This window comes from Melanostigma gelatinosum, assembly GCF_949748355.1.
Source record: "Melanostigma gelatinosum genome assembly, chromosome: 22".
In the NCBI taxonomy this organism is placed as follows: domain Eukaryota; kingdom Metazoa; phylum Chordata; class Actinopteri; order Perciformes; family Zoarcidae; genus Melanostigma; species Melanostigma gelatinosum.
In genome coordinates, this window is record NC_136655.1 from 5,659,000 (window position 1) to 5,713,517 (window position 54,518).

General features: G+C 43.0%; 2 protein-coding genes and 1 long non-coding RNA gene across 3 annotated transcripts; all 3 read right to left on the reverse strand.

The window, feature by feature from the left end:
* Positions 1-33,224: 33,224 nt before the first annotated feature.
* On the reverse strand, positions 33,225-37,168 carry fam3c (FAM3 metabolism regulating signaling molecule C). The gene is made up of 10 exons (XM_079294258.1): positions 37,089-37,168; positions 36,615-36,666; positions 36,421-36,525; positions 36,109-36,135; positions 35,757-35,880; positions 35,417-35,475; positions 35,102-35,152; positions 34,931-35,015; positions 34,672-34,798; positions 33,225-34,349 (listed from the first exon to the last, which is right to left on the reverse strand). The coding sequence occupies exons 2-10, from the start codon at positions 36,628-36,630 to the stop codon at positions 34,260-34,262; spliced, it is 684 nt and encodes a 227-aa protein (XP_079150384.1). The 5' UTR covers positions 36,631-36,666; positions 37,089-37,168; the 3' UTR covers positions 33,225-34,259.
* Positions 37,169-38,202: 1,034 nt separating this feature from the next.
* Positions 38,203-46,991, reverse strand: LOC306796086 (sortilin; the record flags this gene model as incomplete). The annotated part of the gene is made up of 20 exons (XM_079294864.1): positions 38,203-38,724; positions 38,817-38,923; positions 39,023-39,167; positions 39,248-39,364; positions 39,439-39,631; positions 40,153-40,346; positions 40,449-40,623; positions 41,316-41,415; positions 41,532-41,629; positions 42,160-42,312; positions 43,481-43,541; positions 43,903-43,986; positions 44,138-44,274; positions 44,667-44,713; positions 44,959-45,032; positions 45,222-45,389; positions 45,724-45,820; positions 45,916-45,992; positions 46,303-46,365; positions 46,752-46,991. 20 exons carry the CDS (start codon positions 46,989-46,991, stop codon positions 38,538-38,540), a joined length of 2,517 nt encoding a protein of 838 aa, XP_079150990.1. The 3' UTR covers positions 38,203-38,537.
* Positions 46,992-50,038: 3,047 nt separating this feature from the next.
* LOC306796190 lies at positions 50,039-52,801 on the reverse strand. Its single transcript, XR_013773038.1, has 3 exons — positions 52,681-52,801; positions 51,226-51,351; positions 50,039-50,393 (listed from the first exon to the last, which is right to left on the reverse strand). It is a non-coding gene; the product is annotated as an uncharacterized lncRNA (long non-coding RNA).
* Between the last annotated feature and the right edge of the window lie 1,717 nt (positions 52,802-54,518).

Here is a 54,518-nt window from a genome sequence, read left to right on the forward strand (position 1 = left end):
ATACATTATGTATGGGGAGATGTCAAAGTGAAAGGGCTTCATCACAGCATGGCACCCCGAGTAGTTGGGGCCATATATGGACTTAAGCCGGCAACCCTCCAGTTCCCCATAGCCAAGTCCTGCACGGACTGAGCTACAAAGACTAAGGTGTTACTGCCGCCGCCTTGAAATGCGTTTCCAGGTGCCCTTTATGCACAAATATGCTGGTTGCCATGTTCATTTTTCCCTGCCTTGTGTACTCAAGAAGCCTATCTGTCTGCCATATAATAGCATTACTCACAGTGTAACTTCAAAGACCAACAGAAAGTTCATGATAACCTTTTCATTCAGGTCGATAAGAAGGAACACAAGCAGACGCACTGGTTTTTATTATTGACTCCTCCTGTCAGCATACTGTGTCTCAACTTGAAGGAATCATTGTTGCCCTGGATCCACCCTCTCTCACAGCTAAAAATGAGAGAGAGACACACGGAGAGAGAGAAAGCAAGAGTAGACGTGTGTGAGCGAGAGTCGTGACGGTGCTATACTGCTCACCATGACAGCCTCAAACGGCTTGGCATCAAATTCAGTCTTGGCCCACGCAAGCTGTTATTTCACCGCCAGCTGCTATTCATGACATAAGCCATAGTTACACGAGGCACGGCCATAAGTGCAGACGAGTTGAACCCAAAATGGTACAGCACTCTCCTTCGGTTCTGCAGAGCACGGCAGAGACTCTCACGGGGCTGTTTGTGAGCATAAGCTAAGACACTCCATTGTGACCCACGGGTTGCGGGGTTGTTGGATTTTCCATGCTGTGTCTGTGCTGCTACCGTCACGAAGGTCAAGTTTGTTCGTACGAAAGAGGCTCCCACTTGTAGATGGTATCGGGCGTGTATGCTACCCATGACAATATTGAACGGTGCAACCGTTCTATCTACAATGGTCAAAAATAAGATTTTCAGAATTTGAAGTGGACCCTGCAGAACGCTCTGTCTCTTTTTGAGTATTTGTATTTTCATATACCTCTTTATTCTATTTTATTGAGTCATTATATTTTCTGTTCTGCAAATTTCCCATTTTCACACAGATAATACACCAACAAACAAATTCAAAATTCTGTACCAAATCCAAGTCCTAACTTCTCTTTTCATTGCACCAAACATTGTCTTGTCGTAAGTTACGTCACCTTTTGTGTTCAGTCATATTGCACTAATTATAAGAAAAACATGCAATGGTCAATAGCTAAATATTATCTTGATATGGATTGTAAATAGTGAAAAAGAGAGACTTTAAAATTAAAATGTTGCTTAGGGAATGAATGGGAGTTAAGACGCCCTTGTTTCAGTGAGGAGTGGATGATTGTTGTTGTGATTTATTGTCATTTCTATTTATTTTGGCATGATTACTTGGACTGATTGATGACAGCAGCACCATAACCTGTATTGTAACTGTAAACACTGATTTTTCATAATCCCATTAGGGATGGGCCCGTAGAATAAATCAACAAAATGGACATGATTGCCACGATTATACACCGAGTTAGTCAAACAAAGTGAAAGGCACTGAACGATACTCATGCACTGATATTTTAGTTCCAATGTCTCCCCAGTATAATGCCAAGAACCCTTATCATGCACTTAAACACCATGCCAGTGAAAATTAGTGACAGCATATAACTGAAGCTTTTTCACCCTTCGGTGGGCTGTTGGCCTGTCTCAGCATATCAGAGTGCACTTTGAATAATGGCGTGTGGAAAAAAGAAAAACAAGTTATTGATTGCGGTATTACCCCCCCATGCCTTTGTCAGCTAGCAGAGGCAGGCAAACATTAACTTTTGGATCAAGGAAGTGAAAGCACAGACATCAATCAGCATGCAGGCTTGATAAGACGGAGATGCACCTGATTTAACAGGAGCTACGGCTGCTCTTGCAGCGTAAGCATGCTGAGCTGCAGTGTTGTGGAGGATGCAGTATTCATGCATAGAAATCTGTGTCTGTGTCCGGTTCGTCGAAGCCTCTCGGCAGGAATGTATCTGTCACTCCTCTTTTGACCATTTGATTACTCCCTACACTCGCACTTAAAGCACATGAGTGTTGTTTTTACTACATGCTTGTTACAGTCAAGAAATTCCACGAGAAAACCAAAACCAAAACTAATACTGTCTGCGTACCTAACGCCTGATATTGGATATTTTTCTGTACTGTAGACCTCCAAAAAATGTAATCACATTAATGAACCAAACTGTCCTTCTGCTGTCAATAATACTTAATAACAATGTAACAGTGCAATCCGTTATTTACTTCTGCTTGAGTCATGTTTCCTGAAAACTACAGTGCCCGGTTGATTCATGCAACTTCTTCCTTCTTAAAAAAATGTCGTATTTATTTGTTGTTTACCTGTTTTAAGACTTAAGACAAGCTGGCTGAAGTTTACTGCGACCGTATATGGGGATTCCACCAAGTAAAAGTATACCCTTCTTATATCCGTCTCACTTTGGCAACAAACACTTCAGATCATAATTTACCGTATGAAAGTTGAGGCTATTTCTGGTTGACTCAGTGTCAGGAGGCATGCCAGGGCATGTACATGGACCCGGCAGACCGATGGTTAGTCTGTGCAACGGCATGGGGATAAAGCGGTGAGCGAGAAAAAAACCCAGTCAGCTCAAATTTCACTTTCATCTTCTCTGGTCGTGCTCACACTGTGCTCTCTGCATCTGAACGGAGCGATAAGAGGATTCTGGGAGATAGAAAAGTTGAAGATGTGCAGATACTGTCGTAGACTTTAGCTTGTGTGTGCATGAAGAAGTGTTACTGAACACCAACCCAAGAATATGCTGGGTTCTTGCTAGTTGACTGGATGCTATGTCGGTGAGTTATGTCAGGACATGTTGAGCTGAACCTGGAACTTTGCTTGTGTGCTTTGGGAGGGGAGGGGAGGGGGGGGGGGGGGGGGGGGTCAGAGGAGGCGTGACTGACTCTTAAGTTCCTTCAACCTGTCTAATTTCTCAGATCTTGCACGCTTGAAACGTCACAGACACAATGCTGTGAAGACTTGACAGTCTGCATCCAAAACTGACATGTGTAAGGAAAACAGACCGTTCTGACGTCAGGTTCACAAGGCAAAGAGACACGGCAGGGGCTCCACCGCTCCACATCAGCAAGCTTGAAATTGGTGTGTTATTGTATTGATGCTTTAAGGAGAGGACACAAAACATTGCTCTTTCTTTTCTTTTTTATGGAAAACGTGGTCTCAGTTGCCATGGTGATGTCCACAGATCCTGCTCCGATCATCAGAGTGGGTTCGAGCCAAACATCAGACACGACTAAGAAGTCAATGCTGAAACACCCAGGAGCAGTCACAGAGAGCATTCCTGAGGGAGGACAAATTATACCGCACAAAAAGAATGATTGTCTTCACGTGCAGACTCAACAACCATTGCCACCGGTGTCATGTGGCCCCTGAGACTAACGAGTTGATTGAAAAAGCCCGTGAAGCCCGACAGCCGCTTTTTAATAAGCTTCTCTCTGTGTGAAACTTGTTTTTTGAATTCTCGTTTTTTTCATTTGCTTACTCTCATCTGCCCACTTTCAGGCTTTATTTGAAATGAGTGGTTTTCCTCATCATGGAAATGCGTGGAAACTTTGCACTGTGGGGAGTCCAAGCACCGAACAGACATATTAAAAAAAGTACACGATGTGCAGAACAACATCGAGGCTCCGTGGTCCGAAACAAGATGGCAAACTATTATTCTTTTCAGCCTTGAAACAATCATTGCAGACAAGATCCGCTCCTTGCCTTTTACAATAAAAGCCATAGACACTGAGTAACTGTTTACCAGCAGCAAATTCCCTCAGAGCATTTTGAAAAAAAGATAATCACTAAAATTGCTTTTAATAGCTCAGGCCACGAACGGTTTTGATGCAAAATATTTGCAGGCGTGTATTTCATATTTTCGTGTCATTTATTCTTCAAGCTCCCTGTGTGTAAAAGCCTTGAGGTTGTATATGTTGGTGCTTTAAGCTAAATGCTAACATTGATTAATATGCTATTGCAATCAATACTCTTCTCATTAAAACTGCATTGGGCTAAAGCTAAGCTGACGTTTGACATCAGTATCCTATACACTCCGTCAAGAATGAGCCAATGTTGGTGTTAAACGAAATGTATGATCCAATGGAAACTACAACAGCTTGTTTGTTAGATTTTGCACACGATGCCGCTGCTCCCACTGAGACACAATTCACTTCCTCTTTGACACCATTTTTAGTCCAAGTACGTGCCCACAAAAATGGTTTGTGTGTGTGTGTGTGTGTGTGAGAGAGAGTGTGTGTGCGCTAAAAGAAAACCAAAGAAACTCAAAGCGTTCATCCTGCATCCTGACCATATGGTTGCCAAGCCTCTCAGGACTGCAACAAAGAAAAGTAATCTGTAGTTGTCAGCTTGGGCCCTTATAGCAGCTATATAATATGACAGGTACCACCCCCCCCCCCCCCACACACACACACACACACACACACACCGCCATCCCCTAGGACAGCCAGAGCTGTGAGGGACCACACTGATCCAGGCTTAAGCTGTGACAGGCCCTGCCTCCCACCTCTGTCTCTGCAGTAATTAAATGAGTGCAGTGGTGAGCAGCACTCAGGAAATTGGCCCTGTGCAGCTTCTGTCTCTGCTGTCAGTGTTTTCAGGTGGCGCGTGTCGGTGGTGGTGGCAGAGAGGACGACATCTGCGGGGTAGGAAATAGAGTTAAAGGGGAGGAAGAGTGAGCGGAATGAGGGAACGTAAACAAGGGCGAGGTGGCAGAAAATGACAAATCGAGAGACAATCTAGATCGAGAGACAAAGATCTCGGATGAAATGTCCGTCAAGATTAGAGAGGAAATAAGGCGGAGGAAGTGTGAATGTCACAGCATCTCTCCTCTCTCCCTCCCACTTGACTATTGACGCGAATATTGGAGTGATGTCATTTCCCAACTGGTTTGAGCCTCGTGCAGTGTTTTTTTTCCTCGCTCCCGGCAATTTGTTCTTTGGAGGACAAAGTGTGAGATGAAGATTGTGTAATGGTGAGAAGGAGCCGGTGTCATAGAAGAATTAGTGAGACAACTGCAGAGGAGAAAGTGATATTGTGCCAGGTTGTCATCTGGAGTGGCCTTGAGAGTTAGAGGAGACAGAGATGGTATTTAGCTGCAGTAAAAGCGACCGTAAAAAACATAGTAAAATTTATGTCCCAACCATTTATTACCTCTGAACTCTTCCTGCATTAACGACTATAAGGATGTCCTTAAAGGTATAGTTTTAGCATTTGAGAACTGTGTTTGTAATGCAACATCTTCCAGGTGCAAGATAACCTTTCCTTAATATTTAGATACTTTTAATAATTGTTATTATTTGACCAAAGCCAAGGTGTTACATCTATCCATTTCTCCTCTGGCTTCTTGTTGAAAGAGAGCCGTCTCTCTCTGTGTGTTTCAGGTCTGCTTCGTCACTCTCTCACTGCCTGATCACCCTCACCTGAGAGCCTGATCACCCTCACCTGAGAGCCTGATCACCCTCACCTGAGAGCCTGATCACCCTCACCTGAGAGCCTGATCACCCTCACCTGAGAGCCTGATCACCCTCACCTGAGAGCCTGATCACCCTCACCTGAGAGCCTGATCACCCACACCTGCGAGCCTGATCACCCACACCTGAATCTCATTCAACAATCAGTGGAGCTGTATATCTACTCCCAGAACCAGTAGTCCTTCTTGGCGATCGGACATAGGAGCAAGAGGGCCAAGCAGCTGGAAGAGTGCTTTAATTCTACCTTTTGGTAAACCTGGTAAAGACCGAATGCTGGCAATTATAGACCAATAGCACTGACATCTCATTTGTGCAAGTGGATGGAAAAGATCATCACGAGCAGATTAACTTATTTATAGAGCAAAGGGGCTTGCTAAATAAATCGCAGAATGGCTTTCGTAAAGGTAGATCGACACTTGACGCATTGATAAAAGTTAGCAACGAGGCAGAGAAAGCAATAAGTATGAAGGAGATTATGGGTATCGTCTATTTTGATATAGAGAAAGCATATGACTCCATGTGGAGAGAGGGCCTATTGATTAAAATGCATAAAATAGGTATTAGTGGAAGGCTGTATCACTGGATATTGGATTTTTTTTGTCTGGTCGATCATTCAAGGTAAAAGTTGGAGATGCAGTGTCTGAAGAATTTACTATAGTAAATGGGATCCCCCAAGGTAGTGTTATTAGCCCTATATTATTTAATATTATGATAAATGACGTCTAACAAAACCAAAGCCCAATCATGGGCCGCGGCCCTATGGTTAAGAATCACTGTTCTAGAGGACCTGAGGTGTGTGTTCATCTGAAATCAGATTCATGGCTGCAGTTTGTACACCCTTCAGCGATGGTTCCACTTAGCTGGAAGGTGACAGAGGAAGTCAATTGGCTTCTTTACTTGCAGCAGCAAGGCTGTTGATCAAGCGTTGGCATGCTGCACGCCCTGGGAGGCAAGACACATTTGCACATTGTGAGGATTTGCTGATGGTATCTGAACAGGCCACCCTCTGCAAATGTTATTGGTGGTCGATCATCAGATAAGATCCACAACACAAAAGGGCCTGGGTTTCTTTTTTTTTTCTTTTTTTAAAATTCACTCCTTGAAATGATTAAATATCAAGGTGGCTTCTAGATCAACTATTCTTAACAGCAAAAACATGTAAAGAGCATGAGATGTGAAAGGAGATTTGCACAGCAGTGCCAGGGAAAAGAACCACAACGACAAAAGTGGCTTCTAGTGGAGAATAGAAAAGGACAAAGGTGAAATCAAAGGGAGATGACAATCGTAGCGACAGAGACCGAGAAGGAGAGCAGAAAGGGGACATAACGGTTATGGTTGATAATTAGCAGATACCACAATACAGAGTTATAAATAAAAGCAAACACAGGGCAGGTTGGCACAGAGTATCATGGGCAGGTCAATGCCTGGTAGACGGTCATGTCACTCTGCTCTTGTTCCAGCAGCTGCCTGGCCTGCGTTTGCTCATATTTCTGTGTCAACATGCATCATTTGCATTGACTGATGAGCTCTGACCCTGTCTGGAAACTTCTCTAGCATTGAACTGACACAGGGCCTGTTTGTGTCTGTGTATGAATATGTGAGTGGGTGTTTTTATGTAAAAAGAAAAACAGGTGTGAAGTCAGGCAACACAGGATAAAGGCTGATAAAGTCGGCGGAGGGAGGAGTGTGTGGTGAATCGATGGGTTGGAAAAAACAGTGGACTTTCACCCAGGAGATCAGTGTTTGTGTCCCGTATGAAACCAAAAGTCAATGTTGAATTATTCAGTCATGTAACGTAACACTCCCTACGTAACTAAGTTACAAACGTACTTATTCACTCGTTTTGCACTCAATAAAGTAGTTTTGTTGCCGAAAGTATGCTGTGAAGTTTATTTTGAAAAACACAATGTATGCATGTAACAAGAGTAAATTGACACGGACAAACTGACACGAGTCGGGTACGTACAGCGCCATAGTTTGAAGGGTACAGGGCCACTGAACAAACCGAAGTATGTGACGAGTTTGGACTTAAATTGTCTTGGCATATGTCTCTATGCATGCTTTCTTTTGTCCATGTATCCGTCTACTGTATTTGTGTCTGTCTGTCCCGAGTCATTAGAACAGGGGTTGAAGGTTTGTTTGCTCTGTGTGAGTGTGTGACACTCTCAGGGCAACAACCTAGTCAGGCTGGCATCCGAATCAGGACAGTTGAGATTAAGGCCAGAAACACACAAATATAACCCTCCGAGATCACATTTGATTCAAATCTTAAAATGGCCCCTTCCAACGCAGCCTGCGTACTTTAAACACCCTACCCAGGGTGACACACACCACAAGTGTAAGGTACGATGATACGCTGAATAATTATCCCAATGATAATTTCACCTCTGGAAAACAATGATCTAAGCGACAGATCTTCTCGAAACCACATAGTTATTGTGTTCAACGTGTCCAAGCACTGTAATACATGACCTGTGACTGTCTAGCCATGGTCGACTCTAGTGGCTTATCACATGGGTTTTGTTATTGTTCATCGATAGGAGGAGTTGGTACAAAGCTGCTGGGGAAAAGTGCGCACTGGTTAATACGTACAGCCTCCTTAATACGCATAAAATCTTACTTACGCACACACACCGTTACATTCACAGCATATAAACACACCTGCCACAGCAGCCAGACACCACCTCAGTCTAGACCAGGGGTCAGCAACCTTTACTGTCCAAAGAGCCATTTTGCTTTATTTTCCCCCAAATAAAATGTGTCTGGAGCCGCAAAAGCTATTCGATATCACAGCTTATATACGTTTTATATATAGTTATATTATATGTACAAAAACTATAGTTTGTTGTATTTATGAAATAATAGAACAAGAATAAAGACAATTATTGACATTTTATTGCTATTTTAACTTTCATGAAGAGGAGAAAAGAAATACACTGGCATGTGTAGGCCTACATTGAGGTCACAGAACTAAACACAGAACTATGCAGGCCTTGAGTCCTCCCTCTGAAAGATTGTCCACTGACAAAAAACATTAAAATAAATTTAATTTAAAAAAAAAAAATTTAATTAATTTTGTTTTTGCACAAAGACTCAGGGAGCCACAACAGAGGGGCTAAAGAGCCGCATGCGGCTCGCCGACCCCTGGTCTAGACTAACCCTCTCTCTTCGCCCCACAAGAACAGGGTTCCTTGTTCCTGCGTCCAGCCAGATCTGAGCCCTCCGTACTTATGAGGGTATTTCCGACCACGCGGTATTAAGGAAAGGCAGGAACAGGTTGGTGGAGCGTAAAAATGTCCCCTTCGTGTAGAACAAAGCTCTTCTTTGAAGATTAGCATACTGTTCTCTGTTTGACTTGGATTTGGGCTCTCCTGAAATGATCAAAATGAAACATTTTGCAGGCAAAAGTTCATGCTGTCCCCAACAGGAGTGTGTTTCTGGCGTTGTGAGAGTATGGTTTAGGCATATGTGTCACAAAGTGAATGATTAGAGTAGAGAAGAGGCAGCTGATTGTAATTGGCTGAGACAGTGGCATTCCAGTGCCTCTACCAATCTTGATTTATTTCCCCACAAGGCCAAGTTAAAGAAATCCCCCAAAGACTATGAAAGGAATGTCTTCAGTGTAATTGTAAAGTACATTGTGTAATACATTATATAACCGAGTATTGATAATTGGAACATACATGTCCACTGCCCACACTTGACATATTATCTGATACAAAGATAAGTAAACAAGAAAGTAAATAAATAATTGATGTTTTAAGGTACGCAGATACACACTTTTTGAGAAAGTTGACTATCAAATACACATTTAGTTAAAATGCTCTGTACTGTAATACGACGAGAACAACTCTATCTCTATCAGCAGCAGGATCTTTTGGAATTCCTTAAAAGAGAAGCATATCAGACTTTATTATGTGTACCTCTGACCCCTTTGGTGTTATAAAATAATACATGAAAAATGATTGCAGCCATTATGTGGAAAGAGTTTAACTTTAACGATCAACCTGTTGTCTGATTGCAATGAATGTTTAACCGTGGGACAGTGCAACAATAGGGTCAACAGTCCAGCGGTTCAAAATAATTTGGAATGCCCCAGAATAGAAAATGATCAAACTTAACAGCTGCTTGAAATAATATTTCTTGGAATTTGTTTTAACAATAACCACATTTTAAAGCTCTTGTGTTCACAAGATGAAAAGTATTATTGTTTTCACTAAACATCATTTTACAGTATGTATGAAGTACCGCGCACACTCCTCGAATTGCAGTATGTATTTACATGGGTATATAAATCCAGAAAAGATACCTGCTCTTTTATGGATTATACAATAAAGAGGACATGATGATACCTGTGTGTACACACACACACACACAACCCTTCATTGCAGCCTATTCTAGTCTAGTCCAACCGTATGGGGCAGCAGGAAAGAGAAACGACAGCATGTGTTTGTGAAAGATACAGCTCAGTCTTGCAGTGCTGCTGCCTTCAGGGAACACGCTGCAATTTGTGCTCACCATCAAAGAGAGGGCCGTGAAGAATGAAATGTCACATTAGCGATGGAACAAATGTATTTTTATTTCTTTATGGATATTTAAAAAGCTGATGTGTTTTTTTACTTTGAGTGAGGTGTCAAAGTCAAACATTACGCGACATTTCAGTTTACTGTATGTCTTTTAACCACATAATCTATGAAGCTCTGAAGCTCACCATGCTCACGCTGACGTGTCCCCCAGCGGTCTGTCGGGCCCATGGCTATTGCCGTGGCGACCGGCCCCTTTGAAGAACGTCCCAGTGTCACCTTCAAGTGACCGTTTTGCTTTTGTTCTTGGTTAATTAAAATGGATTATCAATGGGGGGGGGGGTCACCCCCCTGCAATGCTTTTACACTTACATTCTCCTCCTGCAGTGTTTGCAGAGGGCTTTGATTAGAACAATTAAAGTCGAGGAGAGAGAGAAACGGACAGACAGGCTAATCACTAATTGATTATGAACGGAGAGAGGCAGAATCCATGATGTCTTTAACCTTTAAAACACAAGCAGGACGGGTGAGATACGGTCAAAACTAAAGATATGTACGACATTATGGGAAATACACATATTTGCTTCCTTGCTGAGGGTTAGATGGGAAGATTGATACCACACTCATGTCTGATCGATACTATGAAGCTACAGCCAGTTATAGGAGTCTCCGCACTACATTACTGCAGTGTTACTGCCCCAGCACTGACCTCGAGGTGGCCCTGGTGACTGTACAAGTTTCAGGAATCATCTAATTATCCATACAGCTATGCTTTAGATCACAAGAGGGCCTGTTGGTCGGGATCATCGCGCCATAACTAAAGGATTTAACTTTCAATCACTGCAACAGACATCTGTCCTGTCAAAGTGCCCTTCAGAGCCCCATCAATAAGGACATTAGCTGAGCTGTCTGAACGGCTGTCGGAGACATCAGAGAAATATAAGATGGGGGTCAACCTTGATGTATGATGTCGGTAGCTCTCGTAAGGAGTGCAGTGACGGTGATGGATAGCCCAAGGAGAGGGGAAAGATGGGAAAAGACGGTCCGACGGACAGAGAGAGGGGAAGAAAGGGGAAGGTTTGAGGGAGATATGAAGCAGACATCAAGAAGACTGAGAAGAACGCCACGGAGAGAAATAAGAAATTGGCTTGAAGTGGAGAAAGTAGAATCAAAGCACCGCAGTCTCATCTCTAGCAGTTTTTTTTACAGAAGTGCTTTGGATAGGGATTACATAGAGAACAGTGCCAGAGAGAGAATGGGGCAAAAGAGGGAGAGAGAGAGGGAGAAGGAAAGAGAGAGAGGGGGTGCTGACCTACTTTAAATGGGAATTCTAATTCGGCATCTGAATCAGCGAAGGGGAGAAAAAAAGAGGAAAAGAAGAACAAGATGATGGGGGCTTCTTGCTACCAGAGGCTCATCCAGCAAATCTAAAACCAGGCAGTGATTCTACCAAAGGAGGACTCTGCTTTCTCTTTGGCTCTTTGAAGAAATCATCTGGCTTCATTGAATTTCCAGTGCAGACCAGATCAATCTTTCTTCTTAATTTGTCTGCATTAGGCTTTTAATGGAAACAACCCACACAAACACCATTCGTCTTCTGTCACGGTATGTTTGATGCCCTCGATCTATTTTCTTTCCTCCCCGATATACCCCATGGTCATAACCTGAATTCTTAAACCATTTATAATGAAATGTCATACATTTCTAAAGGACAGCAGATTAATAAACGGAGAGGTGAGAGATGGTGGGCAGAGGAACTAAATATTGACCATAGGAACGTGGAAGAGCATTATGGGAAAGCCACGGGGACGGAGAGGAGGTATTGTGCGTCTTTGTTAGATTTGATAGATATGACAGAGAGATGAATGTTCAGAGCATTTTAATCTAAAGGTTCAGAATGAGTAAATACACACAGACGTACGCACACCAGTCGTACTGTCCTGGAGGTTCTTGTAAAAGGGATTTCCACATCAAACAGCGAGCTACACACGCAAAGACAATTTTCACAGACAAGAATCAGCTATGCATACAGATTGGTGCAAATATGTATCGCAAAGAAACACACAAGAAAGAGGAAAAAACAGCCACACATGTATTCAGCCAGTGCGGCGCAGCATCACCTTCTTCTCAATATGATGTTCAACCACAAAATATTAGAGTGATACACGCACACATGTTTTGTCTTTGTTCTTCTGCTTTTTTGTGACCGTTATCTTGAAAGTAGCACTACACTACTTTTGTGTTTGTGTGTGGCTACAATAACTAATTAGGACGATGAAAGGAGTAGTTTGACCTTTTGGGAACTATGCCTATTGGCTTTCTTTCCTAGAGAATATAAGATATCTGATATGTACCGGTATATACACTGATGCTAATGCTAATGCAGGATTCTTGTCATTACTGTGAGTTTGTCAGGCAACCAACAGAGACTATTCATCATTTTTCTTTCTCACAAAAATAAACAAAAAAAACCACTTCAAACAAGACTCTTGATCTGAACTCTAGAAAGTCAAAATGATGCTTTTGTATTGGTGTTTAAAAAAAGTTGAACAATAACCCGAGGTGGTTTTTGAGAATCTTGCACTCGATCAAACCTTTGAGTATCTGCCTGCAGTGCAGGTGGTTGTACCCGTTTTGGCAGCTCCCCCCTGGGCACTGGGAGTCGCTGAGCCTGGGATTGATGGGAATAGAACAGGGCATGCTCCTCCTGGATGAGTCACCTCTGAACACACACATACACACATAGGGACCAACATACTACAGCACAGAAAACACAGGAACGTAACCACACTCAGTAACAAAGGGATAGAGAGAATATAGCAATGGTGATATAATCAATGGTAAAACCACAAGCAGTAAATTCACTTGCACACACTTTATTCAGCTTGTCTCATTACAAACGTGTCTTCCTTTCCAAGGATAATGTGTGATTTAGCATGTTATGGCAACTTTTCATTTTCTGAATCAAGTTTCTTATCATTAAAAAGACACATACACTGGATCTTCATTCCACGCCTAGAGCATATTTAAAATATTTGAACTGTCCAACCAACCTTTTTAAAACACCCTCCTCTCTTTAGCGCTCAAAACTAAATTAGCTCTGGACGTGCAATTGTTGCAATATGGAAGAAGAACATTTATAAGGCTGAAAATAAGCACAGCTGCACGCACGCTCACCCTTTCACGCCGCCACCAACCGGTCTCTTTCCACCCACGGGCTCATAATCATTGGTGCGCGAGAAGCTTTTCCACACGCTCTTGGCACTCTAATGCAATTGTCTCAAGCAGACTAATATGGAAACTTCAATGGTAGAGCAAAATCCCCCGTGGAGCAGATGCTCGTGAGCGTGTGCATATACGTGGTTGTGTGAGGGAGAACACGCAGGTGAAAACGAGCATCAACAGCAGCCTCTCCTCCTGAAAGAGGATCTCTCTGGGTAGAAGATTCTCTCCCCTACTTTGCTTTCGCTGTCAGGATAATAAAGGGCCAAGACGAGAGGTGGGGGATGATGTCATTCTTACTTGATGCGATTTCTGCTCAATTTATTAGCATCATACGCCGCAGGGGCCCCTGGGATAAAACTGAGTTGAAGCGGGGGAGATAATAGTCAGAGTCTCCTCCCCAAACACATCTGCACACTTTAATAGAAGACACAGTACGTCTGCCAAGTGTCAATATACTGATGGATTATCACAAGCTGTTATGTGGCCATATTCAGAAATCAGCATGAGCCAATCACTTACTGTAGGACCAGGAGGTCATCAAAATAAAGTGTAAAATATTAAAAGGTAAAGGACACTTTTCTCTCAACTCTCCCATCATGGGAACTCGAGGGTTAAGGGTCTTTGTGTCTCACTGGTGCTGACCTCCAAGTCTTATGAATAAAAGATAACCCATTAGATACCCCAGCTATCAACAGCCAGGGACCAGTGGGAGGATGGTATCCATGTGAGCTCATTGCTTGTAAGTGTCTTTCTTTTTCACATGTGCCAAAAAACTGTGTGCGTGAACAAAACAACAGGATTTAATGCAGTCGTTGAATATGGTTATTATCATCAACAGTGTGTTTTAGAGAGTTTTTGTGTGTGTTTGCTCAATTTAAACCATGAGCTCATGATAACAGAGTCAATCAGCTGCCCTTCCCTGTTTTCAAATAGTCCCCACTATGGTGTAGCATGTCACAAAGCATCCTGTTCTCTCCATCTTTTCAGCCATTTTCCAATACCATGACCGAGATTTGCAAAATTACCATCAGCGTCAGCAGTACTTTGTGTTTAGTGCTAATTAGCTAATCTCACCGTGCTAACACGCTAAACCATAATGCTGAACATGGTTAACATTACACCTCATAAATATCAGCATGTTAGCATTGTCATTGTGAGTGTGTTGTTAGCACGTTAGCACGCTAGTGTTAGCATTCAGCTAAAAGCAGCACTGGGCCTAAAGACAGCCTAACAAAGGGCATGGCCATGGACTTATTGTCAAAACAAGTCAGTCATGATAATGTATCATTTTATAATAATACATTTATTCGCGCGCAAAAACCTATAGCGAAAAAAATACCTCATAAATAAACAGAGAAAAGTGTACAGAAGGCCATTATGTTGAATATTTGATGAGCTGGCTTGGACCACTGAAAGAAATAAGAAAAGAAAAGAGAGACGGGAGAAAGAGAACCAGGGAGAGGAATGCTATTGTGATTATATTGCCTCATAACCATGACCATGCCCAGCAAAAACTGGATGGAAAAGTATTGTGTGCAGAGGCACAAATACATCTGTTTCACGAGGGCATATACCATGTGCCGTATTTACATTTTGAATGTGGGTTGTTGTACAGTATACAGGCATACTTGCTTCAGCTTTTATGCACTTATGCAACTATGTGGCAGAGGATGAAGTGAATCTATGGGGGATTTTGATGATGAAGTCATGACTAGAGGCTGGGCCAGAAGGTAAAAATGCCCAGAGATTACTGGGATCCACAACTAACCGCATCCCAATGTCACCCAGTGTCCCTTGACTACAGGGATAATAGCGGCGTCTGCTTTCAGAAACATGGGATTTACACTGATGGAGCAGACAGAAGGTGGCCTTGAAGGACTTTCACGGTATAAAACTGACCGCATACATGTGCACCCTCTTTGTGTGTTGTTATTCCCGAAAAACAACCCTCATGTCAAGTAACAAGTTCCAGTCTCCTTGACAACAAACACACGCAAATGTGCATGGAGGCGCACACATGAACACACATTCCTGATTCATGCATGCTGGCGTGTGTGCACACACGTGACCGCTATTTTACAGTCCATACATGAGTTTACTGTGATGCAGTACATGTTGATGGTAACTTGTAGGGAGTAAACACAGGGTGCTTGAGGACATACATCTCCTGACGCTGTTCTCATTTGACTGTGTGCTGCAGGTATCTCTGGTTTATTTGATTGCGATGGATGCAGTTAATACAAAGACAAACTGAAAACAGTATCACAGTGTTTATAGAGGATGCTAATTTGGGCTTTATCACATGACACAGATGCTGGTAGCCAGTAGGTATGTAAAATGATGTAAGATCTTATGTTTTTGTTGGCAAACCTTTTTTATTATCTGGTTTATATATATATATATATATATATATATATATATATATATATCCCTCTTTATATTTAGGTATTTTCCACTTCTGGGTAACGGCAGCATATTTATTCCGTTGAGTCACTTTATGACTTGCTCTACCACCCCGCTAAGGGATTATATTCCTTTTAAGGTTAATTCACCATTGTGTGCTGCTATAAAGAGATAAGTGCATTTTGCAGTGTATCTTAATCCCGATAGCTGACCAGAGTGGTAAATAACAGTGTAGTGTAGCCACAGGGCGGGACAATGAATACTGCCTTTCTTTTCAGTCTGCGAGGAGACATCAACGGGGCCGATTGTGCTACAGCGATGGGTGACATCATTCATTCTCTCAGCAGGGCAATACACCCCCACCCCGAGGCCGCCCTCTCCTCAGACCAGTGGCTCTAAAAGGAGCCTCTCACAAAGCACAAGTTCAAAAAGTCCAGTGAGGGTCAGGCGGAGAACTCCATTGACCCACATCACAGACATAATCAACAATGGTCATTCCATGAGTCTCCACAACAACACTTACACACACGCCTAGTATTACTTCCCAGCAAACCTGCATCTGTCTCGGGGTCATAGTAGGCAGCTTTGTTATGAGCAAGCTGTCCCGACTGCCGGGGCCTCGCCAGTTCAATGGGCCTCTTATATCTCCAGAGAGAAACAGCGCAGTGCCAAACAAGACTGGCACGGAGAGAGGAACAGCGTGGGCACGTGGGAAAAGCATGGGCGACACGCAGCCTGTCTCGTGATCCAAGACGGAAAACAAAACTGATAGATGAGCAAGAGCGAAAGTCTATCCCATGTGACAGCCAGAGAAGAAAATCGTCGGCTGGATGGAAAATAGAGAGACAACTCACCACTTACTATGAAATATTAATGTTCAAACGGTTCTAACATGACTGCACTTATGTTAACGATGCTGACAATTAGCATGAAGCAATGCTATCTTTGCATATAGCTTGCTGTGTTTTGATAATCGCATCACATTACAGCTTGACAGTTGGACCCAAAGTCATTGGTTTTCATCTTCTGAGGAATGACAATAAATGTTTGTGTCGAATTTCGTGGTGATCCATCAAAAAGTTGTTGAGATATTTCACTCTGTGCCAAAGTGGTGGACCACAGACTGATATGTTGCCACTATGAGTGCTCTTGGCTCTTTATATAACCCTTTTAAAACCACAGACAACAAACACGCAAACAAGAACACGCATAAAAGAACAACACAGCAAACGGAACGGATGGACAATAGCTTGTTCAAGGCTGCAATCCACACCAGCGCCACAAAATGGCCGACTTCTTTGGGATGCAAATCATTGAGTCTCATGAGATGCCGCGGGTTAAAGATAGTATCTCCTGTGTTTGCATGTCCTAAGGTGTTGGGGCGGCGAGTCTTTTGGAAAAACACACATTTGACGGTATCACCGAAGACTAACAAAGGCAGACTAATGACAGCAGATGATGTATGTATTGATGGCCCACTTTCAGTTTCTTATCTGTCAAACTGCTCGCCTGTATACCATAACAAGTTTATCAGATTACCTCTACACTACTGAAGACCAAGTGTGTGTGTGTGTGTGTGTGTGTGTGTGTGTGTGTGTCTGTGTGTGTGTGTATAAAACGGATTGCGTATTTGTGTGTGTGGCTGACAAGCGTAAACAGTCCTCTCAGACTGCAGCATTTGCCGACGCTGATTGCATCTCCTTGTCCTTTTTCCGAAACCAAATCAGTCTAACCCCTTCATGCTGCGACACACACACACACACACATTAAACACTCGAGCAGCCCCTGCGCAGGCATGTGATGTATAAACACTTGAAACAGGGCAGATCTGAACCAGTCCAAACTTCCCCTTTTGGCTGCACTATCGACAAACAGGCCAATTTCGCACATGCAAATTTAAAACCCCAGAGGTAGTTAGATTGAAATCTCGGACAATGATGAACTCGTACTTTACAGTGCTCCTGTATGCTAATGAAAGGCTTTGTGTGGATGGCTTGTCAGGGGATTTATAATGACAGGGATAAGGAGGAGGGCTAAGGGGCAGTAATGAGCCGTGCAGCCTGGTGGCTCCTCTGACTGGAGCGCTAGATTCAAACATCCCGTGGTTCCTGGTTCAGGAAATGTGTGTCCGTGTCCGTGTGTGTGTGTGTGTGTAGATGTGCCCGTCTCTGGGTAAAATCTGTAGAGATACTTGTGTGATGTAGGTTTTCGTGTGCTGCAACGTGACAACACAGCAACCAACCTGGAGCCTGCAGGGTAGTGGTTTGGCAGCAAAATAAAAGAACAAGCTATTCTTAAATGCAACCACAAGATGATGATTTATGAGTGGACTATAATTCAGCTTGATTAGTGCATGACCTCCTCCTTAAGGAGTGGCTTCAGTCCTCAACGAATGCAATGTACCGGTAAACAAATTGGACTCACACATTCGCTGGAAGAGTTTCCCACGGATGCAAAAAACAAATAAAGTAGTCTGAGATTAGAATCCTGTAGTTCTGTGTAACTTGTTAGTTTGCTTGGGCAAATTTTGTCCATATGCTTTTTGGCCTTATTTTTTATCAATAACAATGATCCAAATTTACGTAAAATTGGGTTAAGTCAAAGACAGGGGGGCCACTGATCCCAATCTCTTCTTTATTCTTTTATTCACATATATACCAGCTGATACACACGCTAACACTTCAAGCACGGAAGTTACAAAACAAAACGATGGTAAAATAAGTCAATGTTGACTTTACACAGGACAGCTAAAGGGTTTGCGGGTGCATCTGTACCAGACGCCCTGCGGGGCACCGACCAAGAGAGGCCGTCTTTGACGAGTTGGGAGGGAGACCTGGTTGGAAAAAAAGGCTGCTGGTTCAGACTTTTGTTCCACATGTGAGTTGATCCAAATTCAGCTGATCACTGAGACAGACGACAGACGGGGAGGAGGAACACAGGAGCTCATTCACTGCGCTCACAGCGCCTTGTGATTTGGACTTTTAACATCTGTTGCACAGTGACTGACCTTTGCACTGCAAAAAGAGGTCTGCAGAAAACCTAAAAACCTTTTAAAATGACATGAGTTTACTCTTAGTAGAAGGCAATAATGAGGATTTGTGAAACTGAAAAGGAAAAAACATTAGTTTACATCCCCAAATAAAAGCGTTATTTTGTCACAGTGTGAGCAACATGAGAAATTACCCGCTACGAATCCATTTCTGCCTTTTCTCATTCCCCTATTTTGTCTTATCCTCAGTCTCTCAAACTCCCCTCTGCTTTCTATAAATGTATTTACACCACAAACCATAGCGGGTTCCCTGACACAAAAATCCCCGCACCTCCCTGAAAGAGGAAACTAGCTCTGTTTCGACTGCCTTACTGCCACCAGACAGAGAGAACTAGGATTGCACCAGCGATGAAAACAACTAGGCCACATTTTTTCACGCTTATGAAAGGGAAAAAAAATGCATACTTTGATAAGTATGCAACCATCCTCTCATACGTCCGATAGGCGCATATGCCTCCTCAAGGGCCTCTTAGGGTGAGAAATGACAGCACCAGGGTCCTTGGAATTTGCCTCGCAGTCGATCACATGCAAAGGGACAGTCATTTGGTAAAAGGGTCCCTTAGATGGGACTATGCTACGCCTGTTACCCACACTATCAATCTGACCACTCATTAGACATTGCCTGGGAGAGACAGGGTTAAAAAGGCTTATACAAAGGCTACATTCAATTGAATGAAGACAAGTCTTCCAGAAGGACTATTACTTCTTCCGCTTCTTCATGCATGTCAACATCAGGCCTCCAGACATTTCCGAGTCCAGCCAGGAGAGGGGGTGTGAGTGTTCGGCCTGTGGTTACACATTACCTTTACGCCTACACTGCTGCTGCATGAGTCACGCAGCAGAAACCGGTGTTTCACTTCCTAAATTGCTGGATTTATATTTGATCTTTCAGACAAAATGTGTCTGATGGTATGTTATGCGTTGTCAGGAATAAGAAAACAGAAAGCACTCGAGCTTTATAACACCTTTCTTTATGCCCCAAATAATGTCATGTTGAAACAGGAAATTGTACTGACGCACCCAGAAATAACTGCACTCGCCAACAAAGCCCATGTGCACATGCACACAATGCCACACATGGAAATGAGCCAGCGGGTCAACATAACCTGATTTGAGATATTCAGATCAGCTTTCCACACATGTCGCAAATTACATCTGCGATCAATCTCGGCTCCTCTTCACTTGCACTTGGCAATCAGATCCAGGATAGCAGCCCCCTCCAATCTCAATAATAACCTGATTTCGTACAGGCACACCGCAACACAATTTACACATCTTCGCCTTGCTGCAAGGACGCTCTCTGTAAGAACCTGAAAGGTTTTACATACATTAGAATACGAAACGCCTCATGGCTTAATATCTTGTGGTTAGGAAAGCGATGAAATGTGATCCTGAGAGTGCAGTGTGTCAGTCAAATGCATTGTCTACGATTGGGTGTGTTGTCTTTCTTTCTGCCTTATAGATTATATTTGCATTTGTCCCCTAAAGATACCATTCATGACCAAAAAGAGAAAAACCCAGGAGGCTTGTTCGAGGGGGGATGGGGCATATCTTTTGAGAAGTGTGTTGAATACAGATTACTGCATATTTCCATTGTTTCTGTGTCGATATGAGGACTGTTTGCAATGATAATGTGCTGTATAACTCTTCTTTTAGAACACCTCAGCCAAATATCTTGATGCAGCTCCAGCATGAACATGAGAGCTCTACAAACGCCTATTGTGTTTTTCTGCTTTGGAATATAAAATTCAGTGTAATTAGCCTGGACTGGCGATATTATAGCCAGACCTTTTTTCCTGGAAGCCCTGTTTTGGCCAGGCGATGGTTGTAAGAGCTGTTAACAAGATGCAGAAGCATCCAGAGGACTTACAATGCCTCCTTTCTTCATCTCTTGTCGTGTCCTCGGTGACAAATATCTCCGGGCTGCACAAGTTATGGATGATCAAGATGAAAGACGCAGAGAGGGATTTTTCAAAAAAAAAGAAAAATGCATCGCTGACTAGCATGTAAATGTTACATCCAAGGATGAGAGTTAGCGTATTAGCTATAGCTACATTGTCATGTGTGGTTCCAGGTTATGCTAGTTGCTTGTCCAAGTCATTTCGGCTGTTAAAAAGTTGGGAGAAATATGATATAATTCTTGTACTAAAATAGGAGTAACAATTAGCTTCCCCAAAATCACGTCCCTCCACTCAAAGGACAATATATATGCCTGTGACTGTAAGTACGCTGTCATCTTCATTCTCCTTTGTCTGCTTGCGGTGTTTGATTGCAACATTGTTGCAGCAGGTCAAGTTTATGGTTCACATTGTTGCTACCTGAGCTGGTTGGTACATCTGAAATACAGAGATACTGCACAATCAAGAGAGGATGTTCTTTCATGTTAAAAAGACAGTGCAGTTGTTCGTATTTTTAGGTGCGATTGAGCTACATTAACGCTGGGGAATTGAAGTCATGGTTTTTGAGTAAAGTGACATAACAGTTTTGCTTATTCACCTCTCAAATCATCTACCAAAGCTTATGGGTACATTGGGTTAATTATTGATCTCGCCGATATTGGTAAAGCTCTTTAGTTTGAACTTTCTAACAAGGGAATATACAGATCATCTTATTATAAACTGCAGCAAATTAATCTTGCAGATATAATTGGGGCCCTAATTAAAATAGGAAAACTACTTTCATCACATATTTTGTGAATTCAAAGTCTTCATTTTTCAGATATCGAGCCGTTTTTCCAGCTGTGTGCCCCTGTGTTTATCATCTTTCAAAACAACAGTTGTTTTGTATTGAATTGAGGAGAAAAGCACAAACCTCAATAACATCAGCATTGTCCGTTAAGGTCCGCAGAGAGCGAAGAAAGAAAAAAAAGTTTATAATTAACAACACACTCAATTACAGAGGCAGTGACTGGTGTGTAACAGAAGGCAGGGAGGAGGAAGATAGATAACAGCGGAGTGTTAGGGAAGGCAATGGAAGGAGAAGCAGACATCACCCATTACCTCATTACCATTAATCGTAGTGACTCTGGATTTGATGAATGAAAGGGTACGAGGGCAATTGCAGCAAATGGGACTTGATGAGAATGGCGAAGAGAAAGATAAAACGCTGTGCATCAACAACTTCAAGCTGAAAATCCTCTTCCTGCACCCTGGTTTAATAAAACAGCAACAATTTAACTATTTCTTCTTTAAAAACATGTTTCAGAGATCTTAAACATTACATCATGTGACTTACACACAAAGCAATGCATTGACAGCTTGCTATCAGTTTATTGCATATGTTTTACCGTCGCATTCAATCTATGTGCATTGAAGTGCGGCTGCGCATGTCTAGACTCAGATGAAACAGTGAGAATAAGCCACCTGGAGTTTTCCACGTCTCCGACAGTACAAACAGGATCTACTTTCCAGTCAGGCAATTTTCCCAAAGCCAATTAGATTTGCCATTGTTTGTTCTATCGACATAATCACTGGGAAGCAATCTCACCTGTATGAAGTGGAGAGGGTGTGAGAAGGGAAAAAAAAGCAAATGATGTTCATGACTTGATCTACAAAGCTACCTCGCAACATTCTAGGTAATAACGCTGCCTCTCACGAGGACATACACGATAATTATAAAAGGGTTGATTGTGAATGATATGAATATCACGGCGATTAAAGAAGATAATCACCAATGGAGCTGGATTAGCATGAGGCCTTTCCAAATCTGAAGCAGACGCACACTCGTAGCTGTGACAGCAGTGCGGTTTCAAATAGCGAGTGTGTGTGTTGAGTGAGTGACAGACAGAGGATCTGTGTTCAAGGCTCCTGCATGAGCCTAAGTAGCCTGATAACGCAGGCACATCTCTTTGGAAATGGAAACGCGGGTCGGAAAGAGCTGATGAACAAACAAGACCTTATGTGGTCATTCAAAGTACAGACCATCAAGAGGACAAAATTAGACACCACGCACACTCACTCGGGGTCAAAGATCACCGAAATGGGCCCCACAGCTGCTCGTCCGCTGGCATTTGTTGGGACATGCTTCAGCTTTTTATAGAGATTCTGGACTTTAAAGGGTCACCTTCAAATGAAGTAGTTGGTTCAGTATGTTGTGATTCATTTCTGCCAATGTTTTGTCCGTCCAAGATATTTTATAGTTTGCAACAGCCAACACATTTTTTTAGGAATGCTGCCCGGATTATATTTTATATACTGAGAATATGTCTGGCATCATTTGTTTTCTTACAATATCCTGTAATGCACTCAAGCATGAAGACACTCTGATTAAAAGTTGCAATGTTGGACTCGAGATGTACAGGTTTTATTTCATTTTTTATTTTTTTGTATAAAAATCGATGCAGCAGAGATATCATCTTTTTTATTCCACACATTCTCCTTCCTTATCAACACCTGGCTGTTACATTACCCAAAATGCAGCTCAACCGCTAATGGTTTGGTCCGATGCTTCGTCCATTTGAACCGGGAAGAATATACGAGTTCCCAGTCAAAAATTTCAACTGGAGCGCTGCCTGAAGCCGATTTCCGACTCAGAAAGTCAGACAAACCTCGCCAACCCCCGACCTCAAAATCCAAGATGGCTGCCTGCCCAATAGCTAACCTGGCTGAAGCAAACCCCATTAAGTTTCAACCTGGGCGTGTCATCAATCCCGAACCTCCGATTTACACGGCAAATGGACTGCAGCATGAGATTGTGTTATAGTAGTGGCGGCATAGTAGCCTCAGACTACTAGCATAACTGTCAAAACAAATAATGTATCAACGTAATCGGCGACGTGTCTTGTTTTTCTGATATTTCTTTTTTTGCATCCTTTCTGTTCGTCTCTGTCGTCTGTTTCTGTGTTGTTCCTGTGAAGTCTGTTGTAATGTTGTGAGCCAGGATCTGAGGGTGAGTAACAAAGAGCTCCTGCTGAGGAAGCTGAGCCGGGGCTTTTTATACGGCCTGTAACCATGCAGTGCTGGCCCGCTGACACCTGATAAACCCCACTCCTTAGGAGACGAAGGTGTGGGCATGATGTGAGGCTGGACCTATATGGACGTGCTGTATCTGTATATAAATGTGCATTTGTATATGTAGCTTCTCCGTACTCTACGTGTGGAGAAACACCTACTCACATACTGGAACGCACGCAAAACCTCAAACAAATACCGAAATGTATTAGCCCAAGTGCTGGTAGGCCCCTCCTCCGTCTAAGCTGTTTTACAACCATAGTGGAGCCGTTCCTCTCCCTGCAGGGTTTGTCAGCTATGTCAACATTTGCTAAACACAAGTCAATGGTTTCTCTGTCACCAATGTCGAACAACACAGGTTATAGCTTACTGTCAAACAATTATATCGGACACAGTCGGCAGCCCTTCCCTTCTTTGATTGTGTCTCTCGCTCGACACTAATGCTACTCACCCCAATCACAGCATAGCAATGTTTGCAACGAAGCAATCAGGGATTATATGTCTTGTCCAAGTGGAGTTCAAGATTATTTACTGAAGGACAGGAGAGCATTTCGCTTTCTCCCCCCACATCTTTTCAGCCTCCCCTAGGATACCAGCTATATTTTAACCTCTAGGCTACAGCCGCTCATTTATGACAGAGGAATACTGTATGTGAGCATGCGCGGCCTTGTGCAAATAACCAAGTAAGCAATGTACTTCTCTTCCTCTAAGGCAAGGGAGCGAGTTAAAAATAGAGATATAGGGGGAGTGTGCACACTGCAACCAAACAGAAAAAGCCGATGCAAAACATGAGGAAAACACTCTATAAGGAGCATGTCCCTGTATATCCTCCACATCATCCGCAGCCTCCCTTCATCACTGAAGTGGATTATGGTTAAAAGTACTGCACTGTAGCATATACTGTACACTAATGGCATGTAGAAATCCACTTGCCAATTGTCTGAAATGATAAAGCGGTCGTCCGAGGCGAGAAGGGCAGGGAGATATGAAGAGGAAGAAGGGCTGCGTGGGATTTTAAACTGCCAGACCTTGTTGGGTGAAAGACATGTTATCTCTATGATTAAATGACTCTCTAAGTAACAGTCTCCAGTTATGGAGATGTGTTCCTTTGTTGCTTCATACAATTCATGTGCATACACTGTGTGCACGCATGCAACATGCTCGTGTGCAAGTGTGTGTGTTTCTCATTCTTCCCAGTGTCATCCATCCGTCCCCGGTGATGTGTGTACGCCATTAAAGGACGGCCAGGCTGCAGCCATTAGCGTAACAGGATCAGACCATTGAGAGCCTTAGAGACTACACACATGCATATATGTGCTGCAGACATTCGCTCATTATGAAGACGGCACAGGCACACACACTGATACTGGAAACCATCGTCACTGTTCCCCTCACAGCAGTTAAGTGGGCAGTTAGTTATTTTGTTTGCGTGAGAGAGAGAGCGAGCATGTGCAAGCCTGACTGTTTGAGTGAGAAAGAAGAAAGGGGATGACATTGTGACAGCAGCGAGCATCCACCCCTGCAGCCCACATTTTTGGCAGGAAGTGAAACCAAGGAAACCAGAGGAGTGACGATCAGCTTCTGTATTATTTGCGCCCCAAAGTCACCCTCTCAATCCTATCTCCCAGAAGAGAAATGAAAAATGGAAGCCTCCTTGTGTTTCATGCTCTTTTTCAAACCCAAGAGACGGCGCTGCACGGCCAGCCACATCTCTTCCAGTAAGCTATAATCATCACCAAACTGACGCAGATTACTGGAGGAGGGAGAGAGTGGGAGGTGGGTTTTTTTTCGAACAATGGCTGAGAAAATGATAGGCTTGATATTGAGGTCACATAATAAAGGCAAATACAGCCTGAATGAGTTGATTCTACGGCTCACAAAACATTCCCCGCGCCTTTAACCGATGGATACAGAGGGGGTTTTGTCCATGGCTGCCATTAGCATTTTGCACAAGATGTGCTGTTGGTAATTACATTCGCCTGTGAAAGAACAACAACACTTGAATGGTTTGAAAAGACGGAGCCGCGAAAACGAGAACCGTCGTTATCCGGCTCTTGTAATGACATTCCTGTTGATAGAATTAGGAACGTGAACAACTTCTCGTGCTGGCCTTCAAGGCACGGATAGGTGTGACCGAATGGGCTGCGGGCCATATTTGGACAGCTTTGGGCCAAATGGTGTTGTGTTTCCACGCGGCTCGCGTGACACGGGAGGCCATTTGCAGCGAGGGGGCAAGAGATCAGAGATGTTGTGAAAAATGATCTGAGAGGGATTGTGCCGGTTCTGAAACACACATGGCACACTGTGGTGGTGGGTGTACACGCAGGCGATCGTGCAGACAATGAAACACAAACACAAACACAGACTTTAGACTTATAGGTGAAACACATAAACACACCCACATGTATACTGCATGCAGAGACTCAAAAACATTTTGGAACCAGTTTGACCCGACAGCGCGCCCACTCAACCGTCCAATCACATTCAGAGAGTGTTTATCTCAATCAATGCTGTTAACGCTAGCCTTCCTCTACCACACCCTCTGGCACACACACAATAACAAGAAGTTGTTTTGCTGAAGCGAGCGATGCGGCACCTCCCCTGCCCTTCTATCACCAGGTATTTCTGGATGCTCATTGGTCACCTGAGGAGAGAGATTGCAACACCCTCTGAGGGTTCAGTGACCTCCACTGTTTTTAGCAAAGCTTCACCTGAAGCGTACATGTGTACACACACACACACACACTGCACGGATATGATGCAGCTTGCTCTGTTTTCATGCAAGGTTGCATATTCTGCAGCTTCTTTGACTTTCAGTTCTTCTTCAAATCTCATGTGAGCATCGTTTCCAAAATAAAGCATGCAGAAGTTAACGTGTGTGTGTGTGTGTGTGTGTGTGTGTGTGTGTGTGTGTGTGTGTGTGAATTTTTGCATGCATGTACACTTAGACACTAACACCAACACATGGAGGAGTGAAGATCTGTTGACACTCAAAGGCCCTCCGGGTTGAGAACAGCCTGAAGTTATTTTTGCCAAGATTCACCTGGGAGTGTGAGTCAACACAACTCTCTCTGTGTGTGTGTGTGTGTGTGTGTGTGTGTGTGTGTGTGTGTGTGTGTGTGTGTGTGTGTGTGTGTGTGTGTGTGTGTGTGTGTGTGTGTGTGTGTGTGTGTGTGTGTGTGTGTGTGTGTGTGTGTGTGTGTGTGTGTGTGTGTGTGTGTGTGTGTGTGTGTGTGTGTTGGGGCACACCTGCATCCTTGTTATGGAAGCAAAAACACACAGCAGACAGTCCAGTGTTTGTTCAGCGGGGGAAACTGTGAAATGCCGTCACCTGCAGCGCGTACAGTTGGCTTGGCATGATCTCAAAGTCTGCACGCACAAATGGTAAGGCAACATGGCTGCCATTAGTGGACTTTGTTTTCTCAGTCTGCTCTCGACTCTCGAGGTCTTTTCCAGTCAAAACAGTTCTCGTATGGAAGCCATTTATTTTTGTCTGTTTGAAAATAGTTGAAGTATTTATAACCGTGTATATTTTAACACGTGAGAACATTGGAGGGCAGGAAGCGAATCAAAGCATCTTAAGAGTGGTCTCACATGCCGTTACATTTAAGACCGTGTGTGACAATCTGATCCGTGTGCCTCCACCCATATGATACAGAGTAAAGGATTAGAAGACAGCGACAACCTCTGTGACCCTACAAAGACAGGCAGTAGTACAATATGAGGAAACGCTTCCGGCATACTGTACTTCATGTCCCCTTGACTCAAGGCTCCGGTTCGCTGGTTCTTATGCAAGGAGTGATTCACTCCGCTTTGTTCCAGGAGAAAGAAAACCAATGCAGCACAGCGAGATTTCACAATGTTACAAGACCGCAGCTAACGTGATTTTCCATGGCTGTGATAGAAATCGACACCTTGTTTTGCGGGAGAGAAAATAGGTTAAAATTCAGTGTAAAACTATTTCATATCTGCCTGACCATGGTGACGTGGAATAGGAGACATAGCGCAATATGCTGCTAATGTTTCTACGATGCTGCGAAAGGACAATGGGGGAAAATATATCTGGAGAAACAACCACTGTGTGTGTGGATGTATAAAACCTCTCTCTCCACATATGGACATCATATAACGCATCTGCACAGCGAAACCACAAAGCAGGGCCGACCCGTGGCAAAGGGCTCCCCGGCACGCATCTTGCTGTTCCTCTGGCTCTCATCTGTGGCTGTGCACTGTTGGATTCTTGTTGACCTCTTTATGAGGCGGGTGGGTGATTCTGCCAGACTTGAAAATGTCAGAAATAAATAATTCAACGTGTTGTTCCCTGAATTCAGGATTCCAGATTTCGAAAGCAGGAATCCTACCCAATGAATGAGCAATTTATCTTTGCTTTGTGTTTATCTAAGCTTTATAAAGCTAGCTTGCTCTATCTACAGCATTATTGTTCCTGTGTTTGCGCTGTAATGATCATTGACTGATAAGCTACGATGATGTTGTTGTTTGGTTTTGGTGCCGTTTTGCTCTCTTGTCGGCACAGCCTTTTGAAAGGAGCTCATGAACACTGTGGTATGTGGCCTTGAATCATTGCTCTATACTTGTCCCTATAAAAACAAACATGGAAAGAAAAACGAAACACATTCTCGACATCATTTTAGAGTTGTGCGCAGCTCAGAGTCTTCGGATGATTATCCTCCACTCACACACTGGGCCAACGTCAAAGACTGATAAAAGTTGCCTATAGGGCCGTGAATAGGCCACACGGTCGACCCTGCTGAAATGCATTTCTTGGCCCCAAATGCACCGTGAGTACGCCGTGACGACATGAAGCTCACTGCCATGACATCCAAGCGGCTCAGAGCGGTGCTGTTCGTAATGCCGCCATCGGGTTTCATGGTGTGCTGTTCTTAAGTAGCTGTTTTGAAGCGAAGGGCATTTGAGATGCAAATTGATGCAATGAAATTCATGAGGTGGCTGTATTTATGGGGAAAGGCATAAAAATATAGAGTGATTTTCTGCTCTCGCTGCTCCCTCACCAGCTGGCACGGTTATGGCTGTGCGAGTAAGCATGTAATCATTCTGTGGCTACTTATGCCACATTTGCTCATATACTTATAGAGTACAGATACAACATGACTCTCAAAGTCATTGATTTGGGCAGAACAGATATTCTCTCACACGCTGCACATAGACAGGCAGGAAGTCACCCAGCTCTCCCTTGGTGGTCACGGGAGTGAAGGTCCGTCGCCTGCATTAATAACCATATTCTTCCAGACAGCTTCGATATGCTCGAATGTCTGAATGCATGGCTTAACAGCTGGGGTAAGATGCTGTAGGTGCGAAAACAAAAAGGGCAGAAAATGCACTTTGGTCCAACGTGTAATCACAAGGAATGCCCTGAAAGTCAAAGTCTACATCCCAAACTGATGGACAGCTCTCCCGACACATGAAATAAGAAAAGTGACTTAAATCTCAGGGTTTTTTTACGCTTACATCATCAGTATTTTGTTAAAACACAGGATTAAGTCAGGGCTACATGTTTAAAGTGGAGAAGGACCCACTTTGTACTTTTGTACTTTCAAACTAAAGTCCAACTCTTTGTGTGTTTTTGATATAATCAGACAAATCACTGTTTTGGTTGTTTGAGTGTTACCTGAACTGAAATTGCATGTAAAAAAAAAGAAGTTGTGTTTTATTCAGTTCCCCTGGCTGAACACCCACAGCACAATTTCCTAAACACCGCTAAAAGCATTCAGGAGAAAACTTGCGTAAATTCAAAAACAGCTGTTTGTAAAGATAATATCCACAATGGCTTCGACATATTATTGCAAAGCCGCTGTTGTTACAAAGCCACAAATGATCCTCTCAGTAAGTGCAACTAAACTTTGCATTGCACATTTTGCACCTAAAGAAACACCAGTTTGAGGAAGGGAGTTGGTCCAGTTGGAAGTGTGGCTATTTCCCACCAGCAGTGATCTGATCCACCTCGACTTCCTGGACCCTGAGCTCAAAGGAGCAGAAAGTCAGAACGATGGCTATGAAAGAGACCTTTGTTTTGCAGACAAGACCGGAGGGACCCTGTGTGTGTTTGTGTATGAACCATGTCAGCCATTCGGGTGAAAAGGTCAGTGCTGTTTCAGCATGTAGTGTTGAACTTGATTGACCCAGAAAATGTCTGAGTGGGAAAAAGAACAACACATGTACGATCATAACAACAGAGAAATTGGCCATCGTCCACTCTTTACAGATATACTGCCATGCAAAATAGTTCCTCTGTCTGTTTCTTTGTGCAAATCGTTCTGTCAAATTGAGTCTGATCGTGTGTGTCCATTTAGAAATATTGTGTGAAAAGACCCATACGATCAGCTATCGATTCAGTTCAGGGTCTGTGGCCGGCGTGGTGTTTGTCTGGATGTGCCGAGGTCAGCAGGAAGTTCCCACAGACCCCTTGAGTGTAAAAACAGCTGTGTGTGTGTGTGTGTACACGTGTGTGTGTGTGTGTGTGTACGTGTGTTGGAGAGGCAATTATAGGATTGGTGGTGGGGCAGGAAACAAGGGCAGTGGGTCATTGCTGAGATTGAGGGGGGAAGGGGTTGTTGCACCTTTTGCACAACCGCTTTGACGCCGTGACTCTGCTTCCCATGGTGATTTCTGTGAGATTGACAACTTTCTTCCTGCACAAAACGACACCTTGATCTGACACCTCTTCTGCAACAAGCTCCAATCCACACTTAAAACTCGTCTTTTAGCCTTGACTTTCACTGAGTTGCATATTCTTTCATTACTTCAGTCCTTGTCCCTGTTCCCATTCATCTATCAAGCCTTGAACGTGCAGTTTGGTCTGTGGTCTATTCTGTAAAACCACATCTATTGCATGTGTATCCCTCCTCTGTAGCTCGCCCTAAGGTTTTTTGGGGGTAGGCTTTTTTGAAATTTGAGCTCTGTGATATTTGGCTGTATAACTGACTTGACTTGAGTGTGTGTGGGGGGGGGTTGAGGAACCTGAAAGAAACCGTTGTGGAAAAGTTTTTGTGCAGAGCTGGGTGTAAAGAAGAGGGCTTGGCTCTGTTTGGGGCCCAGTATCAGATCAGAGACCGGTTATGGGAGTGGTTACAACCCTACAGACAATATAGGAGCTCACAAATAGCCATGTTTATGCTGGCAGTGGCCCTGAACCAGGACATTCGTTCATACTAAATGATATGGCCCGGGTGGAGACAAACTCATGGGAGAGAAAAGCATTCTTTGAAATAAAGTCTTAATCTGAATTGTACAATGTCAATTTTAAGGCATTTCAAATTGTATGTCTTCCAAGGAGTTGGACAAAAGTGTCCACCAAATGAACGTAATACAAAACGTAATTTTCTCACACTTGACAAAACAACAGTTTGACAAGTGAACTGATTTTGACATGGATTTCTCCTTTTTAAGTCTGCAACACTTGAAGAAGCTGCAAAGTTTCCTCCTCAGACTGGAGTGAGGAAGCAGCTTTGTGCTCAGTGCTGCCACTGCTGGCCAGAAAGTACATTGCAAAAATACTCACAGACTGTTGTAATGTCTCCCTTCTGCCACCAGTGGTCATGTATGACGTTCCTAAGTTTTGGGTGTGTGAGTCATGTCAACTTTGGGGTGCAGAGACACAAAGAGTGCCTCTTTGTGGTTAGGTATACGAGTACGTGGGCTGGAAACGCATTTACATCTCAAGGTTCATGCTAAGTTGAGGAGAGGAGTTGTTTTGGAGCAAACATGGGAGTGGCCTGGTCAGGGGGTGAAAGGGCAGAGGTGCAGGGGTCAGGGGTCACACCGAGGCGAAGGGGGAATGAGTTCGTAAGAGGTTCTTTGAGGGGCAAGCACTTTTGTTTAGCCGACAGATTTATTTTTGCGAAGCATGCAGAGGTTGTTCTACACAACAACATCAACAAAAGCTCTCCTTGTTTGGTGAGAGCATGTTATCCTCATAGTCCTGAGTTTATACAGCTCTGCCCTCAGGATCCCACGAGATGTCTCATCATCAGAGAGGTTTATATGGGATGGGAGATGCTCTATGTTCATACATAACGCATCATATATAGCGTGTCTTATATAAGACGAGCTGGAGAAGCTTCCCTCCCACACTCTCAGCTATAGCGCAGAAACATGGGCGCTCAAAGGGGCTTCAGCCCACACGAGCGCTGAGACACTTTTAAAGGCCTCCCAGGCACGCATCTCTCTGACTGCACACAATAACATGGCTTCATATGCGAGGCCCACGTATAGGGGAGCATGCAAGGATCTGTAACGTGAAGCATTGATGACATATATCATTTATCATGGGGATATAACATGTCAGAGGGATGCCATGCATGGGCCTCAGATGAGATCAGAGGGAGAGCATGTTGTTGATTTAGTAAACAGACTTTATTGAGATGGAGACGTAGACTTACTCTACTGTGTTGCTGAAGCACACCTTCAAACACACCCGCTGCACATACTGTAGTACAAACCACAGGGCACACAATGTAATGAGACAATGGCGCCCTCTGCCTGTCAACTTAAAGACAGCAATTTCCTAACAGATGTTGCAACGAAGTATCACTGTCTTGCACAACATGACGTGGGCTGTTGAGGGTTTCTTTTGAAGCACATTAAAACAAACAGGACTGGGAGTAATATGACGAAGGACGGAAGAGGGTGTTGCAAGACATTTCTTGAAAAGGTTGCTTTAAATGTGTGTGATCTACTGCAGCAAATGCAGCTCTTTCTTCAGTTGCACTAATTGTAAGTCAACAACTAAGAATGAACAAAAGTAGAAATAAGAAAATATCCAAAACACAACGGAGCGCACACAAAAACGTGTTTTCTTTTCTTTTCTATCCCCACCTGAGATCACGCCTCTCCTCTGGAAAAGAGCTTACTATTCTAGAAACTACACCACAATTACAAACATGGCTGCACAGGTGTGTACAATTAGATTGATTGCCAGTTAGCAGCGCGAGCGAGCCACAAGAGGCGGCACGAGCAACATGAACATACTTATTGGAGCTTTCAAATTACATTTTCTGCTATTTTCTACACAAACGTGGAGCATACTGCAACTGTTTACAATTTATACTGATACATGTTAACAATGTATCTTCCAATATGTTTATTTATGCATTATCGGTGGATTGAAAAGCTAAGGATGCCTATGGGCTTGACAAAACAGCAAACAGTTGTTCATTCAGCTTGCAAGGTGGCCCCGGTTACCCCAACCTTCAAATCTGGGGGTAAACACAGACTTGGCTAACTATCGGCCAATCAGCATCCTCGCAACTATATTTAAAGTCGCTGAGTCCTTTGCATTTTAAAGGTGTCAAACGCCGTAAAATTAAATTTACCACATTTTAAGCAAATCAGGCCATTTCTGACTGAAATAAATCATTCATCGTCACCTGTAATGTCCAATTTTGTTACCTGCCGAGGGACGACGGATGAAAATTTGCTAACTGGCATTTTAAGGTCTTGTAATTCATTCCTGTCAAATAAATACAACAACAATGTGAATGTTGTCACCAACTTTGTTTTACATACAGAATTGTTTTAGAAGCAATGAAATTACTGTTAAAGGACATTCCGAGAAACTGTCAAATGAGAGTAAGGAAGGCACAGGTGGTACAGCATCATCATAACACAAGTGTTCATTCGTCGTAGTCATCAGTTGATCCACAGCTGTTACCTGTTCAGAGTATACTGTACTGTATACATGCACATAAAAAAAAAACTCCATCGCAGTACAAATATCATTAGCACAAAGAAATAACTCCATAAAACCGCTAAGTATAACAAAACACACACTGCTACCAATATCATTTATTTTAAGAAATTATATTATTGTTACAACGCTCATTAAATTAAGATCTTTGAGATTATTCCCTACACAAATATTTACACCTCACAGTGAATTTGGTACATTTGGTTACAATATAACAATAAGAAGCATCCTCAAACCCTGTTATTATTAACAATCATTTTCTCAGAAAAACAATCTCCGTCTGAAAGGAACAAAAGGAATCACAAAGTCATTTCAGTTTAAAACCAGGAATAAGATCATGAGATTAAGGCAGGGAACAGGTGATGGAAACTTAGCCGCCCCAGAAATCTGGGCTACGATATCCATTTCTGTCAGCAACAGTGCAATTAGGCAACACTATCACAGCAAAGTCTGTGGGCGTAACAGATAGAAAGTTTGATAGTACGCCGATAACCAAACTGAAGTCCATTTGAATCAGTGCACTCTACCTTTTACTTCCTTCCCAATAAGCATCTACATCGCAGAATCCAAACAGGAAATGCGAGCAAAAAAAAGGTCCAAGCTTCACATTCCAGCTCAGGTCAGACCGAAGTTTCACAGCATCTCCTCTTCTCTTGTAATATCTTCTGGAAGGTTTTTTTTTTTTTTTAAATTCTAGTAGGCAAATGTGAATAACAAGCTTGGGGGTGAAAGCTGTATTTAAAAAAAAAACACCTCAGCCCAAAGACGTGTAAACCGCTCAAAAGTCATGCGAGTACAGGAATGTCAGGACGCCGGCAATCACAGCGAGGTCTCGGGTCAGTCCTGCCGCTGAGGCACGCAGCCCTCCATCTCCAGCACGTCGGGCCATCCCTCGAATTTGTTGGTGTCTGCGTTGTTCTTTATATGCTGGGGAGGTAAACACAACACATTGTGTTTGCAATGGAATCCTGGTTGGACAGGAACTAAGAGGCAGAGTGTGTGTGTGCCGTTCTTGTGAAATGAACAGATACGACAACACACTGCCTCAACAACTGGTGTGAACAGAGTTGCGTGGTTCAGGTTGAACTCAAACTTGTTCTGTGGCTTTAAGAGTAATAGATTTTGAAAGGCATGGGTATCTTTAAAGATCCAGAAGATCCGGATTTTCTCCAACTTCTTTGCGAACTGTGTCATACTTCACTTAAGGGAGGCGATGTAAACATGAAGAGGTGTGTGTGGGTCGTGTTACCAGCTCGAATGGACTCTTGGTCTTGATGCCTTTCCCCCCGACAAAGACCCAGTTGTCGCGGAAGCCCAGATTACTGATAGCCGTGCTGCCCAGATCAGCAATTAGCTTCTTGGCTTCATCGTTGAGTCTACGGAACACAGAAGATATATTATTTCATGGCCACACAGACGTATCAGAGAGAACTAAAGCAATTTATATTCGTCCTGTGGCTCTAAACTGAATCAGTCAGCGAGGGGGCTGTTGTGGAGAAAGTCCTTACTTTGTTGATGGATCATCAAATGAGGCCATCATGACGACGGTCCCATCCTCGATTACCTTCAGGAATTTAATGAAGGGCGCCACATCTACACAAGGTAACACGTGGTAAACACAATGCATATTCTTTTCTTTTAAATGTCTAAAACAAAAAAAGGTTGTGAAATATCCTCACCTCCTCCCCACATATCAAAAAAATCGGTCTTGATGACTTCCCCTGTTCTCCCTGTGGGGGGGGAAAAAAAATCCAATTTAGAACACAAATCTAATGTTGAGTAAAAGAAAGATTCACAGTTTTTAATTTCCGTTAGTACAGAATGTGGTTCTTTGGTATTCGTTCGAGGTTTACCACAGGGAGTGGCACATTTTGGTTTCGAAACAGACAGAGGAGCCACATCCTTTGCTTCTCATGTGAAAATAGCTGCTGTATTATATCGCTATCAACAATCAAAACTGACTTCAAGGTGCGGAATCGGACTGATAGCGTTACCGTTGACCAGGGCGATGTTGACTCCTCTCCCCACGTTGTTCTTCACAGCGCTCATTATTCTAAAACGGAACAAAAGAGGACGAGAACGGAGACGTTTTCACACGTACAGCACACGGGGCTGAAAGACACTTCCTGTTGCTGTTGTAAGCATAAATATTAATGTATTTGTGAACAACTTAATAAAACACAAGAGCGTTAACATGTGGAACAGTTCCGTGTGTGGCAACATCTCGGCTTGCTGCGTAAGCGACAAACTGCATTACCACAAAGGTAAACACTTGGTACACAATAATAACAACACGTGTTTACTAACTAAGTTTTAAGATGTTACTTGAATTACAATTTGTCCTCCAGGCAGATTCGGGGTCCCACCACACTGGCCGCTCCACTCGCCATCCTGAAGGCGAAGTGTCCGTGTGGACATGACTTGGACAGCCCACACTTGTACCTGACTGGCTTCGCTGCTGTGAATAGAAAACGGCATGTTAACTGGCCTGTGCTCACCGTTTGGTGTCTTCCTCTTGTTAATACACAGTCAAATACATTTTGCGTTCCCTCTTTGGTATATTGAGATACAGCAACCACTTTCTAGGACATGTTTTGATGAGTCACTCATCGAAATACGTCTCACAGGGTTGAAAGAATACCAGCTGTCTCTAAAAATGAAATAGCAACAATTTAAATATACTTACAGACTTCATTCGATGGCATAGATCTTGCTGAAAAGCAAAGAAAGTATATGTTAAATGGGTTTTTCAGTCATTTAAATGAAGCTCTGTCAAACCACTCACTTCCCTAAACACACACATTGTAAGTACGCTGAGGCAGACAATGAGCATATTTGGTTTCTGTAACGTGAACACGACACACAAAAGGACCAAGGCCCACTAAGCCGACTACACAATAACTCAATGCAGTTATGCGTCACGTTTCCTTTACAACAGCTAGAAGCGGTTTCATCGGACGCTGTGATGAATTTCATCTTGCAAAGAAACGTTACTCACAAATCACGTTGCCAAGCTTGATGTCCATGTTCATCTCCAGCAGCTGAAAAGCCATGAAGATGACAAGGAGGAAGGCAAAGATGACCGCTGCCAACTTCAAAATACCTGAATGAGAGACAGAGAGGATGTTTTAAACATTGCACTTATAAAGATTCCCCATGGTGTTATACTGTTGTTACAGTGCAAACCTTTACCTCCAGCCCTGGCCATCTTATCCTCCAGCCACTCGTCCAAAAGATTAAAAACCTGCGATGATAATAAAAAAAACGAAGCGTCTGTCAACCATTCATCTGTGACCCCGCCTCGCGGTCTCCGGGAGGTCACGTTATAACGGACAGTGACAGCCCCAGTGTGACGTCAACATTAGCTGACTGCTAATGATTGAAATAAGGCATTTGTCTGTATGCCACAGAGAGTATTCCCGAGTCACTTTAGCTCAACTACAGGCGGCGGGGGTCGTGATGACGCGCCTCTCTAGCGTTGGCTACAAATTGCAACATTTAACGTCAAAACAGCCGCTGCGTTGACTCATCTGTTGCGTTCACTTCCTCGTCTCTGCCTGCGTTTGCTACCAGACAGGGAAATAGCTCCGGCAGGAATTCAGCAGCAGTAATCATTTGGAAGTAACGTAAGAGTCCTTTTCGGATGAACACGCACGCCCTGCTTACCTGTTCAAATGGGACCAGGTTATCTAGGAGTGATTCACGACACCACTGGACTGCTAGTTGATGTGGTGGAGATAGCTCCGATGGTTAGAGAGCGAAGAGGCGGAGAGATGCGCCACTCTGTCGAAGAAACCGAAGACGAACAAGCCGGCAGCTTTTGTTTGTTTGTTTTAGACTAGAGCACTGAGCAGAATGTAACAAGCAAGTTATAAAAACGTAGTTTCAAAATTCTAATCTTGGCACGAGATATCACCTTCATAAGGACCAGATCATTAGTGCAACTGTAACAAAGCAAAAACTTGAATGTCAACAATGTCTCGTTCATTGAAAATTGGCTTTACTGGTTATTTCAGCTTTTACTCAGTTATTTATTGTAGCTTTATTTGTGATTTAATTTTTTGCGTGTGAAATATGTAATAACTGTTTATCTCGTTATGCTTTCAGAATTAAGCAAATTATAGATACTTGGCCACATTTTCTAGACAAAGCATTTCTTGGAGATGTAGAGAGATCATTGTCTTTCCATTTGGGGAATGAAGAGATCATACTGAGTGGCAATGATCTCTTTTTAAACACAATAAAACGAGTTTATCCCCACCGCATTTGCATGTGAAATTTGCAAAACTCCCCCAACACAGCAGCGTGTGACTCACGTTTCACGGCTAGTAAAATACAATAGAGTTACGTTATGGACATCTTGCCTGATAACAGATTGTCAACTCGTTAAATTCTGCCTCCACTAGAACTCGGTGGAAATCAGGGTTTTTGGCATTAGCATGGTGCCAATGGTCCCTGTGGCCAAATATTGCATGAGATGTATGAGCCGTCGAGCTGCATTTTTCTTTAACCCTGCAAGATTGTGTAGGTTTTCCATGAGTGAGACATCTCATTCATAAATAATCTTTGTGTCCGTCACACCGACTTCCTCCCTTTTCTTCTTCTCTGTTCAGTTCCATTACAAACGGGAGACGTTACAGCGCCACCAGTGTTTGAGTAGTTTATTGTGCGTTCAATCCATTATGATTAATCCGATCATGGCATATTTAAAACTGAAACAGACACATAATGATGTTCTATATCTTTTTTTTTTTTTTACAAATGCACATTTCTAGGATTGTCTTGTTTGTTTTCACATTAAACAGAAAGTAAAAAGGCGTTGCAACACAAAGTAAAATCAAAATCAAAAACAAAATACTGTACAAATAAATCAAAGAGTAAGAAAAGTAACACAATGAAATTAAGCTAGCTCAATAAATTAGACATTCACATGCTCGTCCTTCAAATCCTCAGAATTTGCCACAAAGGGGGCTCCCACCAAAAATATCGGGGATCAATCCAACAAAAGCCTTTGGCAGTCTTTTTCAGCACAGCTGGCCCCAATCTTGAATATTCAGTGTATCCATAGAATTGTGTCATTCAATAAGATCCTGGTGATATTAGAAGACAAAAGTATTAGCATACATGTGGAAATGACTGTTTGAATGTTTTGAGTTCAGAATAATATGTTAAAACTGATAATACATCATCTGATTCCTGCTGGCAGACGGTGCCATTGCTGCTGGTGGCGCTTTCAAGATCGGTTGTGATGCCGTTATCTTCGTCCTGAATCCGGAGGTTGGAGAAACGATACACTGGTGACCTGTGGAGGGCGACATAAAACCAGAATGACTACTATAAAAGGTGTGTGTGTGTGTGTGTGTGTGTGTGTGTGTGTGTGTGTTTATAGCTCACCTGGTTCTGTAAACCACCCTTCTGACGGTAAAGACGGCGGAAACGATGGCTACCAGGACTATGACCCCTGCACCTGAACACACCAGGATCAACACCAGCCTCTCTCTCTGAGGAACACACGCAACAGATGTTATATTCATACATACTTCATGAACAACTGACAGGACACACACGCTCACACTCATTAGAGCAACGCATCTACTGACCGCTGTGTCAAAGTGCGTGACTGGAGACAAGGACCTGGCAGGTGGACCAGGGCTGGGTTTAACACCACAGGGTCTGATGACTGTCTGTACCGCGAGCTGAGGACCGAATCCCCCCTCGCACCGATCGCTCGGGACCTTGCGGTACCTACAAACACAGTCAGACATGTGTGTGAGCATGCGCAGCAGGAGCGTCTCTTCATTTTAAAAAGGAGTGCCTGTTATTACCCCGCTGTCAGCAGCTCATCCTCCTCTCCATTCAGACAGAGCTCCAAGGTTTTATTTGCAGCGCTGTGTTGTCTCACACACTCTGAGGTGTTCACATGACGATAGTAACCGTAGTCGCTGTTGAAAAGGTCAGAGGTTAGGGCTTCACGGGGGAATGTTCTCCGTCATAATGACTATAGACACAGACTTACCATAAGTAATCTTCTCTGGTGCACAGGCAGGGGCTTTGCTTCTTGCTCACCACGAAGCCTCGGCCATTTCTGCACACAGACGGTTTCTTGAGCCTCCTGTAGGTCTCTTTGACACCCAAGAGACAGCCGTTTCTCTTCAAGTCTCCTCCATCGGTAGCGTGAGCCAACCACTCTTCATAGTCCTCGTCATTACCTGATGAATGAGATGACGACCAATCAGAGGCTGTCACTGGCAATCGTTACATATTTGCTGGTAAAGTGAAACCAAAAAGATGTCAAAAAAGATTGATTTCCCCTGGAAACACCCTCTGTAATGCATATTTTCCATAACGTGATAAAAGTATAGGCACTGGTTTCAGTCCGGATCAAGGGGTGAGTCCAAATCCAATCCGTCTTTCAGGTATTGTTAACAGTTCTGCCAAACATCATTTTAGTACAAAACCTGCAACAACAACAACCTAACTATTTCGCGATCAAATTAAATATTCATGACTATAAAACACAACAAATAAAATAAAACAACGTCAGAAGTTCAGGCTGTGGAAAGTCCCAGGTCATGGGTTGTTGAGTTTCTGTAATAGGAAACTGCTGTTGGGCTCCACCTCACTGGAGACAACTTGATGCACCTACCACCAGATGGTAACATGTGTGAGCCGGGTTGGGGGGGGGGGGAATAGATATTGTAGCAGACGGCATTATGGCATCTTGACTCACACTCTCTTGTAATGAGGCTTTGGAAATCAATGGTGACGGCCACCCACATGGGCTGGCCGTCCTCCTCGGGACGGAAGCCCCACACGCTGACGTTCATGGCCTTGGTCCCCGGCTCGGACGCCAGGCCTGCAAAGAAGAAGGGCTGGTCCGTGAAGTTGTAGGACTTCCAGCATTGGCCCTCATCTGTGGAGAACCTGTTGACGAGAAGCGGTGGCAAAAGTATGTTGTAAGTGTCTTTCTGCCCTCCATTGCCCAACACTACTATTGTGCATGAAGTAAAAATATCTGTGTGGTACTTGATAGTCTTGACTTGTCCTTCACGCTGGGTCTCCACTGCCACAATGAGACCCCCAGAGTCCAATATGCTGTAGCGGTGAGGACCTCTCAGGGTCCCCCTCCAGTTATAACCCCCGTCTGAGGAGACAAACACATCCGGGTGCTGTGACGATGACAGAGAGTCACCCACAGTGCCTGGAGAAGAGAGGAGATCATCTTAGTCACTGTTATTTTTGATTTAAGATTAAGGATCAAAAGTTCAGGGGAGAAATTCCAGGAAAGAACATTCAAACTTTTGTCATGCACTTGTCAATTTTAGGATTTTTGTGTCTTCTTTTTCAGACAAGTGGAAAGAAAACACTTGAAATACACATTCAGTTATATTCACTACTTTGTTGTTGTTATTTGTGACTGTAGACTTCTCCTAAATTCACCAGAAGTTGGCATTAGATAATGCAGCATTTACATATTTGAACATATCATTTTCAGAAATAGTGACTTAAGTACAAAAAAAAACAATTGTCTTCATGTCAATAATCAATGGTGGAAGTTTCATGGTGATATCCACTTGTTAAAATAGTTTTTTCCTATTCACGTTTAAAGCCTTTTTCTCAAAACAAGTTTTTTCTCAGACTCTGAGCCAGAAAAATCTCGATTTCGGTCGCACCTACAACAAATCTTCCAGTTTTCTGTCCGTATTCTGAAGGTTTTTGTAGAGGGGTTTGTAATTCACGGCCTGATTTATAGAACACTTTATCCCTAAAAACCTGACAAAAGTTTGAATTAGGAAATGATATGTGTGTAAACTTGCAAAAAGGCACATGACTGGATATCTAAACTATGACATTGTTTGAAAAATAAATATAGGAACATTGCTCTTCAATTACCGTGAGCTATAACCAGACCAATAGCCGTTGGCTCCGACAGAGCCAGCATGGGAACGATGCGGATGTTGCGACTGTGCTCTCCATGAATATGAAGGTTGCACTGATTTTAAAAACGCACACAAGGAATGTTTTAGTGGCAAACACTGACTCATTTATAGAATATGGTGTTACTATGCACATGCAGACTGGAATTCGATAGTTCTACATCCAACATACATTTTTGACTTGCTCTCCACATTCCACATTCTCAGGTTTGTTGAGCTGTCTCCACGTCCCTCCTCTATTAAAGGAAATGACAGATCTTATACGGCCATCTGCAACAAAACACACGACTGTGTATGAACAAGCAGTTTGATTATTAGGAAGGTAGTTTAAATACATCAGCTGATGAAACTATCATAATAGACAGGTCACTTTTCTTTACCCACTCAGGGTCAAAGGATAAAGCTGGCATTATTCTATTTTTTAATTGTCAACAAAAAAAAAAGAAATAAGTCTTTAAAAATGTCTCACAAATATATATTTTTTAAAGGCTCGGTAATTTCCTAAAACAGCTGGGCATAGTTTACAGCAAATGTCACTCAAACAGGAGTAAATAGTGCATTTTTTGGGGACATTTTCAGTGGTGGAATGATACACGTGGTGCTCTGGTGAGTATTTACGGCAGCAGAACGGTGTTTGCGGGATTGACTTGAAATAAACGACAGTTCCAATGCTCATTGTAATAAAGGACCGTGTCAACATTGTGGCTCAATTGTGTTTTTTTAACACACAAAATAATATTTAAATTCCAAATTGCATTGTTAGAAATGAATTGCTGAAATGACACAGGGGAAACCCCTACCCTCGTCCAGTTTATTAGTGAGGTAGACTCCTCTCAGTGAAGTTATGTTGGAGAAATCGCTCTTCCTCTGCCCATCAAACAGGTGGCGCTCCAGCGATTTGGAGAATAAGATGCCTCGGTCATCTGATGTGTACATGGTTCCAAAGAAGGTGTCTGTGATGAAACAGAATGCATCAGACAGAAACAAGGAACTTTAGTCTCTTACAGTAAGATGGAAGTATGACTGCTCGTCTAAAGCCAAGGGTCAAAGTTAGCCAGTAGCCTATTTAGTTATTTAATGAAAATACATTTAGGATTTAGGAACGATCGTCTTTGGTTAGCTGTAGTAATCACAATGTTTCTAATTGAATGTAGTGAGGATTTATTGATGTTAAAAAGGTGCAAAAGGCCAGATTATTAGTTTAAAACATTCAAAAAAGTAACTAATGTTATCAAAAGAACGTGAAGAAGTACTTTTAAAGGAATGCCAAATACGTCAATGCATTGTGCTGCAGAGATATCTACTGCCAACCAGCAATGTCCAGCTGAAACGCTGCCCCGTATTTTCCTTTAAAAAAAAAAAAAAGAATAAAAAGATGGCTGCACATTGCACCTCCTAAATACGCCGTGTTACAAAAAGAATCGGCACCTGGGAACAACAGATGCAACGCTGACACAAACCTCTCAACATCAGCATAATAACATCATCATCATCGATCATATTTCTGACTGTGTGACGCTCGCACACGAGTCAGCTAAAGCCATGAAGGACGAGCTCAGCTAAGCGTGTGTGTTTGTTTGTGTGTGTGTGTGTGTGTGTGCTTGTGTTACACCCTGATCCCAAGATATGTTAGTCAGCTTTTGCAGTGTAAACTAAATCTCCCTCCCTCCAGCCAACAAAAGATAAAGCCCTTCAACCCCCATATCTCCCCTATTTATCTCAGCAGCACAAGAGTCCCACCACCTAACCCATACGGCACTCACTGGAGCACTAGCCAGGGAAACAAATAAATAATGTGAAGCAGAAACAGACGTGAATGAGAAAGAGAGACTGAGGTGGGGGGGGGGAGGGAGTAAGAGAAAGGAACAAAGACTGGGCTGCTGGACTTGCATGCACACACACAATCGGGGTATGATGGAATGATTTGTCAGCAACACCAGGAACTTGCGAAACCAGTCCGGTCTTTACCGTTGAGCTTTTCCATTACAACAAAAGGGGCTGAGAGAGCTGCGCACTCATGTCGTCTTCACAACACAAGCTTGTTGGGAATATGTATCCCGCTTTGTTGTTCAGGTGGTTTTCTAAGGTGTGTGTGTGTGTGTGTGTGTTTTTCTCTGTTACCTCCTGGGTTGTCCACGTGCATGAAGAGCATATCTACGTCTCCATCCAGGATGGAGTAGAACTGCAAACGCACGTATTGAGAGAGATGAATCAAAAGCGATGATAACATTTGTGATGAGTTATTGTCTTTGCCATAAACCTTGTCTAATCGTCGTGCGAGAAGACGGTGTGTTTGTGCTGTCAACAAGGGTGTGTATGTGGGCGGGTGTTTCGCCAGAACAGATGTGTGTTCAGCTGGTGTTGAAAAAGGAAATGTTGCCATCGCTGTTTTTACTCAAGGCAAACCAAAACAATGTGTGTGTCTGAGAGTTTGAAGCGTTTGAAGCGTTCTCCAACTCATTTTATTGTTGTGACCATGAGTTGTAATAAACTAGAAGCTTTCCTGAAGCTCTTTACGTGACCTTTTTTAATCTCGGCCTCACCTGCTCAGTGGAGGCAGAAGGGAGCAGTGCTCGACTGAAGGTGTCTCCTTGGTCTGATGAGAAGTACATGACCCGAGGAGATCTCTGCGAGCAGAATAAAGCATCACTGGGTTGTTATTGCTTGACGTTCTCATTCTGATGTATGATTATGCCACAACTGGTCTTTTAATGCGATTTGATTGTCAAATCGACAAACGTGCTGGCGAAGAGGAGGCTTTGTATGCACGCATCTTACCGGATCCTCCATCACAGAGAAGAAGAGAAAGGCTCCTATGTAGCCAAAGCTGTAGATGTCCTCGTGGATCGTGGTGAAGGTCTTCCCCAGATCTGTTGTCTTCTTCAGCACTAAGTCCCCTCTCTCTTCTGCCTCAACTGTGGAAGCAAGACCTGGTGATGTGAGCTACTCGCAACTGTTATTGATTCATTTTCTATTTCCCTGAATTCATTGAAGCACGATATTTCATTTTTGTTTTTTGTCAGATGGAGTGTGGATGGAAGGCACAATCCATGTTCGACCATCGTCTTCCTCAAATAGATTTGATTAGACTTCACTGTCTTTCTTTCATCACAACATAATCAAAGAAAAACATGAAACCAGACAACAACATGAAAAGGCCAATGTTTGTATTACAGTCTGTCTGGGATGTGATGTCTGTCTTAGGGGTGTGCTTTCTTTAATGAAGCACCACAGACGTTGAAAATTGTTCGACAAAAGTCATAATCAGTGGTCGCATGATGAAAGTGCATTTCATATAGCTTTTTACCTGCGTCTGCTCGACTGCGGCTGAAGAACAAATTAATGCCGGCCCCCCTAATGGAAAGAGGAAGTTAAGAAAAATGCCACGAACGGCAAAACTTAAGAACCGTTTTGACCAATTACTTTGTCTTCTCCAGGACAAAACACGCTGCATATCGTACATTTAGAGCAAAACATGGCGGTCAAATGGTGATACTGGCCTACAGCTTTTACAAAATACATGGTTCATCTCGAACGTGTGCTTTCTTTTAAGGCACACTGGGATTCGGCGTGTGGTTTTGTTTCCTGTTTATTCTCACCATGAGAAAGAATGCACTCCATCGTGAACTTTCGTCCACTTGGCGCCAAAGTCCAGCGAGAGCCACAGACCGCCCTGCAAGTCGGGAAGGAACAGAGGAGTGTTTACCTACACTTAGAGGTGTGGGCTTGATGTGTGTGTGGGGCATAACTCTATACACCTATTACACAGAGCAAAGGGAAACAGCCGTGGCCTTGTGAATGATAAAACGATAAAAAAAAACGACAACCAGAGGAAGAACATTTGAAGCCGTGTGCGACTCACATCAATGCTGAGGGCCACGAGGTAGTCGGGGTTGAGGAAGTGGTACGTGATCGGCTGAGCCAGGTGGAAGGGCAGTTGGATGAACTTGAACGTCGCACCGGCATCCGTGGAGGTGAAGATGATCCCGCCTGGGTTCTCCACCACCGGAATGTCTGCTGTCAGAATCACCTGTCAATTCAAATCAATCACTAAACATAAAGAAAACAGCAAAATCGCATTGCTTCTTACTGCATTTTCTTTCTTTTTTGAAAAAAAGCTTCACCTGAGCAGAATGTCTTGGTCGTGTCAGAGAAAAATATCTTTTTACGTAATCTCATCCTCATCCCAGTTGAGGACAAGCGCAAACCAACATGGTTTGACAGTGAGGATGTGTAACAAGTTGACCAGACATGTCTTCACACCTTTTTATGTGAGGCAACATAACACACGGGTATAGCAACACGGTTCCCCAACAGAAACCCCCCCTAACTGCTCACTCACTACACACAGTGTGTCGACTCACAGAGCTCCCTGGTCCAACACTGACTCCAAACTCCTCCCTGATGAAGGTGTTGTTGATCTGATGGGAAATGTCGTGGAAGGATTTCGCATAATCCGTGCTGATGAGAGAGGAAAGAACAAACAGGTTTTCACTGTGTTTGAGTTCTACTCGGGGGGGTGTGCTGTTCCGGTGACATATCAGACACCAGCTCACCTTCGATAGAGTCGCGAGGAGCCGCCTTCGATGAAAGACTCTATCGGAGCACTGAATGTTGACAGCACCAGGACGACCTGGGAAATGATGCAATGTGATTCACATTTTTTGACATGGCCGTATAAAACAATATCTGAGTCTGGTTAAGACAGTTATGGAGATTTTGTAAGTTATCATTTCCACTTCAGTATGACTTACTTTTCTAATTATTATTTACGAGGGAGCTTCAGATAGTTATGTATATTTCAGAACACTTAAAAAAAAAAAGTAAATATTTTGGAATGGAGAAATCGCATACACGGCCACAGATTAGATCGCAGTATGAATTCTGAAAAATCCCACACGTTTCTGTCTGACCTTGTGCTACTGTACTGCTAAGATACTCACCCCTGTGCCATGGCCCACCCATGTGAGAATTACATAGGAGCCATCATCGCCGTTAAACCCTGTCTAGGAGCAAGAGAGAAGAGATGTTCACACATATGACAGCACCGCCTCTGAAGTTAAAAAACAACTGAACTAAAGAACTAAATGTCATGATATACAATTTCCACGTCCTGTTTGCGCAAATGCATTTTCCTAAGCATCCTTGCACTTATGTTTGTGTCGAGCTCCACTTTTTATATTAAAGTATTACGTTTGTTGTGTTTTAAATACATATTTAACCTTGAAAAAAAGCAAAAAAAATATCACTTTCTGTTCTGAAAGTCCTTTTTCACTTTTAATAAAATGCACACCTGCAAATGAATAAAGATCATACGACTACTTTGCTCCTGTCTATTTACCAAACCTTTCCCAGCTTCAGAACAACGCCACCAAACTCAAACACACCTCACCTCATGCGTATTGTCATCCAGAACCTTGTGCTCGACGGGGGTGAGGGGGGTCCGACAGGCGGTGAAGGGGGGTCCATGAACGGGCCTGGAGGAGCCGCTCGTATCCCTCCTGGGGCGTGCGCGCGCTTGGCCCTGGCTGTCATCCTGCTGAGTCCGGTGGAAAGTCACTGTCCTCTCCCCACGGCTGCTGCTTTCAGCTCCTAGAAGAAGGACGTGGAGGACCAAGAGTCTCCAGATCATATCCGATGAGAAAATAAGGGGTACCTCACTAAAATAAGAGGACCAGAAGGCGAGGTGGCTGCCGACACTGACTGGGTTATTAGTGTTGCGCTCTGAGAGCAAGTGTGGGAGGGACGAGCTTGGACAGGTCCTTCACATCAAAAAAGTGCCGTGTGAAGTAATGCGTCCTCCGCCAGCAGGTGTTTCTGCCCGCATCCAGGTGACCTGAGCTGCTGGGAGGATTTGCGATTCAAGTGTATTTAATGGAAACGTACCTTTTGGCCATTTGCAACCAATGCAAGAAAGGTAAATGTGTGAATCGGTGCGAGGTTAATTTGTGTGCTCAGAAAAAGGAAGAAAAAAAAAAAGAAGTGTGATGGCCGGAAAAGAGAAGTTCTGATACTCGAAGGAGGCGTGAATGCAGCATAAAAGACAACTTTCTCTCCCTGATTGTATTGGTAGTGGCACAACTGAACGCAAGAGGACGTCATGTGTTCACCTATGATGCTTCCAGCGGACTGACTCTGAGTCAGGTGCCAAATCGCTTTTACGCACAGCTATGGTAGCATTGGCTGCAGTACAGTTGTAATATATTTCAAACCAATGCCTGAAAGTCAACCGAACAAGTATCCTATGAGTGTTTGAAGCCAGAAGAAATCGAAAGACACGCAGCTGTTTTGCCGGGAGCTGATCTGGCACAGCTGTGACCGTCTATCCTGGGAAATGATTGAGCTCAATAGTTTATTTAATCTTATGTTCAAGTCATATTTAGGTTTTGGACCCTTTTAAACTGGAATACAGTTTCGTCGTCCTTCAGCTCACATTGTTACTTTACATTCTACACATTTTAATCTTATCCAGATGTTTAATTTTTTTAATAATCCATGAGATCCAATTAGAGGAAAATGTACATCATTATAATCTGTATTGGTTCGGCTTCATGCTGTTCAGGGAAGAGGAACCACGCATAAATTGAGAGGGGAGCGCTTAAACATGTTTTCGTTAAGATGGAGGCTTAACGAGCTCAACTTTCTTTTTTCTTTTTTTGTTGTTTTGGCAACTTAAGGGCAGAAAAACAAGCATATAAACCCAAAGACCTGACAATATTGCCCAAATGTGTCAAGCTGAATAAACACTGAATCCTTCCCATAATACCCACAGTTTGTAACAGGCTCTTTTGGCTTTCCAGAAACGGCCTTGTGAAATAATTGTGTACGGTTCATATGCAACCATTTTGGAAGGCACTGACAAATCCTGCCAACAGGGGTTTTGGTTTGTTATTTAATGTTTTGTTTTGACAAAAACAGGATACCTACCTTATACCAAATAATAAAGTCATTTATTTACAAAAAATGTATCACAAAAAAAAAAAAAAAATACAAACCAAAGGCCATCTTGCGATGGGAACAAAGGGGTAGCCCACATCTGTAAAGTCAGCAGTGAACAAGGAGTGAAAGTGGTCTGCATGTAGGTCATGTTGTTCAAACAAAGACACTGGAACACAAATAACAAGGCAGAGAGAGCTGTGTGGGAAGAGGAGAAGTGTAATGGACTGTCTGCGACTCCGGCCTCTGAGCACAGAGCGCACCAGGCCCAGGTGTGCTGACTAATGCCCTGCAGGCCTGGAGACAGAAAACACAGAGCAACAGCAGTGTGACGAAGGACGACCTCAGGGTAAACCAAGAGGGACTGCCTTTAAAGACAACAGTCGGCCATTTTTGTCCCTTAGTTTGGAAAACCTGTCGCTCTGTACAGATACGGAGCATTCGTTCGCTTTCATTTGGGTCGTGTTTCTGGCCATGTGATGATACACGGGAAAAGTTTGAATTATTTTTGCTGATTTAAATCGTCCAATCCAAAGATTTGTAGTTGCTGACAGTGCAGTTTCCTCATGTTCTGTCTTATAAACTAAGAGATTGCTTTACCACTCAAAGCCAAAGTAGCAGCATGTTAATTATCCCAACCAGGTGCAAAATGGGTGAAATTTTTTTATTTTAAACTTTCTCTGTGTATCTGTATACTAATTTCTGTCCTTGCTGCACAACTGAATTTCCCCTCTGCAAAGGCTCATCTTATCCTATCTCATCTTGCACCAGTGAGCCATTACTGTTCTGTGACACGCTGCTTCTGACTCTTTAGTTCAGTCGGCAATTTAATCTGCTGCAGGTTGATGTTGTGTTTCTGTGGCTTTCACAGCCTTTTAACAAGCTCTTAACCACGGAATGATGTGTTTTAGATCACGGCTGAGTCGACAGCGGTGCTTGTCACCAGAGAGGGGAATTCCACCGCTGCAACCTCCTGACTCAGTCAGAAACACTCATGATTCAGATCGTTCAGCTTGAAGATTAAAGATTTGTTTGAACATGTAGGCCTACTTAACGGCTCTACGTCATGAATGTACTGAAAGGGTATTAACTTCCCCTTTCACCAACTCGTGAAAAAACTGGAATTACCGCCGAGTTCGCATCCATGTCTGTCCACCAATGTCATGATTCAATTGTTTCATCCCATTAGACAATTGTGTGAAATTGTCATAACTTGCGCATTCTTGAGTTATGCCCCAAAACACATTTTGGGACGTCACGTTGACCTTTGACCGCTAAAGTCTGGGTCTGATGAGAGCAATGAGACTGATCCACACAGAAACTGACTCATAGAAGAAAAACAATAAGCTGGAGGAGGCTAAACATCAGTGATGATTCCCCGTGGCCTTCGTCTCTTTGAGCAATCATGTTCCCATTACACTGATTCATCCATTCGCTTCATAAAAAAAAAAGTTCAACAGTTCAGTTTCTCGTTAAACTTTCTCTTCCTTCCATGCTGTTTTTACTTGTCTACCGGAGAGCCTGGGCTGTGCTGGGACACGTCGGATGAATCAATCCTTGTAAACTTGACATGACTTGACTCTTCCAACTTGATTTCCCTTCTGTGTGTTACTTTTAGTTGAATACAGTCCTGTTTCGTAGGAAAGAATCATGTCTTCACTGGGAATAAATACTCAAAAGACAACCTCAGGTTTTCGGTATTCTTTATTTCAGCATTAAAAGACTCACACAATCCATGTCCATATCCATATCAACGATCTGTCTGATGCATGATAATGATGTCCTGTCTGTTCATCCATTGTCACAGGAGCCAGCATGTCCATAGCTGCCTTTTAAAAAAATGTAATCGTGACCAAGATGTTTCCCTTCATGAGCCGATGTTTTTAGTCGGAGGCGATCCTCTCTGGCGGCTGCCCGAGGAGAGCTGCCTCTGTGTCTGCTGGTCCAAGTCCGTAATGTACTGGTGGTCCTGGACGTACATCAGACCACCAAAGGCGTCCACTATTCCATAAAGGACTGCAAGGACGCTCAGCGCCGTTCCAAGAAAGTACATCTTGAGGACTGCAGCCACCATGGTTCCCGTAGCAAAGGACAATTGCTGCAAAGGAAAAAGATTGATCAGTTTCAAGGTCAGTTCGGCTACATTTGGGGTATTTGTTAATACAGATTTAAGGAGATTTTTGGAGATGTTTTAGATTGATAGATATTTACATTTAAAGCAGTCATGCATGCATAAATACATGTTGGTGGTTATTTTGGGCCAATTTAAAACAACAGTACGCATGTTTAATTAATTATTGCAGCACATAAGGATTTTAAGAACAGGAATTGGTCGAAAATGAAAATGACTCGAGTACGGAGAGAGAATATCTGGAAAGGAAGCTATTGTTCCTCAGACCACACTAAACAGGAAGAGCCAGGGTATTGGTGCAGTTTGAGACTGTTGGAAATTTAGAATTTAGGATGATAAGCAACCCCAAAAATAACCTTTTTTGATTTGTTTTCTATTTATTTTGACGGCAGAATTGCTATTTGGTTAGCAGGTAGTGGAAAATATTCAATATTTGTCGTCAAAGTTATGCATACGACTGTTTTTATCTTCTATCTTCAATATGCTTTAAACACGACTCTACGCTTCTCTTTCCTTTTCCGAAACAAAAGCCACGAAACACCACGGCTGTTACAAGAGTTACTGTCGTTTTGTTCTGCGCGTTGCTTTACTGTGGGCTACACGAATTCGACTTGAAACTGAAACCACAGCGAACGAAACTCAAACGCAGATGCGTAGGAAACGAACTTGAACGCAGCATCCCAAGAGAGCACATGGCTTTAGAGACGGTAGTGCAACACGACGCGGTGTGATCCGCTGACATCGCGTCTTTTACATCAGTACTCCTGAGACACTGTATTTCGCTGGTAAAATAACTTACCAGAGGCTCGGCTGATCTGCAGTGTCTCTTCCTTTCTTTGTCTCTCTCGTTGCTGTGTGTGGGGCTGAAGGAGCCCGGTTCCCATCAACAAACAGGGCAGCTTTATAAGATAATATCCGCTGACATCTGTTGGTCAAAACAGAGTTTTCGTTCTTCTTAATACTCGAAATATACGAGAAACTGTTGGAACTCTGGAGCTGAAATCGCACAGTTGCTGCCTTGCCTCCGTCTCCGCTGCTGTATGAGCTGCACATCAAGCAGCCTTCAATTATAATGCGTAACAGTGACATCACGTTGTAAGTAGCAGCAATAATTTCCTGAGAGTTTCACATGACCGCGGGGGAGCTCAGGAGTTTCCATTGGATTGTCATTCCATAGTTGGAGAGGTAGAAAGGTGGCTTGTTAGTTAGTTTGTGTCCCCTTTCCTGCATTTGTCTTCTTTACTGTTGATGAAAACAACTAGTTATTATATTTATTTATATTTAATTATATTTCCTGTAGATTTTATCTCCCAAAAGCTTTATATACTGCCTGAAACATTTTTTTATTTATTGATTAATTTACATGCAGGAGAATGTGTGCTATGTTCACCCTCTTAACCTAGCCTGTTTGGCATGGTCACATTTGCTAATTAGCACAAAATACAAAGTAAAGTTGTTTCCAGTAGTCATTGGCTTTTGGTCAAATTAACATGTATGCCTGGTGACAACACTGGATGGAAGATTAAAGGGGAACTCTACCAATTGTACACATTAGTGTCCTTTTGAGGCATTTCACCTAAAACTACGAATGTCAACTTCACGGTGGTACGAAAAGTCAGGGGATCACCAATGTCTGTAGGGTTCATCCTCTCGTGACAATGAATGTTCATGGCAATCAATCCAAAAGTGGTTGAGATATTTCAGTCTGGTTGAACTGACGTTTAGTTTATCTTCAGTGTTTTTTTTTAGAAACTTAAGGTATGGTGTCGCATGATAGAGGTACCATATCTTACCCCAACAGAAAATGTTTAGAGCTGGATGATATCTCGTGAAATACTTGTTTTTACTTCCTCATTTTGGATCTGGTCATAAGACAATGAGTACTTTGTTTGAAAGGTTAGGTTAACATTTACAGACAAGGCTCGTCAGACCTGTTCCTACACCTGCCTATCTGGAGATTCCAGATTTTTACTCTGGAAATGTCCCCATTCAAAGAGAGTAGTGCTGTCCTATCATGGTTTCACTTCCCCTGAGGCTTGGCCCTGTTTTTTGAGGAAACTCCAACCCAGATAGCCATCGGCACAGTTCACTGGGAGGATAATAGCACAGATGTAGAGCTCGCCCTTGAATCAACACCAACTATTTGACAGGAGATTCTATGACTAATCGGTGCGTCGTGGTTTACGCTTTCAAGACAATATTACTGTAAGATGTGAGTCAAGAAACGTTGAGTGCGCTGCAACGTTTTACTCACCCAAGCCTGCCCAGTTGTAAATTATTCCCTCCGTGCGTTGCTTCTTGCTTTTGTCCATTTCAGATCCTTTTCAGAGACACAAGGAGTGTTGGGATTTTCCCACGGTTTGAAAAAATGCACGAAGTTATGTAAGCGGCTGTTGGAGTCTGGGTCTGCTCTGCAGTTTTCACTGCCAGATGTTGAGAAGCTGTAGAGGAAAATCAACATTAGAACTGAACTGAACTGAAAAGCAAGTTACGTAACGTGTTACAAATGATTCTCTCGGACAGATAAAGAGTGACCAAAACAACCCCTTACATGGAGTTGTTTTCTGTGAGAACAAATAGAAACCACCCAGATTAGAAGTCCAGATGTGTCCTGTTTTGATTGAACAGACAGGTTTGACACAGGTCAAACAGACCTGTGTCAAACAGGTTTGACACAGCTAAAAGAAGGCGTGAATTTTGACTATAAGAGTGATCTGTAAAAAGCAGTACATTGGGAGTCGTTTCAATATGCTGAACTTGTTGATGTTGGCTTGTTCTTATTAAAACACGACCCGCTGGTGGCAACTCCGGTTGACTCTCTGTCCTCGTCATTTTTCGCTACGACAAAGCAGCCAACAATTCAGATGACTCATCTGCACCCAGACATGCAATCCTTTTGTTTTTCATTTCACTGCCTTGACTCAAAGGTGCTGACTCTCAAGGAGGAAGAGTGGTATTTCATCATGATCGATCTTTTAAGCTGCTGCTTCACTAAAAGGTTCGCAGAGCCAGTTAAACGGGCAAACACTGGGACAGAGAGAAAGTACGAGACTATGAGTCAAAGGAAACTCTTTAGTCATTTGACACATAATCCACCCAGTTGTTGACTGGTGCTCATTGAAACAAATGAAGCAATGTGCACATTATGATGTGAAAGAATAAACAAATAATTAACTCGATGCAATTCATTTAGTCGTCACTTTCAGTTGCTGTCCATTGGCTGGAAGCATATTCTCATTTGCTTCCTGCAAGCACATAGTTGTCAAATATAGTACAGTACATCTGTGCAGGGGAAGTAATGCAACTGCACATAAAGAAATCCCTTAAAGGGGCAATAAAACACTTCATCCACTAGGTGTCAGTGTATGACAGTAAAGAGCTGGGGGCACATGTTTCAGGCTCGGAGAGTCTGTGTATGTTGTTTTTAGTCTTCGAATGTTGAATTGTTTCATAATAGACATTGTCCTAGCAGGCTTGTCATAGTTGAAAAAGCACATGTGTTACGAATCATATTAAATGTCTCATTAAGCTGTGAAAGTGCGACAGTGAGCCGACATATCAGGGCCCTGCAGCTGACGGTGCACTTCCAGTAATGCCAGTTAGTTACAGCGCTTTTCCTACTGTCACGTGTCATAATGTGAAAAATGCCTCATGCATATACATTTGTTTATACATTTTATATTAAATAAAGTAAAATGATATATGAGTGATTCCAAACTAGACAGCTAATATACTGTAAAAAGAAAAATAAGTGAGTCAAAATCTGGTTTTAAGTTGACATATATTTGATAAATCAAACTACTGCACGGACTGGAGTTCTGGTTGGTCTCTGGGAGTATAAAGAAGCTGCCATGTATAGTCTTTATACTTTGTGCCAAATGGTGAATGTGTATATACTGTATATTTCTTGCCCCAGGGTTTTTGTAACCCAGGCTGTCCTTTTGCTTTCTCTGACTTTACAGAGCTCTCACCACAGCCACAGAATAAGTTATACAAGTTATTTTACAGGCTGCGTAGTACTTTCCCTGAACCAGTACACTGATTCTGATGAGTACAATTGAGTTTTATTTAAATATCACTGCGCTACTTCTG

Excerpts from the sequence above, each read along its gene's own strand:
- fam3c (XM_079294258.1), bottom strand. Across the intron at positions 35,881-36,108 it reads TATGCCATCGAATGAAGTCT|CAGCGAAGCCAGTCAGGTAC; the intron begins GTAAGTATATTT and ends TTCTATTCACAG. Across the intron at positions 35,016-35,101 it reads TTTTGATATGTGGGGAGGAG|ATGTGGCGCCCTTCATTAAA; the intron begins GTGAGGATATTT and ends TACCTTGTGTAG.